Raw genomic sequence first — 72,089 nt, forward strand, 5'->3', positions numbered from 1 at the left:
GATGTAATTAGTTACGATGTAATTAGTTAAACTGACTAATTACGATCATAAAAAACCAACCATCTACGAAGAAAACTATATATTACAAAGTAATCTCCCCTTATATAATCAAAAATTCAGTAGTGTATGGAGGACCTACTGTGACATAAATTAAAAAAATTAATTCAATGTGGTGATGATAGTTAATAATGTGGTGATGATAGTTAATAATGTGGTGATGATAGTTAATAATGTGGTGATGATAGTTATTGATACTTAAAGATAATTTTCTGTTTATATTTTTTCGATAAAGCTGTTTTATATATATTTTCTGCGACTTTTTGTACTGATTGCGGGTGAATATCAAAATATTTCGCAGCAGAAGATATTGAACGAAACATAATTTCTTTGCCAGTTTCTATGTTTGAGGAAATTACCGCCCTCTTTCCGATTGTCTTACATCTTCCTGTATTACCGCGTGTATTATTCTCGCTGTGAGAGATAGCTTGTAAATTGGATAAATTATTGTTTTGAGTGTCCCCGTCAATATGATCAATAACAAGACCATCATTGATCACTCCGAAGAAACATTCATACGTAAATCTATGACACAGATAATGTTTCTTTCCCCCCCCCCCCCGCATGTGAACATTAGATAACCAGCATTAGTAATATAACCAACTTGTTTCTTCAACTTGCAGTGTCTGATGATACCATTAATATTTGATTCATAGTTTGTTATGACAGGATGTGGGACAAATATATTTTGCTCCATTATAATAATATTATATGTTTAAATCATTGTTTGTCTGAAATCTTGATATATAATCCTCCACGGATTTTATAGCGTTTTCACCGCTATTATTTTTTTTGTCATAATATCTTTTAAGTTCTCTGAACCGTTTCCCGCCGCACTTCCCACATAATTCTGTCTTTCCTCGCACTCCAATACCACACCGTAGACATGGTATTGGTCCTAGACTTCCTCGTCGTATGTTTTGTGAGTGCATCCAACAAAATTCCTTTCTACAGGATTTGTTGCATCGATTTACTGAGCCGATCATCAACCATCTGCATTGGGACATTGTATATATATATATAATTTTCTTTATTTAAATATTTGTTTTAATTATATGAACGAGTTTGAGAGATTATCCCAAACTAGGCCTGTTAAATATAAATTCAACCTTGACAGATTATCTTCTGACTTGCCAGTGCGAGATTTGGTTGATCCGAAAAATAAAAGTTTGATCTCGAAAATTCACGACGCCAAGAAAGAATTTTACACGGATGGTGCATCTCATACATGGTCAACGTTCAAGATTATACGCAACACTGTCACGGACGCTACAATGAACGACAAGCTGAATACGAGGGCAATCAAAAATATTTCTTCAGAGTAAAATTTATTGTATTAACAGAAACAGATAGTTGGATTATCCGTGACAAATATGATCCTGTCCTTGGTAATAATAAAACTATCATATTAAGTAAAAATTCCAGACCGGGTCTATTGACTGGTATTGATAAACCGTATTATGAGCGAGCGTATCCTGTAACAGCAGTTATTTATGGAATTTATGAGATAAATAAAAAACCCAACGTTGATAAACTAGCGCCGATGAAATTTTCAAGGTTAAATTGTGTAGCTGAACGAGTAATAGAACACTTTACAAACGCGATGCGTGGAAATGGATTAACTGATTTAAGGCGTGAAAAAATAAACTCGTGGGCTGATTCAGTTAAGGACACCGGTGCTACAATAAAAGATGTTGCTGAGTTAGGAAAAATATTACAATTTCCAATAACTGTGGCGACAATAACGGGAGAAGTACTGTACCAGTCGAAATATAAATCGAAAGGAGCTCCAATAAATATTATCGATCATAACGCGCACGCATGGACTAACGCAGTAACAATATTTCCACGTGATCGAACTGTTAGATTTTACCCCACAGATAGTATGTTTGATTTTATCAACGAAATAAGTAAAACCGATCCTGTATCGGTATGGTTATTTAAAAGTAATGAGGAGGGTGAATTTGATCAGTTTGTCAAACCGAACGGTGAAATATATCGCACAGAATCCCTCCATGACGAGATGAAAAATCTTGCGACGTTTTTACAGTGCAAGCACGCGGAAAATACTGACAAATTACTAACTAATTGTTTTACCGTTCCATCTGTTGCGGCTCATTTCGCCAGAGAACGAAATTCATGGAAACCAACACGATTTGATTTACTCGAGGACGTACGCGCAAGTTGCGTCGAATATGGACATGGCGGATTATGGAATACCAAATACAATTACAATGATGTTATTTCGGTTGATATGGTTGCATGTTATCCAGGAAGTTTTCTGGGATACGGAGATTGTTCTGTGTACTTTGAAAGATTTGGTCACCCTACAAACGAGATGACGCGAGTGGCAATTAATGGACCATTACCTGATTTTGATCTGACTGGATTCGCCTGTATTGAGTCGTTCGAGTTTAACGAAAATCTTCACAAAATTTGTTATGTTTGGTTTGGCAGACATTTTTGTGAAAAACGTTGGGCACCTATAGTTTTGTTGCGATATATGCTAGATTGTATGATACTGACATCGTTGGTGGTCAGTGAGGCAATTATATCATATCATGCACAGACCAAAGTTTGGTTGCCCATGTCAGATTCTGAAGTTATCAGCGAGTTTAAGGATATTTCCGAAGATGATATTCCTAAGAAACTCAAAACCGCAAAAGATCTCGGTAGAAAAATTATAGGTAAATTTACTCAAGGTGGTGCATATGATTATAAAAGACATCACGCACGATTAATTTTAGATGATGCCGAGTACGATTTTATAATTGCTGATACAACGGCGAAAAATACGTTTGTAAATCGAGAGAGTGTTTATTTATCCGACGGAACAAAATTAGGTACGATCGTTAGTTACATAAATGACGTATCCCCGCAATATACTCATCTAAGATCTTCCATGTTGGCTTATGTTTCTATAAATTTATTATCGATGATTAATAGATTTCCTGAGACCGCAGTCAGAGTCGCAACGGACTCGTTTTATATTTCAAGTAAATATTTAGAACCTGTTATGAAATTTACAAGTAATGATGAACGATGGGGTTCGTGGAGAATAAAAAAGGAACTATTACACAATTATACAGAATCAGCAGATGTTCCAATGAGAGATTTTTATCGTGAGGGTAATAAAATATCAGAAATGTCGAAGGCACCATCGTTGAGTGATCCAATAACCGGATATAAGACAGTATATCTCCATGGACCTGGTGGATGCGGCAAAACAACTCGAACGATTAATGTTTTTAGAAATTCAGATATAATCGTGCTGACACCCACACATAGACTTGCACGTGAGATGAAACAGCGGCAAGTACAATCGTGCACGTATTATAGTTTCTTCCGATGGCGCGGGGATACATGGACTCCTGAACGCATGGGAGAAAAATATATACCTAAAATAATTATTTGGGATGAGATATGCACGGTGTCATTGGATACATTAAAAATGTTTCTTGATTGGTTGTTGACGAAAAATACCGCCATAATAATGTGTGGCGATCATGGTCAACCTCCGCCTTTTGTTGGACCATCTCCACATGATTGGTTAAAAAATTTCGTTGATTATTACGAAGAAATAGATGATGATCATAGAGCTCTTGATGCAAATTTGAGGGAGTTTAAAAAATTAATCAGGTTACAATCAAACAAAATTCAGTGTGAAATAATACGTGGAGTGATCTCAGAGACATCAATGAGTGATTTTTTTGAATTTATGGAGACCCAACGATTTGATCGTAGCAAGTAGAAAAATAATCAGAGACGCTTTACAACAGCAGTTATTTCAACTACATAAAGAACAATATTCAGAATTACCCGTACCGTTGTGTTATAGACCATCAGATACACGAAAACAGAATATTAATGTTGATATTCCAGGACCCTTGACAGAGTCAAGGAAACAGAATCTCGTATTAAATGATATTGTCGCCGTTGATATCAGTGTGGTCGAAGATGCATTACGCGCTGACAAATCTCCATGGGTGTTGGGATACGCTATGACGATCCACTCGTCTCAGGGATTAACTATTTCTGATACACGAGTCTGGATTGTAGACGATCGCATCGAGTGGTCAAATTTAGTTTATTTAGCGGTATCGAGGGTCAGAAATATATCTCAATTACGTAGAATCATAATTCCTGAAATCGTTGATAAATTTAACATCATCGATGATGATATAATAAGAAAAAAATTAATCGGATACAAACAATCTGACAAAAAAAATAAACGTGACTTTGATCTTGATGTTGAATTTATTATTGAGTTAAAACAGCAGCAGAACAATCATTGCATCAGTTGTAATTGTATAATGTTATGGCGGTATTCGAGTAATGATTCAAGACAATTTACCGTAGATAGAAAAGATAATAGTCGCGGTCATACACGAGAAAATACCATGTTAACCTGTCTTGAGTGTAATCGACGTAGAGGCGCTAGTTAAGTGATCGAAATCACCGAAGTGATCGCGGCGGTAGTTGTGTATCCACGGGAATTATTTGTAGTTGTTCACGTGTAAATCCACGTTGAGGAGCGGCCGAATCTAATCTGTAGATTGCAGGTCTGGAAACGCCTACATTTCTTCCAGTGGATCTTGTCACGGTAGATATTTTGTGTGTGGTAACACTCCAAATAGGATCAGTCGCTCTCGCTTTACCACCTTCAAGTTCACCAGGCTCATATAAATATCTAACTGTGACATCACCTAATATTTTTTGTTTTCCAGCATATTTTCGTTGTGTTGGTATATTTATTTTTGTGACCGCGCTAATGGGTTTCATGTTGGTTGTTCGTGTGATCTCATTATTTAATGCAGCTATCACACCTGGTAATCTTGCCACCCATTCGCGAGATCTTTTATCCTGAATAAATTCCCTCGCGTATTGATATCCAAATAACCGTTCAGCAAGTGTTCGATTAAATCGCTCAACAATTGCTTGATCACGGTGAATTGCAGTATGACCTCGTCGTATTTTGGTATTATGTTGTTTCATCAGCGATGATACTGGACCAAGAAATTCCTTACCAGGATCAACCTGTAGTAGCTGTGGCCATCGCAGACCACCTCGTGGTCCACCACCTCGTTGATAAATTCGTTCAAACGCATCGGCTACTTCAGATGATGTTTTCGCCGATAGCGGCTCTGCTTCTTTATATCTACTTGCAACATCAACTACGGTTAGCGCGTACTTGTACGTTTTTCCACGCACAGTATCATGCGGTAAAAACAGAATATCAGCTTGATGAACTTCATTAGGAACACTGACATCGAAATACGAGTACTGAATTTGTTTAGGACGTGGTAGATAAATTTGCCATATTGCTTGTTTAGATAACCACGTTTTAGCAGTAGAATGTTTAACCGATGCTGCATCAGCGAGTTTACCAATTGCTGCTTTGCCTCTCCAGTATCCTCTCGGCGAATAATAAATTGATTCCATTATTAATTACCAGCCCCAATCGCTAATTTACCTTTCATCGAGGATCTTACTAACCAATTAGCTAATGATTCTCTAATATTTTTATTTTTTATAGAATTTAATGAATGAATTAATTTTACATCTGCAATATGCCTATCTTGTAGATTTTTACTTTTATAAGCTACATCATGAGCATGACAAGCTCGATCAATAGCATTTATTGGTTCCTCGCCTGGTTTTGGTTGATCTTGATTATCGAGCCTGATATCGAGTCGAGTACCAGGACCGCAATAATTATATCCTGGTAGATGTTTTTCTCCGCTGTATTTAGCCCATGGAGCACCTGGAAACTGTGACATCAAATTAGCAATATCACCACCGCGCTTATTAGGTAAAAACGAAAATTTCTTTCTACAGCACATAGAACATTTTCCACTGTACGCTATTTTTTTGTTTTTTGTTGTAACTGTAGCTAAATCAATAGTTGGAGTTTTAACTTTACAGCGTAAACAATATAAATTCATGTTATAATATATATGGATATAATTGATTTCTCAGCAACTCGGCAACGAGAGCCAGTTAAGCATCATCCTGTGCTACCGAACTCCATCAGAATGATTATCATAGGACCATCTGGATCGGGTAAGACGCAATTATTACTTAATCTGATAATGAGATGGTTGAAATGGGATAAGTTGTATTTAGTAGCACCATCCGTTGATGATCAACGATGTTATGATGTACTTAAAGATTTCAATGAAAACGCGCGATTACTGGATGAAGATAATGATGTTATAGAGTTTATAACCGATATTGATGAAGCACCATCCGTAGATTCCATAGACGGATTTATTAATAATTTAGTTGTATACGACGATGTGATGCTAGATAAACAATCAAATCCAGCCAGAATATTTTCCCGAGGGAGACATAAAAATACAGACGTGATCTATGTTACTCAACGATATACACAAATTCCGAAGGTGATCAGAGACAACTGCAACATTTTAGTTGTGTTTAATGGCGTAGACACACACACGTTGCGAAATATTCATCAAACTTGGTGTGGTGGTGACATGGATATAATTAAATTCAAAAATTTCTTCTCACGAGCGCAAGCTACCCCGCATGGATTTATAACAATAAATTTACATGATCCAAGAACAAGATATCGTGTGGGTATTGATAAAATATTTGGGTAACAGGGGTGATGATAAAATTAAATTGAATTAAACAGATATCATTAATATAATGAACAACTGTGCGTGGCTGCGTCAAGGAACAACAGATAAATGCAACAAAAGGTGCCGTGGAGAATATTGCAAGAAACATAATTATCTTATAAAGAAAAACCCTCATGCTGGTCCACGAAGATGTGTTGGTTGTAACAACGGTGTTAGAGGATTATATCAGATTTGCAAAAATTGCGGTGGAGATCGATATCGAAGTTTGATGAACTATTACAGAAAAAGAAAGAACATAAATCCAAAAATAGAAAAACCACCATCAGAACTTGAATATTACTTGAAACATAGAACAAATTCCGAAGATTCAGATGAAGATGAAACAGATGAAGATTCCCATGATTCAGATGATGATTCCCAATATTGATAGCAGCAGAGAGGGGCGTCTACAATTCTGTTTGGGACAAACAATAATCGTAGACGTGGTAATTGACCTCTATGAGTGGTCACTATTTTTTTTGGTAAAACACAAGGGTGACCATTCCCCTAAGTGGTCTGTTCACCCTCTCTGCTGCTGTATCTGATTGTTTTCTTTCACATTATTAATACTTCAGCCAGCATGCACATTTATGATACATCGGGACACACTAAATCTGAGTATAAAAGCTTGTATTTTCAGCGTCGTGACTGTTGCCATGTACAAGCACTTACAACAGTTATTACTATTTTCTACTGGCTAAATCTTAACTTGTCGGATTTACTTCTAATGCGGTTAATTGTAGGACGGAAAGGAATTATGTTTTGGTTACCATGTAGAATGTTCGTTATTATGCTTCTAACTACATTTGAATGAAATAAAATCAATGTTGATATTTTCCGGTGTATTTTTTTATCCAAATGTGCATTTCTCAAAGTTAAATAGGAGAAAAAATATACAAGCACAGATGAATTGCTGGAATCTCTTGTCGTTCGTAACAACCGAGCATAATATCTGCATGAAACCTTTTGTTCAGCTTTCTTGGTTCCCGATCTATTTTTTTCGAAATGTGTTATGAACGTTGGACCACCCATTAATAAACATGTATATCGATATTGCTCTCTGTGTTAAAATAGAAAATATATCATATATATTTGTCTATGTTTAAATAAATGATTTAAATCCAGTTAGCTCTTCTTGATGCCAACTTCGGTCAGTAATTCGGAAGCAAAGTGCGCAAGCCGAAATCACAACAGTGTGCATTTTTACCGCGTAAACGGGGACGCAGTTTTCCGACTGATACACACGAGGTCTTGAGTCGAGTGGAATGTGTGTATTGTTGTGTATAACATGATGTGAAAAATACAAAGAAAACGAGGACATGCTCAGATACGCTTATTTTAAGGTTTGTATCATTAAATAAGGCCTTGACATTCCATTGAAGCCGACATTACAAAACGAGGACGTCCCTGTTTCGAGCTGTGTCCCGGGTCCGTTGGTATGTATTCACACTGATGTCCCCGTTTCGCACCTTTTACAAACGCACACATACACACACTCATACACACACACTCACATATATATCTATATATATATATATATATATATATATATATATATATATATATATATATATATATAGATATATATATATATACATCGTATCGACACTGTCAAAACACTGTTTACTAATAGGAATATTATGAAAATGTTCATAACTATCGTTGAAGGTGACGGTTTTGATATTTTAAACATTTTCATTACAAGTATCAAGTAAATGTAGGAGATAAAAGTAATGCCAAATGACTAACAGTTTTAACGAAGGTATTATCTGTTTTCATCAATTTGCTGAAACTTTCAAAGCTTTTCTGGAATGGGCTTAGCTGCTCTTTTGGTATACATATTTTAAGTGACGATTCTTGGACCTCAGGCTGATTATCTGGTGAAGACGGTTTGCATCGTCTGGTTTTTTTTGTTGGAGATGGTATGAACGTATTATATATATGCATAAGGCAACAACTACATCACGTATCAACTCGCAATCTTGTTTTTTTTTAAATTTGTCTTGTTAGATATTCCCGTGATGAATTACATGGTGTCTTTCAAGTTTAAGTCGTTGTGGATCTTTGTTTTCCTTGTTTAATTCTGTCTTGATATTCTCACTGCATCTCCATTTGTTTTGAAACACAATTAACGTGGTAAATCAGGTATGGTCCTGGCTAATGTAAATTTGAAAATATATTTCGAATGATTTTCAGCGTTTATCTTAACTGTGTTATGTGTATTTGACGAACATGCTATATTGGTTCCTCTTTTTTTTCTCTATGGCTTTTCCTATTGATAAGTCTAAAATTGCAATCAATTTAGAAATAGGTAATCCTAACCGAAATTATAGGCACCAAGTAAAATATCTTACTTTATTTGTTTTGTTACGTGTTTAGGCTCTTTCAAACAGTAACAAGAAATGAGTGTAGACAACAAGCTCTGTAAAATTTAACAATTGATTTTTTCCCTAGAAAAGCAAGCTATTATGAGAAAAGGAATTTACGGTTTTCCTAATCAAATCAAAAATGATCCAAGAGTAATCTAAGAATTAAAAAATATAAATTTTAGTAATAACAATTCCAAATGAAGCTGATCCAAGTTGGAAGGCGATGACATATGATGTGGTCAGCGTCGTACTGATGTGTCAACAGTTTCTTGTTGAATCACAGAAAATAATATTCCAGTGTTTGAATTCTGTGTAAATTTCGATAACTGTCGTGGTCCAAGAATTAATTTGGAGCACAAGTATTTCGAGGGAAATTTATTCTCTCGGAATTCAAATAATTTGAATCAAAACAAAATAATCAGCCCAAAAGCTGGTCAACACATAAAACACTTTAACTTCTCAAGTGTTAAGGCAAGTAATGACTATTCTTTCTCAAAACATCTATAATAAATCTAGCTACAACGCAAAACAGATGACTGGATTGGATCAATCAACTGGAAAAGCCTAATTAATCCATGTTAGTTGTCAGATACTCCAAGTATTACCTCGATATCACTGAGAAAGAATTAAAACAGAAAATTGTTTACTTTAACTCTTACTGGTTCTGAATCAAGGTCAGGAACTAGTTCAGCATTAGATACAAATTTTATATTATTACTTGTTAACGTAAAACAGTCAGGTCAAAGAGAACTGAACTGAATTTCTAGACAATGTCAAATCCAGTAGATAAAGCTATATCGCAATAAAATAATATTTAAAAAAATCAAACTAACAAACAAGCAATTACATTAAATCAAATGTAAATTAAATTAAATATACATAACAGTTGTCATGCATGCCACCCCCAGTATTGTTTCATCTAACAATGACTCTGACAACTTAGTATGTTTTATTATTTTTGTTCTTGGTTTACGTTCATCCATTTATTTCACTGTGTGTAACCTTTGCTACACTAACCCTTTAATTCAGCACTATCGACAAGAGAAAAATGAAAGCATAGATGCAATGCACATTAAGTCAACTAGTCGCCAATGATGGGCTAAAAAGGATCATAGTATTGCCAATATGTAGGTAAATAATCTATACCAAAAAAAAGCAGCTAGCATATGGCCACACGAAAAAAAGAAAGTGACTTTTTCAAATATTTTGATCAGATAATAGGAGGAAATAAATATAACCGAATCATTACAGCCTCTTAGCTTACTTCTAACCAAAAGAACCTAATAAAAAACATTATAACAAATATAAAGACAAGCTATTTAGATGACCGAGCCACTTGAATAGCAAATAAAAGAATCACTAATACATGAATACCACACAAGAGTTTACAGTGTACCTCTTGGTTGATTACATAAGATAGAACAAGAATTATAACGAAGAAGTTATGCAGTTACAGCAAATGTAGAGGGAACATAAATAATATCAATAAAACTAGTCAATTAAACCAAAGGTTGATATGTATGAGAAACTGATAGAAGAGATACGAAGTGATAAAAGCGAATAATAGATGCCACCAAAGCAGATAGAGTCCTAGAACGGTTGTGTAATACAAAAAAAATATGAGCACACGGAATCTATATTATACAGATTTACAAGTTGTTTATTAGAGAAGGTTTAAAAAAGAAATCTCAGTGTTACAGAAAAGAATCGACTAATTACACTGATTGACATGACTTTCGAATCTGACATATATTGCCGAAATGTTATTAAGTTGTTTAAATCATATTAATTGTAATAATACTACTAATATTAAAAAATAAAAGAAAACATGACGTAGTAATTAGTGAAGTACTTAATCGTTGAACGCTTTAAGTTCTTTACCATATTATTAACACACACTTCTTTAAGCTCACAAATGCATTGCTATATTGAGTTAGCATGGACTGGAAAATAATATTATGTAAAACAGAAATATCATCTGCAGAAAACTAAGGTTAATTATCTTACGTTCAAATTAATGATTAGTAACCGAAGAATCAATTTGTTTATAGTTATATAGATATGACAAAAGATTTGCCATTCTCGGATAGTAATCACAAGCTTGAAATCAAGTGATATGGAACTTACTCTTTGATTATATTTCTTAAATAGAAAGGATTACTAAACAGCTGACACCAGATGAGGCTGAAATGTAATGACAATAGCAGATAATAATTATCTTCTCGAACGTTGATTACATTCCATGAACTAGAAACCATCTTTCAATCGAGCAAAGTACTGAAAATGATATGATAGAGAAGAGAATTACATGCGTAAACTGTGTTGAAATCGGTTTTGATGTCAGTCTTGTAACTGCATCGTCACTTTGTGTGACCGCAATACATTTCATGCACATTGGACAAAATACTGAAAAACTGGAAGATTTAAACAAGGAAACAGTTTTTAGTTTGATAAAAATGCACAAAAGCAGATATATAAATTTTGTATTTGTTGATAATATCCGGCTAATTTGGACAGATTAAAAATTACATGTCGCCGTCTAAGTGGAAAACATTTATTTGTATTGTTTTCTATCGACCATTTCACATGATTATATATCGATACTTTTCATCGAAAGGATGTAATTTATAGAAGAAAGAACAATAATCTATTTTGTGAATATTCAACAGGGATGGTGTATTTTAACTTAGATATATCTTTTCTTACATATTTTTTCCTATTACTTAAACTTTACAACTACATGTTATATCGTGTGCTGAAAAATGGCGTTAAACCCTACAACAAAAACAATGACTACTACTACTACTGCTACTACTACTACTACTACTTCTACTGCCTGTATTCGTTGCCACCTGTATCAACTGGTATAAGTATAGATTTGTATATCATTATCAGGGACTGACCTCATTCAACAATGTCTGGTGATTGTCATAGGGACGAATAATCCATAACTGCGTTTTGTTCAATGATATAAATTACCTTGAATTTCTCCAATTTTTGTTTATTTTTTAAATAAGTTAACGAATTAAAAATCCGAGGTGCGAAATATGGAAAAACACATACATACATACATACATACATACATACATACATACATACATACATACATACATACATGTATACATACATACATACATACATACATACATACATACATACATACATACATACATACATACATACATACATGCATGCATGCATGCATACATACATACATACATACATGCATGCATGCATGCATGCATTCATGCATGCATGCATGCATACATACATGCATATATGCACTGCTTCGTTTGCCTAAGTATTTAGAGCGTCCGCCTCGGTTACGGGAGGTCGCTGGTTCGAACTCCGGCTGCGTCCTACCAAAAATCTATAAAAACTGGTCAGGGCCGACAAGAGAGGGAAACCGGGGATATATCAGCGGGTCAAATGTCCTTAAGAGGGCCCGTGGTGAACAACACTTTTGAATTTTTATAAAAGCAAACTTTTGATTGAACATGAACAATGAGAGGCTCGGGTATTTCTTAACCCAGAGTCCGTGACCGCTCTCTACGGAGTTTCACGGAGTACCGCAAGGCATGCTATTTTTGATCCATTGCTTCTAGTAAAGAAACATACAACCATGAACATATTATCGAATAAGTACTTACTTGGGCTTTTTTAGTCTGTTACATTCAAAATGGTGGAGGGTGAATGAAAATACTAAATTGTCCCAAATTATCTTTAACGTCGAGCGTGTGAAAACAAAACAACGTTTTAACAATGAGGTCAAGTACTTCACACGACCGTCCTATCTCTCGGCTAGTGTCATTGCTGTTAGATAATCCTGACCACGTCCGTACGATTAAAATATTTCGATTCGAAGACGAAAATAATGAATATATTTGACTGATATTAACAATTGTGTCGAAAGGATAATACAGTGTCCGGGATGTTTGCCCTGTAATGTGATTTACCCGTAAAATGTTATGTGTGATAAAAATTATGCAAACAGTTGAGGAATAGCATGAATTCATGAACAATACTATATTTCATTTTATGCCAACCATTTGAGGAACACTTTATAAAGTGTGCGTATCAAAAATAGACATTTTGTATCGATTGAATACGAAAACATGCATACAGGTAGATACAAAATTTGTTTCTTCCAATTTTGCGAAAACCGTTAGCAATTAGCTAAATGGGAAATAATGTTTTAACACAATTATCACATATTACTTAAATATGTAATGCATTTGCAAGTTTTAGATGGTTCTGTGAAAGCGAAAAGTTATGTTCTTAATAATTTCGAGTATGCAACATATTTGTTGCCGACAGTATTACACAATAAAGAGAAAAACTCTTAATATAAAAAATTTATAGTGAGGTGCGTTTTACCTAAACTAGGAAAATAAAGGCGTGTTAACTCTTTCTAAAGGAATTAAAACAAAAGGGACACAACTCTGCCTAATAATACCAGGATGCACCTCTTACTGAAAATCTAAATGAATAGGGGATTTCTTACAAGCAATAAGACATGAAACTGGCAATAAAATAAATGGGAGACAAATGTAGCAACAAGTGTAAAAAAATACCGAATATGCAAATCAAGCAAACAAATGAAGGGAATAAAGCTGTCAGTAAAAATATCAAAATTAAGGGAGATAAATTAGGATAACGATGAGATACATCTTACAATAACGTCAAAAATGAACGGACACAACTCTTGCTAAAATTGTAGAATCAATGGATAAAATTATTACCAAAATTATTAAGAAACATAAATAGACCTCACTAACCTTAGGATGGATAACTCGCACGCAAAAAATTAAATATAATGGATTAAGTCTAATTAGAAATAATATAAATTACTACTAAATTAAAAAGATAAAGGGGAGATAACTCATACTAAAGAACTGAATTAATACATAACGAGGAAACAGTTATGACTGCAATATTTAAGATATATGAAATTGTTACAAGACGATCATGTAATAGCTTATAGCAAACGTATAAAAACAACATAGTATCTAACAACTAATTTATGTGAGAGAAAAAAATAATAACAATGTAATGAATTGGACAAAAAAGTAGTACATTGATAAAGGTTTATAAAATAAGAATACATTATATACAAACTTCAAACATAAATAAAAACTTGCATAAAGGTAGAACTTAAGAAAGATTATATTTAAAATATATTGCATTTTTAACGTATATGAACATTAAATTAATTATTAAAATTCAAACTTGGTTAAAACAAAATTTAAAAATCTCATTTAAAAAAAAAGAATGACACATTTTCCAACAAACAAATAAAGATATAGCTAATTTTAAAAGAACAAGCGAAATGTAAATAACCATTTTTTAAATGTGCAAATGGAAAGTATTATATTATGGAAGCAAAATTTAAAAAGGTGGACAACAAAAATAAGATAATAATAATAAAACAAAATATCCCAAGGAAAAAGAAAAACTTATAGAACAAAATTACTACTGCAAAACGTTAAAATTTCAAATCCAGAAAAATATTCAAAAATTGTGGTAATATTGCAATGTTAAATCCTGTGGAAAATTTCCAATAATATGAAATAAAGGAGCAAGAAAAATAAAAATTTATAAATTATAAAACAAGAAATGTTTTGAAACAGTTAAATAATATTTTAAATATTGTGGAAAGTTATGAAGACTAACATATATTCTCACAGACCCTAACCAGTTCTTATAGTCAAATACCCAAACGGCTGAAAGAACGGAGAGTAAAGCGATATTGACTAGTAATATAATGACAATTAAACCCTCACTTTTATTAACTAAAAAAACACCTTACAAGCAATCATGGCACGGAAAAGGAAAGTAATGTGATGAACATCAACTCTCAGGACTAAAATTAAATCATCACCCTTTTCAAGCAAAAGGGATAACGTCATATTTGGTAGATGTGATGGTAGCTAACTCACCAATTTACCATTTAATCACCTATACACAATATGGGGAGCTTTCTCATGGTCACTAATGCACACATTAACAATTTAAACAACCACTATTATAAAGGAAATAGAGGAGGAAGTCTGGATAGACGAGTGTTGCTCAAAGCTACCTTTTGACAAATAATCACACATTCTTATTAATTTAAAATACTTGAAGTTTTTAAAAGTACTTCCACCCGAAATACAATGTATTATGGCCCGTATCTATATTATTACGAATATTTGCATAACCTTTAATTTATTTTGAGAAATGGTTACATATATAGATGTAAAATGATTAGGGATACTTAAATTCATAAATAGTTCACCTGTAAAGGATGCGTCAGTGGTGGAAGTTGGGGTCTCTTAACACAAGGTAAATTCTTATATCACTTAATATGTCTTGTGAATCATCTCAAACCTTACCTGAGCATAGGGTACATTTCAGAATGATAATACAGTTCTAGGGCAGATTATTATGGTTTTTAACATAGCTTTACGTTTATGCAAGCTTCACGTACCCTATGTCAAGGACAAACATGGAGTAATAATATATTAATTTACCATTTAAATCCTCTTTTTCTGATTTTAATTACTTTGTGTGTGTGTGTGAGTGTGTGTGTGTGTATGTGTGTTGTATTCAAGCTTTTCATTTCTCTTCGGCTCAAATTAAAATGTATTTTCTATTTCTATTTTGTTTAAAAATAAATGAAGAAAGCCTTGGATGATCATAATATATAAATATATATATATATATCTCGATTATAAATCTCGATGTTATTTTCTTAGGAATCCGGAATGACTGTGTAAATATATGATAATTAATTACAAGATCGTCATGCTAGTATGTTTGCTACACACGAATGCGTATAACACCGATTAAGTATCATCATTTCTTGGTGATGTTTGCTTAGTCGTGAGAGAATATGGGCTTGTGTTTGCCGGCAAGGCGATGGGTGCCTTTTACTCGCGGACGTGGGTCAAATCTCCGTGGAGTACTAATTAAAATGATCTAACTTGTAGTATAGTAATATATATATATATATATATATATATATATATATATATATATATATATATATATATATATATATATATATATATATATATATATATATATATATGTATATATATATATGTATATATGTATATATATATATATATATATATATATATATATATATATATATATATATATATATATATATGTATATATGTATATATATATATATATGTATATATATATGTATATATGTATATGTATATATATATATATATATATATATATATATATATATATATATATATATATATATATATATATATATATATATATATATATATATATATATATTGCTCTGTGCATGGAGACTTGACAGGTTTCAGAATCCCGAGACAAGGGAGTAGTTTTTTAATGCCTCACCCTGTGACACATCGCAACAACAGACAAGGAATGGTCTAAGCAAGCGAAAAGGAGAAGGCTGATGTCACAATGGTGTGCTAGAAAACAATTGAGTTCACTACAATTTGTATATTAGTAGCATTAAGAAACTGTAGATATAGGCCTATAGGGTTGGGTATACACAGGGGCATATATTGGGATGTGTATACACAAGGGCGCATGCGCTGCCCAATCGAACCTTGAAATGTGGGGGAGGGGGCAATTCAAGAAGTGACCGAAAATCTCAGTTTTGGTTTTCATTCTTTGGGGTTGGGGTCGAAGTTACACCACTCGATATGCATGTATATAAGATTTAATAATGCTTTGAGGCTTATTGTTTCCCATTTATCAGGTAAAGAAGAGAACAAATCTTGCACAGACATGCTTTACTTATTTATGAATATCAAATAAAATTGATGTTCGTCTGTTGAGAGACAGAGAGAGAGAGAGATTCACTGTATATCTAATGCATGGGAATACTCAACAATATCGATTCATAAAGTAAAGCCCGTTTGTAAATATAAGTTGCCAGGTATTTTGACCCAAATATGTGTTGGGTGGAACAGTATTCACGTTTTCTATCCCAGACTAGGACATTTTATATACGTACATCTACTACCTCAAAGCTGTGCCATATCAGCCATCTTTAATTTGACCCAGAACAGCCATTAAATGGATTATTTGAACTGAGACAAATATAAATTTATGAGCCTCTATCGATATTATAGGTTACGGAAAGATCTTTTTCCTTACCAATATAAGAGTAAGTTTAAAGTAATGGTGGTTTGAAATATCTTAAATTATTCGAATGTTTAAATATATATATATATATATATATATATATATATATATATATATATATATATATATATATATAAACACACACACATAAATGTATATATATATATATATATATATATATATATATATATATATATATATATATATATATATCTTTGGATTCAGAAATATGGACCCAATCTTGGTAGAAACCGTCCGAAGATTAAGACATTTCTGCTCGTCACAATATAGCGTATTGGGTGAAAGTTCTTTTGTTCTTTGAAATCTTAACTATAACGTTCTAACGGTAATTTTTTATTATTTCGTCTTATTGAGAAAATGATCACCATTGATTTACGAATATAATGCTTTCATCAGTATTCTAGAATATTTTCGCTTCGTGTTAGTCATTAAGAAAAAAACTGTTGTACTCATCTTTATAATGATCTTTAAGAATGTATCATATTTGTGGTTTATGCATTACATTTTACTTTTTAAATGTGATTAACACTTTATGCATATCAAGTGACATAAAATCCTTTTTCATTTGATCTTTAAACCTTTATATAAGAATCGAGAGTATAAACACATTAAACAGCGGAGAACGTACAACGGATCTTGTCATCATTTTAATAGGCTGGTCTCTACAGTCTTTGCATTATGGTGCTTAATCAAAACTAATTTTGTCATATTTTCTATAGACTTGTTCTCTTCCCTACAGTTGTTGTATTATGATGCTTATGTACAACTAATCCTGTCCTTGTTTATATACACTGGTTCTTTTCCCAGCAATCGTCGAAGATTAAGATGCGTGTTTTATATAAATGCATGTCTGCTTAATATGACATAAAGAACATTGGCAACAATATAAATGATATATTATAATTAGACATCACGTATCCTGAACTTTTCCAGATCCTCTAATATCTTAATGACTTGAAGCTGATTGATCTCGATGTGCCTGAGGTCGAAAACTATCGAAATAAGAGAAAACTCTGGTGTAAAAGCCGTCTTTGCATAGCGTTTATCAAAATATCACAATTTGCTACATACTTGAATGGAAAATATATACCTGTCAAAGTAGGTTTTGATGAGCACTACTGTCGGGGTGGATATGGTGTACTTAAACTTTTTTGCGTCCCAGCAGACTATGTGAAATTTGAGATCTCGTAAAGACACGCTTGTGATCGTAAAAACATTCCGGACACAAATCGACCATGTCCAGCAACGTTTACTTGACTAATACAGTACGTGTTACCTGAAGGAGAAATATTAGCTGGTACAGATTTCTAACAGAAGATCGTCGAGACAAGGTACATTTATTTGGTATGGCAATGGCTTTAACTTGTAATCAAGCACGATAAGTGTTTCTGAAAAGCTGATGCAACTTTGAAAATGAAATTGAAATGTTAAACAGGTTATGTACTTTCAAACACTGTATAGGATTCTGGTCAAGTTCTGTTTAGACGATCATAGCGGAAACGCTCTAGCGAAAAAAAAGACTAAACCTTCGAGTTCTTCTCATGCCAAGAAATGGTTTCTGCAGCCAATATTTCTGGAACATTTATATTGTTTGTAATCTCTTTTTTGTTTGAAATTTTGCTCTATTTTATAACTATATGTGTTGGCATACCAATCAAGGGGTCGGATAACTATACAATCTTTCTCAGCATTTTAAATTTCTTTTCCGGAGAGGTGTTCTTTACCAAAACCATTATGAACTTGCTTCCATTGGCGTTAGAAATGTTGGAACAAGTTCTCAATCAGGTGGATAAAAGAGGGTTTAACACGTAGTTTAAGAAATACAATATTATGGAATCGCTACTAGGAGCTGGCTTCTTACTTATCCTCCTGATTGAAAATATTGGGGCCACGTGCTGTGTTCAAACATCCAATAAACACAAAGTGAAAGAGTCACAGTGTCAGCAAGAATCTGATGGAGTCAGAATGGCATTATAAATAGGTAAAGAGATCAAAGATTCAGCTGGAAAGGAAAGCAGCGAAGGGGAAATTAAATCTATCTCAGAATACAAAATGGAGACAGAATATGCCAACACACAAGAAATCCCGAAGGAATCATACCAATTTCACGGAATTTTAAACGAAACACTTGTGGGCCCCTCTCTTCGCGAAGCTGCTTCAACGCCATCTTGTAAAATTTCTAATCAAGGAGACCATGTCAAAAATTACGGAACAATACCAAAGGACTCCAACAGCGATATCATAAGTTTTCCAGACGATGAACAAATGTTGGAAATTGATGATAATATCATATGTAATTCCTTAGCTCCCACTCGTCTTACAAAACTTCGGACGATAATTCTTCTTATCGCTCTCTCCTTCCACATTGTGTTTGATGGCCTGGCCTTGGGACTTCAGAAAGAGGACTCTAAAGTCTGGCAGCTTCTAAGAGCTCGTCCCATTTACAGAAGCAGTGTGTATTTCAGCGTCTGATCAAAGTTAATGTAAACGATTCCATCCATGACGATCGTTTTGGGATTATTGACACTCTTTTCCGTTGTTTCTCCATTAGGATTAATTGTAGGAATGGCAATTACCACTGCAAACGAAAAAGACAACCTTTCTAGGGACCTTGCCTATGAGATATTACAAGGCATTGCCACAGGAACGTGTATGTATGTACCATTAGTTGAGGTTCTCTCTCAGGAATTTCCAGGTACTCGACATATACGAAACGCTTTGGCGTTAATTTTTGGTTTTGTGATTATTGCGTCAGTGAAATTCTAAGATAAGTATTCATAAATTAATTAAGTGCTAAAACATTGATATTATATTAAAGACATAAACCTTGGATTAGTTTTATATAGCCAAATTTTTGGACTCTTATTAACGTGTTAAGCAAATTGTCTATGGCCGCAAGGTCCATGACCATTTGTCAAACGCAAAATTGTAAATATTCACAAAGCTTACGACATAATATAAATTTGCAGCATTTGGTTTTATTTCTTTTGACAAATTTTCTTTGACGTTGTTTTTATTCAAGTTGATGTTGCTGCTTTTATTGTTTTGATTGGTTTATGTTTTGTTTTATTTGTTTTGTTTGATGTTGTTAACATGAAGTAATTTTAAGGAAAAAAAAAACAACAAAACTACACCAATTTTGTTTCCCAGTTGGAACATTTCATATTTTACCGATACCAAACTGCTTCGTGACATCAGTGGAACCATTAATACTTATTATTACTTTAAACGAATCAATAGTTGTGACTAGTAAACATGTATCATGTTAATTACGTGAAAATAAACCAACATAAATAAATGACATGTTTACATCACGTTTTTCCCGTTTCCTTAGTAGGAAAAGTAATTTCACCAGTCACAATACCTTCTTTGATAGTGGAACAGTTGTTGCTCGGTGGTTAGTGTTCCTGACTCGTGGCCAGAGGAATGCGGGTTCGAGTCCTCCATTAGGATCAGCCTGTATTGGCGATCGATGTGTTTACCCTGAACAAAACACTTGACCTTATTTGCCCAGGTTTTTAATTTATACTTTGTGTTGTTGTACCGTATACCACCAAACCGAACCAACCCGTTTATATTCCCCTCGGCGATAATAGGTTTTCTTACTTCATTTGGTTTTTGAGGGTGCCTTTACTCGTTTTAACAGCACCAGCATTGGAAATGTAACGAACAACCATTTATTCACAATTCACATTGATCTGCGTTACGAGTCCTAGAAGTTATATGACAATTATAGTTTATTGTTGGAAAGAACCCGAAACGTAGAAGCGTTTATTTATTAGATGTTTTTATTTCTAACCAAAATGAATAGATAGTTATCTATGATGTACATTTCAACTCTGATAATAAATTCACATTTAAGGATTATGTATTCCCAAGGTTTTGGTTTGGGTATAACTTCCGCTCTTGTCTTGTATGTTATTGGATGACACCAACTTTGACATGCAGGCTGATTCAATTATGAAGATTCTTATGTCAAGTTTTATTGAGTTACAGCTCTTTCGTTATAAAAATGTTGCATTTGCACACTGTAGCTTTCCCCTACTATGACAAATTCGAACCAAATTTGACATACACTTTTATTTTTTAACCCTATGGTAAGTCCAATTTTGTGCAATCATGATCATTATTTAACTAAGAAAATATATTTCGTACTTACAATTTACGTTTGATTAATTTTTAATCAATGTTTAAGATCTCGTTTATCAATCATATTATTTCATATGTTAATAAATATCTCCATCTATAGACTTTACACTCTCCGAAATTCGTTGGATCGGTAAACATTTCTTATAATATTATCGGCTATTTAAGCGACTATTCAGTTCTCTTCATCAGGACTGTTCAAAATACAGATTCCTTGTTGTGAAAGTCACATTGCAACAAGCTTACACAATTATAAATAGCTAATTTTTCATTAAAACCCTAATTGTTATAAGTTCAAGTTTTCAGCGGTATATTTGGATCTTGACTGTGACGTTATTCTGCGGTGTAATTAGATATCGAACGTCACGTGATACCGATATGAAATGTTTTACACTTCGGTAAATTTCGGGACTTTTTTCGGTTTCCAAGCTGTTTCCAATAAACTTTAGTTTGAAGCGTTGAATGTAGTCTTTCTGCTATAATAATCACAACAGCAAGTCACCCCCCCCCCACAACCCAATTTTCAAATCCTAGATGACCGCTCCAGTGGGCTAGTGATCAGAGCGTCCGCCTCGGATGCGGGATATCGTGTGTTCGATCCCCGGCCGTGTCATACCAAAGACTTACAAAATTGGTACATACAGCTGCCTCGCTTGTCGTTAAGCATTAAGATGTTATTATTAGGACTGGTCGGCCTGGTGTCAGGAAAGTGTGACTGGGTGGGACCCCAGTGCTAGACATCACTATAAACTACCACACTGCATACATCGTAGCGTTATGACTGAAACATTGATAAAGCTACATTAAAAATCCAAATGACACACACACACACACACACACACACAAATCCTAGATAAAATCGCCGATTAGAAGTTCAAACTTAGTAATCGCGCCGCCCTTCGTGCACTACAACAATTATTTCATAGGTCATGCTTTGGGAAGTTATTGCACTTTTAAAGGAAATATTTATTCTTAACGTAATGAGTAGGGTATCCTACAAAGAAAGGTCAGAAGGTTGCTTTTCAAACATCGAAGATGGAAGGTATAACAGGAAAGGTTTAAACACATTTTGCAGGACATACAAGTAAAGTTGAAACAAATCAAAAGCCTGGTTTAAAACAATTATATCGAGAGACAATCTTTTCACAGATCACTGATGTGACGCACTCTGCCTTATCAATAATACCAGCAACGACCTTAGCAAACACAGGGCCCGATTTGGATCACTTTAGCGGGGCTCCCTGGAGTTTCAATTGAGGCCCCAAGGGTTGTTGTTGTTGTTGTTGTAGGGTATAACGCCATTTTTCAGCACAAGATAAGCTATACATGGCGGCCAGTACAAATGGTGGAGGAAGAACCCGGGAAAACCCCGGAAAGAACCACCGACCCACGAGACGCTACATGCAAGCTTTCTCACATAACCACATTTGCCGAATCCGAGACTCTAACTAACGCAGACAATGGTGAGATGGCAGTGATCGGTAACGGTGAGCGCTTCAGACCACTCGGCCACTCGGCGTAAGGGCCCCAAGGGAGCATGCGTTTGGAAATGAACTTTTAAACTAACTTTATATGATATTAAACATAAAATTTCCTTCAACCGCTTTTAAAAGTACTCTCCCTCTCTTTATCTCAATCCGTCTGTCTGTCTGTCTGTCTCTCTCTCTCTATATATATATATTGAATTTACTAACGCGCCGGACCCATGTGAGCGCGCGGCCCGATTGGGCCAAATCGGTTCAATCGGCCTAAGACCAGCTCAGTATAATACCATCAGTATAATACCATATAAGATTCGACGAATCTTGGATAGCTACGTATTCTGATGCAAGGTGAGGAGGCAAATACAATAATGTAACAAAAAGTCACTAGCCATAATGTGTAAAATATTCACACTTTAAACATAACATTATCAAAGTTATTGTTTAAATCTCTTACCAAATTTATTACATTTAAGGGTTGTTTTTAATCAAATTGAAATGTTTACATTGTATCCATTTATATATTTTCGGTAAAACAAAACTGTCAAAGAATGACAATATCGTTCGGAAAAAGTCCCAATATGAAAACAAAATATGTACGCTTGTTTCCATTAAATTTATTTGTCAGCGCCAATATCCCTGTGAAAAAATTAATCTTCCATTGAACGTATTTGCTTCCATCATGATTGTGCATTAATTCTAATATTCTGTTTTCATGAATGTCTTTGTTACGATAGTTCCTCTGTCATCCCAAATCCCAAGTAATAGTAATGTTGATGTTTTAAAAGCAAACCATATTTGAAGATATTGTTCTTTTCGCTACCAGGAAACTGCTTGTCGATAGCTCTATATCCCATTATAAAAATACAGTTTCCTTTGGAACATTTCTCTGTAATGAATTAATGAATATCTATGTAACGAGAGTTGTTTGAATCTCTCTCTCTCTCTCTCTCTCTCTCTCTCTCTCTCTCTCTCTATATATATATATATATATATATATATATATATATATATATATCTCATGTTGGTTATTTCCGATTGGTGGTCATGTTGTTTAAAATTTTACATCTTTATTGATATTTAATATTCAAAAAAAAAAAACTCGCCAGTGTTCAACATTTATTGGATTAAAAATATTAAGCACAACTTAATCTAGCGAATGAAGTAAAACGAACATTGCAGAAACAATTATCAACGTAACTAACATACAACAAAACTGGTATAAATATTGAGACTTTGTCATAAGTCGAATTCTATGATCACTTTGAATCAATGCACATCTGTTACACGAACACCTGACTGAAATACAAGCATTCAAAATAATATTTGATTATTGTCTTACCTACTTTTTAATTGACATCTTTCCCGCCTCAAACGTCTTTTGTTCTCCTTGGTCTATTTTTCCGATAAAAGCCATGTGCGAACTATTACCAATGACACTCTGCATCTTCTCCTCTTATCTATCAAAATGTGCTCTAATTAGAAATAAATATTTAAAATTGTAAACATGAGTAAAACTGAATATAAAATTATAGATAATAAATATTTACGACACAACTAATTTCTGCTTTACTGCTTTTGTTGGTCTGGGTTTATTGGGTAAGCTCAGTGCAGTAAGGAGAACGTGATTTCAGTTGGAAATATAGCAAAATTATTGTACAATGTCGGTGTGTATTAGGTTTTCATGACATGGGTCAGGCGACTTGAGTTAGCAGAACTAAGAAAGTGCATTTTGAGGAAATTTAAGATGCATAAATGTAAACATATTTGTTACAATTCGTATTGCCAGCTAAAGAAGACGTATGTATGCCCTGTCACTTGCATGATCGATGTTGGAGGAGCCCCAGCCACGACCTGTATCATACAGTGTATATATTCGATTTTTAGTCTAACCTTGTTTCAATATAGTTAAAGGTGGAAAGGTGTAAAGCAGATGTTGTGTGACAGTCCGTTTAGTCAGCGAAAAAATAACTTTTTCGTCGTCTTGACTTATTGGTTCTGATACTCTCAGTATCCTTCTAAACCTTCAGCTGCATGTTGTTTCTGGAATTTAGTGTTTTGACTGACTTGTAAAATGGTGCATATCTGATAGTATGTGATAGCCGTACGACTCATTATGCTTTTATATGCTATAATTATTGACCCTAGAGAGCACTGCTTATGGTCTGAACCATTTTATTTGCCAAAAGTTACGAATATTTCTCCTAAATAAATGTTTCAGTGATCAGAATGGTATTTTCAATTACTGCGTCTCTCACGTTTGTTGTCAACATTGTTCATTTGTTTGCTTGTTTCAATGTTAGGTTTGTGAATTAGCTAAATTTATCGTCTTAATTCATTCACAAACAAAAATCTAATCTGCAAAACCGTTTACTACATGAGTGTACTCAACTTGTTTACAAATAGTTCCTATATACGATGCTTCAATTTTTAGGAACACATGTCGTGACGTATAAAGGTGTTGAATATCGAAAAAATACTGAGCATTAAATAATAGAATGTCATATCTATCATAATTATTTAGTGACACCGCTTCCTGAACATTTTGTAATAAATAACAGCAATCCTATTTGTAATAATAATAATAATAATAATAACAACAACATCGTGGTTTGAAAGTCTCTCAGACAATATCACTATGCGAAAAATACAAATGACAATAACAAAACAAACGAATAGGACAAATTTCATACATGTATGTATATATATATATATATATATATATATATATATATATATATATATATATATATATATATATACATTGGATATATATTGGAAACGGAAATGAAAATGTTAAAATTTTAATCTTTGTCACCATTTCTCAGTATCTCATTCTTCTTCTTTGCACACATGTTAAAGCAACTCATATACAATAAGTTTTACAAAAGCAAAATGGTTTATATTTTAATAAGAGCACGAAGAAATATAGACCAAAAAGAAGTATATAAATAATGATTTTGTACATCTATACAATTTCATTTCTACAATACAATTGTACAGGTAAGGAACCAATACATTAATGAAATTGATATCGGACTTCACTTTCATTTTACAAATATTTATCATCTCTTTATACTTTAAAAGTAAACTCTTTATTAATATTTAAATAAGATGCATTGGGAAATAAAAAGTATAAATATCATTACCATATCGTAGATTTTATAACTCTAATATAGGTAATTATTAAATACCTTGTAAACAATGCCTACTTTCAACAATATTTGATGCACTTAATTAAGTGAATTGTTATGTTAACATTTGCTTTAAAACAAAATAATAATTCAGATTCTTATGTTTTGGTCAATTTTGTCTTAACAAATTAGCAAGTATGCATTTATCACACACAATTTAAAATCACTGGATTTGAAAATGCTGGATCCATGTCGCATGTCCAGGCAACACACCTGTGCTGAACCATACACACAGATGTGTAGGAAATGCTTAACTATACTAAAATAAATAACCCAATAAAATAGTTTACTCTCTTTGCCTGTATTTACCCTACCCTTGTGTATCTTTGCAAGTCTGTATAGTTTACCAAGAAATTTAAACTTTCAACCACTAGATTACATACAAATATCTTCTATTTATTTCTATAAAATATGTACCAATATCATGAAATTTTCAGTTCAGTAATGGTTTGAACTGTCTCTGCCCGCTTCTCTCTTCCCAGGCCTTATCATATCTACACCAGCAAGATATGTTCCGAATGAATGTTCTGCATCATTATTAATTTATATGAAATATGTTACAAGTAATGATGAGACGATTCCATTTTTTTGGGACAAAAGATTGTTTTGAATATTTACCATAATGCATTATAACTCGAGTGCAAATATACATTTAAAATAAAAATAATCTATTTTTATAAATTGGAAACAACATTCATTGTTTCGGGTATTGCCAGTTTAAAGTGTGTATTACAGTCTTTGTTTGTCTGTGCTCGTCTTTATCGTTCATTGATCTGTCGTTGCGCGTCTTTGCGATACTTAGTAGAAGCTCACGAAAGCCCATCTATTTTTAGAAACAGGGATTTTCCTGATGTGGCCACTTTCGTTACAGAAATTCGTTGACATGATCGCAAATATTTGGTTTTATATTTGTTAACGCACACGTTTCGATTCTGGGTATTGGTAAGATATTATTAGCTTCGCTGCATTTTCGTTTTCCAACAACATTGAGACTTAATAATTCAAATTAGACCTTACAGTGCTTTTCGAATTCACAAAACATAAGATTTTCACGTACGTGTCTTAAATATTTTTTTATCTTCAGTCAAATTCTAATATCACAGTATCTAGACTTTCTACCTGGATTGCATTCACTATCGTTGCAAGCTTGCGACACTCGTGGTTTCAGTCCAGGTACTGACATGGGTGAGGATACAAACTGTGACTCGTTCTTGGTGGAATTCGGCGTTTTATTAACTCTTGCCATAACCAATATAACTTCCTGTTAGGTCTTTCTAACTTAATTGTGTCAAAGTCTTAATGATCAGGTACAACATGTTTATAATTGTTTTTTTATTTGACGTTTGAGATAATGTTGAATAACTTCTAAATAATATTTGTTCTGTTTAATAATTATAATTATATTTGTCTTCTTACAGATGAAACATTTATTGCATAATAACATAAATAATGGTTATTTAATTTGAGCAAATATTTGGACATGCATTGAAAACACTTGTATTAGCTAAAATGTTGAGTTAATTTCATTTGGAATGACTTGGTTCAGTGCCGATACCAATTTAATCAGCACTGGCTGCGGCACCTGCAATGATTCTCGAAGGTATCCCAAATTACAGTGCGAGGAGAAAATAATCACATTTTGCCACCCGCGTGGACTTTATCATTGATTGGACAGAGATGAGGAAATATGGTTTTCTCATTCTATAAATTTTGGATATGTCAGCTTTCAGAATTAAACAGTGACTTCATAGGACTAGAGTTTCAGATTAAAGTTAACCCTTGACCTGGACATTCAAGACATTTTTAGCACGAAATTCGGGCTCAGATTCATATTGTTTTAATTGTTGTCTGTACCTTATAATAAAGATAGTGTCACAGAGCTTCAGGATTTGGATAACTTTGTATCTATATCTGGATATATTTCCACACAGAATGTCCAAAATGTTTATTATGAGCTGAAGTTTCTTGGCTTACACATTTGTTTGAGAACATGGGGCCTTGGTAGTAAAGAACTATCTTCAGTGAGACACATTCCCATAGTTCAGTGTTCCATGACTTCCATGAGAATACTGCTCGATGGAAACTATTCCATGGGGAATGTGGACACCATTTACGTGTTCATTGAGAAACCTTCAGGGATGCACGGAATATGCACACTACATACAGAAAATGGAGATACTGAAGTTTTCTATAATTTTACCATGATCTGGAAATAATGTAGTAGTTGGGCATATTTTTAGTGTTGATGGAAAATGAATCAACCAGAAAGCTCTCCATGGCACTGGTATTACAGGTAGAATACATACATTAAACTGATAAACTTTATGTGGAAATGGAGGTCACATGGAGTTTCTGTAAATATTAAGCATAACACTGAAATCAGGGAAAGGACTTGAAACAAATATAATTTATACAAATACGTACAGAAAGACAGCGGTGATGTGGCACCCATCAAGGCACACGGGAGACTACATTCAGAAGCCAACATACTAAATTGACAATAACAATCTGTTTTCACAAAAGACAACAAGAATGGCTTATCCAGCCCACATGGAGATCCTTATCCATCTATGTCTGACATCCATGTTACCACAGAAGCTTACTGTAAACGTTTAACCCACAGAGCTAAGGCAGGCCACAGGGACTCATTACAAAGAAAATTTGGGGTATCCATCCTTGAATCAAGGGATGGGGGTTCTAACCTGTAACAATATAACCTGATTCCAGCAAGCATCAATAAAGATCCAGCAGAAGAGTATGCAAAATATTTGAGACATTTACCATAATTGCCTTTTAACGACCATGATGCTTATATGTGGAAAACAACAAATGTCACGGCTATTTTCAAAAATGTAGAAAGATTTAAGGCCTACAGCTATCGACGTTCTTACAAGTATCTGCTGCAAAATGCTCTAACACATCAACGTCAGCAATGTTATATGTCATATGGATCACCTCAACATCCTTACTGCCAACATGGTCTCCGTGCCAGTCGAAGCCATGAAATAACTCTAAACTCTTGTGGATGAGCTTACCAAATCCTTTGACAGAGGAAAGCAGTATACCTTGTGGTCCTTGACCTTAGTTAGGATTTTGATGGTGTCCCGATTGAACGATTCCCATTTAAGTTGGACCGCCCTAGGATCAAGGGTTATGCTCTGCAATGGAAAATATGTTTTGTGACAGGCAAATCCCAGAGGTTATCTTAAATGGAGCAAATTCATACCCATATCAGTTGCTAGCGCAGTGCCTCAATGTAATAGTTTGGGTACCATGATTTCAGCATTTACAATCAGCATTATAGCAGTGCATTCTGGGATGCTGATTTAGTGTGAATTGATGAAAAAAGTAAGTCCTTTCAGTATGACTGCAATTTGCAAATTCAGAACGACAGCAAATATTCATCCTGGAAAGCAGAATTGTTTTGATATTTTTCAGTCAGATTAGCATAGCTGAAGCATGCCCTGTCAGTATGATAACCGTCCATACTGGAAATGATCATGGGCGAGTATTTATGCTGGAAATACAGTATTTGTATGTAGTATTGGACCAGCATAAGTACAGCAAGTACTGTATTTTCAACAGAAGCTGCAATGCACTAAGCGATATAACATGGTGAAAGTGACTCGGATGACATAAGCATTGGTAGTCTATCTATGTCCAAAAGGTAGAGTCCCAAGCGAATATCACTGTTGGAGGAATGCAGTCATTTTTATTGTTGTAATAATGTAATCATTGAGTAATTACTGAGTAGTCTAATTTTCTTGTATTTCTTCAAATAATATGTGTTTGGAAGCAAATCATGTAATTTGTGAGAGACAATGAATTTTATTTCTTATTAATATTATATTGTCATTCATTTGAATGAATTAAGTTAATCTTTATAAAGTAACCTTGGAAAAATGAGTGATTTTTAAGTCAAAACTTGTAATTAGATTGCAAAACGTTTGTTTAAAAATACCAAGTACTTTCTTTTCATATTTCAAAGTAAAAGATGTAATTAATTTATGTTTGAAAATTATGTAATTTGATTAGATAGTAATGGCTAGAAGAAATTTATTTTGATGACTTAAGCAATATATGTTAAGTAAGTGATACCAAGTAAAAATTAGTAATTAGTAATTGAATGCCTATACTGATGTGGTTGAACTTTTAATTAAATTAAAAAGGAAACAAGCAGTTGCTTTTTGTGTAGGAAGCTTGATCAGTTATAGTTAATATTAACTGGATTCAATTCCATTACATCTATTTTTAATACGACAAGACACATAGCCTATTCAGACCTTAGATTTTATTGAAGATGAATTTGTTTTGCTGAAATGTTTCAGATACAAGAAAACCGTGTTTGTTCGTTTTACTACTCAAGTAACTGGGCTTGGAATACGAGTGTTGTTAAAACAATAACTTGTCTAACACAAAAGTAAAGCTGTATTTTCAAACCAGTAAACAGAGCCAACATAATTATTGCAAAACACCTGATGTTTGTCCTCTTTCAGAATTCAGTTTTAATGCAGATAGTTGTTTTATATAATATAAATGCTTTTTAACTGGCCTCTAAAACTACTTATTTAATTTTAGGTGAAGTAGTTGTATCAATTATTCTATACAACTGCACATTTATCCTACAAATGGATACTTTATTGCCGAATAACTGGATATTTATCCATTCTTGTTATTAGGGAGGGTTAGAAATGCTTCTGTTGATCTTTCTAAACTTTGGAACATGTGTATTCTTCCTGTTAATATTGCATGACTTTGATACATTTTCTGAGATTGTGTCTCACAATTAAGGATATCAAAGTATCTGCTAACCATATGTAATATGTTCCAGTGTATGTCAAGAATTCAACAGCTAAAATACATTTCCCATCTTGGAGGTGAGTTTCAGTTTTATGTTTGTAGTTCTTCATGTCAGCATAAGATTGAAATTTGGGATAGAAATGTGTCTGTTTGTTGAAGATGAAGGGTTTCAGGTAACTGTGAATAAAATGCTGATAATAAAGAAGGGAAAATTTTGGACTTCAAAAGATTTCAGACTTGAGGGGATTATGGTGTATGTATGTTTGTATTGTAAGGTATATGATGCGCAAAAAACTGCAGCTGAATACACTAACTGGTTGCTCAACCATAAGGTATAGTCAGTTGAAAGCTCTTCATTTGATAGTAAGAGGGATAGAGTCTCAGTCAAATTTGAAACAAAACTTAACAAGCAAGACAAGGCTCATTTTGGAGAAGGGCAAAACAGCCAACTTGTTTTTAAAAAGACATTATGATTTAATGACTTGTTACTGAACATTCACATTTGCAACAGGATTACTGTAATAAATACTACTCATGTCAGTTTTAGTTACCTTTAGCAGGATAGTATGCCTATCTTTAACTTGTTACCTTTCTTGGGGTGGACAGCTTTCTGGGTCAGTATGTTACTGGAGTGTTTATTGCAGCAAGGTTGCAGAAAATTTCAATTTGAAAGCAGGTTTAAGTGTTGGATACATTTGCTATTTTAGCGAGTTGATATATTTGCTTACTCTCACAAATTCTGGGTCATCAGTTTAGTTTTCTCTTCTTCCCCACCCTTTATCTGTCTCAATCTGTTGAGGCCTATCCATATAAGCTATCAAGCTATGTAGCCATGATGCATTCACTTGTCTTTATTTTATTTTTCTTTAGATGGGATTCCTCTCCAGTTCCAAAGCATACAAATCAATTTTGGCTTGATATTAAATGGAATAAATTGTACATATCCTGTGACAATCACTACCAATGGAGTTTTTTGTGCTGGAAATCGGCACGGCACTGATGCTGGCTGGGGTTATGCTGATCATGTTATGGAAAGGTAAACCAACAGGTGAGACATACAATTCTTGTTTATAGTTTTAATGTCTTAATGTCTGCATTAGAGTTGAGAATAATTACTAGTCTAGTGATTTTTTTTACTTGTTTGGGGGAGGAGATCAAACTCAGTTTATAAATTGTTATGTATATTTGATTGAATTATATCTGATTTAATTGTTTGCAAGTTTTACAATATTTTTATATAAAAAATTCCATTATATAGTTTGACCTTGACGGTTCTGTTTGATAAACACCAAATGTTGACGTAGATCCTGTATAAACAATGTATTCATATTTCCAAAACCGGAGTGATATTTCTGTTTTCTAAAAGGAACTGTAGACCTCAACACACTGCAGGTTAAATCATATGTCATCGTCTTCCATCTTGGATTCTTCGTCGGGACATGAACTTGAAATCATTAGAACATTTTATTATTAGGACTCCTAAAATTGTATTCGTGGATTATTCTTGGAATTTTTTTGGATTTGATTATTTAAACCGTAGGTTCATGTTTTTTCGTATTTACAGATGTTTTTCCAAGGAAATAAATTGTTATAGTTTTCAAAGCTTGTTGTTTTCACTCTTTCTTGTGTTACTCTTTATTCAAACCTAAACACGTAACATAAGAAAATAAAATTGTTTAACAAAATGACTTGTCAGACATTGTTAAAGTCTATAATTCTACGAAATCTTGCATTCGGCTATGCCTTGAGCACAATGTCTTCAAAATGGAATGGAATTGAAAGTATCCTTTCAACCAAGACCACAGTACGGGTGATTTATTCATCGACACTAAAGATAACTTGAGTGAATAATGCATCCAAATTATGAACTACCAGTGCAATGCAAGATTTTCAAATAGCCAGAGTAGGCACCGGCCTTTGGGCCCCATGACAAAGGATCAAAATAATATTCATAAAACGTATTTGGAGATACTTTGCATCGAGGACATCAAGGGCCTGAGGGCCTCCACAGGGTTTAATCTGACACAATCTTGTTGATTGTTGAGAAAGATAAAAATTGGTTCTCGTTTGTCTCCATGCATAGTCTAATGTTCATTGTTTAGCCACTCAGATATTTATCAATGGCAACTGTGAGCTTGATAGTCGCATAAGTTCAGAAAAAAGTTTTTTTAAAGACTTTTATTTTTTTCCCCAGTTCTCCTATACTTATGGTATTCCAAACTCTAATTCACATAGAAATGTTAAATTAGTTATTGAACTTCTTTAAAGAAAATTGAATATAATATGTTGTGTTGAAAATATGATATTTAATATTCATTGTCTTTTAAGTAAGTTAAAGGATTTTGACCAAGGTGGCAGCATATTGCACATTCTCAATCCACATGATTCCCACACTTAGAAAAGCTTTTGCTGCTAATGAGATCATCTAATCTTGATTTATCATAAGTATTTCTTTTCTTTTTCAGAAAAGACCAAGTCAACCAGTATTCACTCATTTGAAATAATTAAGTCAACCAGTATGAAGTCATATGGGTCACTTGAAGTTGATCCTTCAAAGTACCAAGATAAAGGGTAAAACTGGAATAGTTACATTTTTCCCTTTCATTGCAATCAAATAAAGGACAATACATATATTTTTCAGACAATTCTCTTTTCTTTGACAGTTTATCATTAACCTTTCTCAATTGAAACCAACCTAATACACTGTATATGATCATGGAAAAAAACATAAAAAACTGATACAAAATCAAACTAAACAGCAAAGAACTAACGTTTTCCACAGAATCAAACCAAACAAAGCAATCAAACCACCCCTGCAAACACCAAATATCAGAAGCAACTGTTAGCACATAATATAGTTAAAAATCATTAAACAATATGAAGAAAATTTAAAATAAACATGTGGAACAAAAATAAAAATGCAAAAACATAAATTGTGACAAAAATAAAACAATTGCTTGTATTAGTGGTCCATATGTGCCTTTTGATATTAGAAATTCTTTAGTTTCAATAAACTTTACATTTTTGTACATCTTTAGTAATCTAGATATGCCACACAATTAATACAGATGCATCAGACCAGTAATCTACATACCACACTAGTAATCTAGATGAGACACTCTAGTAATCTGGATGTGACACTAGTAATGTAAATGTGACACACTTGTAATCTAATATAGATGTGACACTAGTAATCTAGATTGAGACACTAGTAATGTAAATGTGACACACTAGTACTCTAAATGTGCAAACTAGATATCTACATGGATATGTGGTTTTTTATGATTCAAAAATTGTCACTTTCATCATCATTTTGGTGTGGTGAGCATACTGAAGTTTTGTATTTTTCTTCATAAATCTCAAATGTCTTTTCTTTTTTAAATCTAGCCTTCCTTCTTATTGCATACTTTGTTATAACAACTTTCCTGATATAGCACAATACTGCTTTGGACCCCTTATATAAAATGAAACTAGTGTATTTGAATTGGTTTATCAAATTAATGACAAAACAGGTTGAAAAGAAAAACAACATTATTGGTATGCTGGAATGTTATCTTTATGCCCACTGTAAAATATATTTATATGTTTATTTTTTTTCTGAAATAGTATTGTATCTTTAGTTCCTTTTCAATAGATTATTGCCTCATAAAATTTGATCATTCTTGTTCTATAGAATATTTGCATGTAATATTAATATCATAAAATATTAAACATTTAGATCTTTGAACTTTAGAGTTCATTTGTATGAAAGATTGCACACATTTAAAAGGAAGTTTTCCATAAAAATATTGTAGGAATACAGGTTTAATGATTAGTTTTATTAAAAAACATTTAAGAAAAAATAATGAATACAAAAGATGATGTAAAACATAGGTATCCATCCTGTCTCTGGCTTCAGGAGTTTTAAACTATATTTTCTTTCACAAACCGTGGCATGGTACATATGCCACTTTTAAGGACCACAAGTAGATTTTAGAAAATGATGAACATAGTGTCAGCCCCTTCAAGAGACTCTTGTTACCAATTGATTGTCCTAGGGGCAGATTTACTAGCATGTGTTCAATGGACAAGCATAAATATTTGATTCCTACCTCTATGCATGGTGGTACAGTAAATCATATAACACTATAAGACCGCATGACATTTTATCAATTTTAAATCGCAATCTGATTTTCATTGAAAGAATCATGTTACATTTTATGTTCACTTTCATTTGACAGAGGTGGTAGTCAAAATACAGACCCTGAGAGTCAGTTGAAAGTGTTTCAAGGTATTGTATTGATTATTTTTATTTTTATTTCTACCCATTTGTGTGAAAACAATCCTTATTTCTATTTCTGCAATAATAATAATAATAATAATAATAATAATAATAATTTCCATATTTCCACATTGCTTGTAATTTGTTTCTGCTTACATATACGGTAAGGAAGTATTCAACTCAGATGCTTGTATGTTGCAAGTGGAGTCGGCTGTCTCAGAAGTAATAGACCAAAGCCATCTACAGAAAGTGTCAACCCTGTGAATAAGATCGCCGTTTTTGAAAGATTTGTGATGCCTTTTCAATTGGACAAATGTTCACATGATTTTTTGGCATTGCACTCCTTAAAAAATATCTTATATTAAATAGTGAGTGTGGTTTTGGTCCATCTTCACATTATTAAGGTTAACACGTTTTTGTAAAAGTCAGTCAAAGTACCTCCAGAATTGTTCAACTTACCATATATACTCGTATTTATTTTGTATCCAAATACCAACTGCATAGACCCAGACCTGCAATTACATAATGTATATATTAGGCAACTCATCCATTATGTGATTGAATCATAGTGGTCATCTCACCAGTTTCAAGTTTATATTATAACATTGCCATCTTCCTTACACAGTCTCCCTCTCTACATTTGTAAACAAAACAATCCAATGATGAACCTTCTCTTTATTTGGTGATATAGATTACATCAGGACTTCCTTATATATATATATATATATATATATATATATATATATATATATATATATATATATATATATATATATATATATATATATATATATATATATATATATATATATATATATATATATAATTCAACATATTTTGATAATAAAGTATCACCAATATTAGTTCTAAAGATACAACAAGGAGATGAAAGAAATTTTCAATTATGATTGCTGTATAAATAATATCATTTGTCATGGCATATGTTTTATCAGCATATAGACTAATCAACAGATATCAGCACTGTATGAATTTATCAAATTTTTTAATCACTTTACGGATTTATCAAGCATGTTGATTTTATCAACAAATATAATTGATATATGGAATATTCAACAAATATGATGAATATATTATGGTGCTTTAGACTGATACACATATAATGATATTGAATTTAGTCTTAAAACCATAAAAAAACTATACATGTATATTCCTTGAATATATATGATAGTTTTGTCTTCTGCTATCCCGACAATGATTATCAATGCTCCCAATACACCATTCCATATGAATGGTCAAGGAATGCTCTCATGTAGTCCACTCCTTCTCCCATGCTGAAGGATCCCTCAGAAACATCCCTACCCTGTAGAATAACTGATCCAGAGCATTTTGCCCCTCTCACTGAGTTAACCTATAACATCATTAAACAAACATCCCCATTAATCACAGTACATGTATCTGGATTAAATCGTCCTGCAGAGTTTGAGAACTTTCTGTTATATCTAAAAATACAATAACTGAGGTGTTTAATAAATGAGACACATTTATTTGTAAATAAAATAATATACATTATGCATGAATACACATAAACTGCCTTCATTACACATTAAATTCTTTCTGAGAAATGTACAAGATTGTTATTATTATAATCATTTTTATACATGAAGCTATCTGCAAATAGAACATGGATTATAACAAGTCAAATGTTTCTCATCATTGTAATACATACATCATATAAATGACTGACTGTTCAGCTATAAAATGTCTAACCTGAAACTGATTATGTTCTGTCCATGTGCAGGGCGTGCGTTATGTAACAGAAGGTCTGACTTTCTAGAAATTTAGAATAATTCTGAAATGTTCAGTGTGTAAAAAATTCCTCACATCGAATGGATTGCAAGAAAGAACAATGTTTTTACATTTTCACAAGGCTTATCTGCCATGTGGCAATATAGAGAAGAATACCACTATAAGTGACATGGATGTGGTTAAATGCACAGTCAGAGAACTTGGGCTAAATGGTTCCCACCACTGCCATTGGTCTGTGCATGCTTCACTGAGAGAGCAGAAGTCAAAATTTCGAAATCATCAGGCTTAAAAATCGTACATCCCATGTAATGCTTTATGCAGCAATGGAACTAAATTTGCATTTTTATTCAGATATAGTACAAGCGTTTTCTCGTGTTAACACATCTGCATGATACAGGTGATATAACTGTTGCTATATACCTTTGTACATCTCTCATTTAAGATTTTCTGGAGCATAACTCCAAAACCGTTCAAGTTATTTCAACCAGACTTGGTACACAAGTCAAGTAAGTGAGTCAAGGAGCCTTAATTTTGATTGTATTCATGCAGTACTCATGTTACCATCAGAACAAATTGTAGCATATGTAAAGTAGATACAGTATACAAATTGAATTTTGCGTACATTTTACAAAATTAGAGACTCTTGGACCATAGGGTGCTTTTAGTATAAAACCTTACATAAACTAGAAACCAAGGTAATGTGTCATCCCTTGTTGACTTGTTTTGAAAGATAGTAGTCAATGGTCAAACATTTGATAAAAATTCTCTCCTCGAGAAATGTAATTAAATGTTGCACATAATTGAACATAAGACTTGCCTTATATCATAGTATATATGAATCAAAAGGTCAAAGGCCAATGTGAAAATAAATTTATATCTATGAGTTGTCATAAGTTTATAAGGGTTCACAATTCTGTGTGTGGATATCAAATAAAAAAGGGTAAATATCAAGGTCACAGGGTTAATATTTTCAACTTATAAAATTATTGACTTTGGAAAAAGCTGTATACTCTGTTTCCCTCAATATTTTGATACTTATCCACTTTTGCACATAAAGTTACAAATGTAGGTGAGGCATCCATTGGAATTTGTTGGCTGACAGGTCGAAGGCCAGGGTAACACATTTGGAATGGTATGGTACTATTTTGGACTAATGAGTCATTAAAAGTAATGAAATTAGTTTTATATAGTATCTATTCATTAAAACTGTTATTTATGTTTTTAATTATTTTCAACAGAGCAAATGTGGTTAGCGCTTGACCAGTTTGAAGCTAGCGATGATCTTCAGGTCTTATGGATTGCAGTAGAAGCCGAGTTAAGAGAATTAGATGAGAGTGGAACTGTTCCTGAAACTGAAATTGAAAGTGCAGGTGAGAGAGAGTGAGAAAGAGAAAGAGAGACGGGGAGAGAGAGAGAGAAGAGAAGAGAAGAGAGGAGAGAGATAGAGAGAGAAAGAAAAGGAGAGAGAGATAATGAGGCTGGTAAAAATAATCACGTCTTTGACTGTTTTTGGTACGTTTTAAATTTTCTTCTTGGATAGCACATATTTTGGTATCTACTCAGACATTCTTTTGAAAATTGGTTATAATACGTTTTTGATAACGCATTAAAATCTCAAAAAAATGTTGAGTAAAATATTTTGTTAATGCTTTCTTTATTATTACTAATCTTGAGTGAGAATGATTCATTTTACATACAAAAAAAACCACAAAAAACAAAAGAAGATTTATCGGTACAAGGGTAGGGCAAATCCAGACAGAGACTGTATTTGATGTTAATAATATGAGTGATTGGCTCTAGAGGGACAGGGAAAATCAAGATATAGACTGCATATGATGTAAATAATAAGAGTGACTAGCTCTAAAGGAACAGGGAAAATCAAGAAAAGACTATTTGATGAAAATAATAAGAGTGAATGGCACAAGATGGACGGGAAAAATCCAGATTCAAAACTGTATTTGATGTAAATAACAAGAGTGACTGGCTCTAGAGGGACAGGGAAAATCCAGATAGAGAATGTATTTTATGTAAATAATAAGAGTAACTGGCTATATAGGGACAGGGAAAATCCAGATAGAGACTGTATTTGATGTAAATAATAAGAGTGACAGGCACTAGATGGACAGGGAAAATCAATATAGAGACTAGAGTGTATTTGATGTAAATAATATGAGTGACTGGCTCTAGAGGGACAGGGAAAATCCAGATAGAGATTGTATTTGATGTAAATAATATGAGTGACTGGCACTAGAGTGACAGGGAAAATCAAGATAGAGACTTATTTGATGTAAATATTAGTAGTGACTGGCTATAGAGTGGCACGGACAATCCAGATAGAGACTGTATTTGATGTAAATAATATACGTGACTGCCTCTAGAGGGACAGGAAAAATCCAGATAGAGACTGTATTTGATGTAAATAATATGAGTGACTGGCTCCAGAGGGACAAGGAATATCCATATAGAGACAAGAGTGTATTTGATGTAAATAATATGAGTGACTGGCTCTAGAGAGAGAGACAGGGAAAATCAAGATAGAGAATTATTTGATGTAAATATTATTAGTGACTGGCTATAGAGTGGCACGGACAATCCAGATAGAGACTGTATTTGATGTAAATAATATACGTGACCGCCTCTAGAGGGACAGGAAAATTCCAGATAGAGACTGTATTTGATGTAAATAATATGAGTGACTGGCTCCAGAGGGACAAGGAATATCCATATAGAGACAAGAGTGTATTTGATGTAAATAATATGAGTGACTGGCTCTAGAGAGAGAGACAGGGAAAATCAAGATAGAGACATTATTTGAAGTAAATAACATGATCGACTGGCTCTAGAGCGGACAGAGAAACTCCAGACAGAGACTGTATTTCATGTAAATAATATGAGTGCCTGGCTCTAGAGGGACAGGGACAATCCAGATAGAGATAGTATATGATGTAAATTTTAAAATTGATTATAACAGGAGAAGCTGGCAGCACAGGTATAAGGTAAATCCAGCTTGATACACGTACAAATGCAAATAACAGCAGAGACTAGCAGTAAAGAAGTAGTGCAAATCTAGCTACAGTCTGCACATGATGTAAATAATAATAATAAGGACAAACAGTACAGGGGTATAATAGTGATAGCAACAGGGACTGACCGTAAATGGGTAGATTGGGTAGATTGGTGATAATTACATGGACTGACAGTACAGATGTAGATTGGTGATAACAACAGAGAATGAAAGTACAAGGGTGGATTGGTATTTTATAATATCGACTGACAGTACAGGGTTAGATTGTTGATAATAAGAGGGACATACAGTACAGGGTTAGATTGGTGATAACAACAGAGACTGATAGTACTGAGAGGTAGATTGGTGATAACATCAGGGACTGACAGTACAAGGGTAGATTGGTGATATTAACAGGGACTGACAGTACATATATAGATTGGTGATAATAACAGAGACTGGCAGTAAAGGGGTAGAATAGTGAGAATAACAAGGATTTACAACACAGGGGTAAATTGGTGATAATAACATTGATTGACGGTACATGGCTAGATTGGTGATAACAATAGAGACTGACAGTACATGGGTATATTGTTGATGACAACAGGGACTGACAGTACAGGGGTAGAATGGTAATAATAACAGGGATTGGCAGTACAGATATATATTGATGAGAATAACTAGGACTGACAGTACATGGGTAGATTGGTAATAATAACAGGGACTGACAGTACAGAGGTAGATTGATGGTAATAGCAGGGACTGCCATTACAGGGGTAGATTGGTGATAATAACAGGGAATGTCAGCACAGAGATAACTGAGTAATAGCAACAGGGCCTGACAGTACAGGGGTAGATTGGTGATAATAACAGGGGTTGACAGTACAGGGGTAGATTGGCGATAATAACAGGGACTGACAGTACAGAGTTGGATTGGTATTTAATAACAGGGACTGAAAGTGCAGGGTTAGATGGGTGATACTAAGAGGGACAGACAAAACAGGGGTAGATTGGTGATAACAACAGGGACTGACAGTACAGGGGTAGATTGGTGATACCAACAGAGACTGACAGTACTGAGGTAGATTGGTGATAATAACAGAGACTTACAGTAAAATGGTAGATTGGTGAGAATAACAGGGACTTACAATACTGGGGTAAATAGGTGATAATAACATGGACTGCCAGTACAGGAGGTAAGTTGGATATAATACTAGAGACTGACAGTACAGGAGGTAAGTTGGATATAATACTAGAGACTGCCAGTACAGGAGGTAAGTTGGATATAATACTAGAGACTGACAGTAAATTGGTATATTGGTGATAACAACAGGGCCTGACAGTACAGGGTTGGATTGGTGATTATAACTGGGAATGATATTATAGGGGTAGATTGGTGATTATAACAGGGACTGACATTATTGGGGTAGATTGGTGATAATAACATGGCCTGAATGTGCAGGGGTAGATTGGTGATACTAACAGAGACTGACAGTACAGGGGTAGATTGGTGATAATAACAGGGACTGACAGTACAGGGGTAGACTGGTGATAATAACAGGGACTGGCAGTCATGGGATACGGCAAATCCAGATAAAGATTTAAGTGGATAAATTGGTGGTCATAGCTGATAAAGAAGTATAGACAGACATCTGAGATATGCACACTATCTGACCACTAAAGAATAGCCAGGTCAAATGTCAAGGCTGACGGAGTCTCATATTGTATTTTTTTGTACATAAAAGGCTATTTACCATTAATTAGCACACAAAACTACATGATCAAACACAACACTGCTCCATACGGTTGACTCATTTGTGTTCCAGTGACATGACTCCATAAGGCTGACTCATATGTGTCCCAATGACCTGCATCTAAAATATGGTTGTATCATTTGTTTCATTGACATAACTCCATATGGTTGCCCCATTTGTTTTCCAGTGAAATGACTCCATATGGTTGACTCATTTGTTTTCCAGTGACCTGACTCCATGTTGTTGACTCACAAAACCACTCATAATTGCTCTGCATAAACTGTTTGCTCATGTAATACAACTTAGCATAGATCATTATCTCCCTTATCCTTTAAGTGTTTTATATAATTGTGGGAATAATAGTTGAATTGACACTTTGCCTGCTATGACAATCTTCCTCTTTATCCATCAAACGGTTCTAAATGTCTAAAGTCATTCAGAGTAAAACAATTGCTGTTAAATTATATGGAGTTTTAAAACAAATGCTGAATTTAGGTATATTTTATAACAGTTTATACCTATGTTAGATTGAAAAAATTGTTCTGCACTTTTTGTGCTTAAATAATTAGATGATGAAATTGAATTAACACCTTCCTTTGTACAATGTATTTTTACCCAGTTGACATCTGAACTTATGCCAGTTGTTGAGAATTGCTAATTTGTCTGTTGTTTTTCTGTGTTTTGAGTCAAAATGAATTGTTCTTTTAAATGTATTCCCTCTCAAGATATCCATAAGAGCTCTGCTGTCCTTGCATCATTGAGATTGACTGGTTATAACCTAGTGAAATAAATTCTGAGTCAGAGTTGTGATAAATTATACACTTTTCACTTTCAGCCTTAAACCTTTTCACTATTTTGTTGTTCGGTAATATAACTGTAGAAAGGTTTAGATATATAGATGGACACCTGAAGACATAAAGGCAGACACGAAGATTAAAAATTGGTGTTTTTGTGACAGAACAGAGATGTCAATTTTAGGACAGACCAGGTAACTTACAAAATTTGGTCAGGAGGTTTAACTTCAAAAGATGATGATTTTCATAAACCCAGTTTTTTAATCATGAAGATGGACAAAACTTTCAACTATATTTTTGAACAAAAATCCAGTTTTAAACAATATTAAAATATGCACATTGTCTCAGCACAAGTCCTTTCATTGGCATATATATTGAAGTGGTGGTTTCATCCCCAAAGATTAAAGAAAATCATGCTATTTTAAACATAACCTTGTAAGGGAGTTTTGGAGTATAACATAATGTTTGTAGTATGTCACATAGTGTTACAGCTGATACAAGAGATTATCATAGAGGCTAGTAAAAGGTAAGGTGGTCACGCACAAGCATCCATCTCAATTCACAGATTTCTTAATTAGCGCAGAATAGCTAGCATGAAGTTGTTTAAAAGTTTTGAAGACTGCTGCGGGAGTGGCCATTACACTTATTTGCATAGGTAAAGTGGAATAACCCAATTCATTTAAAGTTATATGTAAATTCAACAGATGCATGTGGAGGAACAAATGTTATTGTACATCATGACCTTGAAAAATAATGTTTGAACTTAAAGATTATTGGCAACTTCCTGATAATCAGCAGCATTACTTTGAGATACAATTACTGGATTTTACTTCATATATTAAATGCAAAATATAATCTAGGTGATAGTAGTAATGTTGTACATGTGTGAAGTGTTCAAATGCATGTGTGATTCAATAATAGATGAGCCATCTGCAAAGCCCAACAAAACTAACTTTTTGGCACTATAATGACATCACTGATCAGTCTTTATGGAGTGTACACCATCTTTTGACAAAACAACACCACCCAGGGTATTTGACACTCCCTCACAGCATGCTAATGTGGAAAGATTGTTTTCTGTACTGAGAAAAATTCTACAAGATCTTTGAAAAAGTTTGAAATACAGTAACATCGAGTCTTCAGAGAGTGTAAAATTGATCACAAATGGCATCTGCATTACCTTCACCCCACCCAGTGAACTGATGAGAACAGCTAAAATGCATCCTAATAAAGAAAATATTTTACTGTCCAATGGATGTTAACTTAAAAGAATATTTGTTATTTATTTAATACTTATCGGATTGATATTGTGTGCATATGCATTTGTTTGTATCTGGTGATGGTTGATATTATGTTGAGTGTTAGCACATGCATGTGTATGTATATATCTGGTGATGGTTGATATTATATGAGTGTTGGCACATGAATGTGTATTTATCTGGTGATGGTTGATATTATGTGAGTGTTGGCACATGAATGTGTATTTATCTGGTGATGGTTGATATTATGTGAGTGTTGGCACATGCATGTCTAGGCATCTGGCAATTTTTGAGGTTTAGCATACTGAAAGTTGTTAATATTCTCATACATATAACTAATAAAGGAAAAAATATGTTATGGACACAAATATTTGTTTCTATTTTTAAGGGCTTGACCAGAACAATTATGATCATTTATGCAAGGCATTTGTAGATATAGAGGATCAGTTTAAGGAACAGAGGTAAGACTGTGTATGGTGCATGAGTATTGTCACTACTTTGGTGTGCCTGCAGTATTATGTAATAGTGGGAGTTTGAAGTGTGTATATTACGAGTGTACCCGTTTACCATGGTAATGTATTATGATGGTATGTACCATGGTACATTCTCATTGTGCCGGTACTTCAGTAATTTTGGTCATTAAGAAATATATTGGAATTCCCAAGTATTAACTTGTTATAAAATTAATGATATTAACAGCTTGTTTTCATTTTTCATGGCAAAATAAGACAAATATAAATCTTTTGCAAAACAATTGTATTTGTAACAAAAATAATTTTAAATATTACAAATATAATTATATTTATAATCCTTTTGTAACAAGTTTGACAAACATGCCACATGTGGCATTGTGGCAGCCATATTGGACATAGTGATTTCGACTGATAATAAATGAAGTAATTTCTTAGTTATTTAGTAGCATTATATTAGTGTGTCATGCATTGCTTTATAGGACTGGTCTTTAGATTAAAATTTCAGAACAATCAGAGGAAACTGTATTGATACCAAAATTAGGTCAAGTATTTATCTTTTCTGCCAGAATAATTTTTATATTTTCAGTCATTTGCTTGTGACATGTTCTTCATCTTTAACACAATAACATTCAAACTTCATTTTGATCCCATGCTGATGGAACTGTAACCAGAAAATCGGATTAATACAGTTTTATTCACAAGTTAGTCAGTGCACATTTTGCAAAATAATATCAAAGAATTTACATTACCTATATGTTGCAGTTTCATTTTCATTTTGATAAATTACCAGAATCACAGTTTAAATGAAATTGTCTTATTCCATAAATATACAAGCCCTGACTTGAGTTTCAGAAAAAGTACAAAATGGTCACTTCTGGCAAATATGCTGTACTCCTTCATGTTTTAGACAAACATGGGTGTATTATCAGACAAATTATGGTGGCCATGACTTTGAGCATAAAGATAGGACCATCAATGTGGTAAAAGATAGGACCGTCAATGCGGTACAAGATATGACCATTATTGCAGTACAAAATAGGACGATCAGTGTGGTACAGGATAGTGTCATCAATGTGGTACAAGATAGGACTATCAATGTGGTACAAGATAGGACCATCAATGTGGTACAATATAGGACCATGAATGTGGTATAATATAGGACCATCAATTCAGTACAAGATAGAACCAATAATGCAGTACAAGACAGGACCATCAGTGTAGTACAGGACAGGGCCATCAAGTGGTACAAGATAGGTCCATCAATGCGGTACACATAACACCTTTGATGATGTGGAAGACTACTATATTTTATCCCATATTTTCAATCAGCTTAAAAATTATATAGCTGAAATGAAACTGTGATACAATATTTTAAACTTTTGAGCCATGACATTGACATTGAAGAGAGGACATGAAGTGGTGTGCTACACTGAATGTACCAAGTCACAGGTGGAAATATTGTCTTTGTTTTGCTTTTCAGATATTTCCTAAACAGACATATCATTTTGAAACTCAGAACAAGTTCAGTTAAAAGGTTGTCAATGAATCGGTTTGTGTAGTGACATATTTTTGTGTCAAAACTTGTTAAGCTGGAAATACTGAAGGTAGACAAATGGAAAAAAGGAATTTGGTAGGCATATTGGCATTTGTGTGTAGATGACCTGATTAGATTTTCAGCCATTATGTTAATTACAAAAATCATAACACATTTTTGAAACTTTCTGAACTTGAACCTTTTTTAATAAAGTATTTTTAGTATGAATAGGAAAAACCACTTAAGTTAATTTACTTATTTGTATTCATATGTAATGATCTGATTATATCTGCAGGCCATGCAGCAGATTTTAAAACATTGTAAAATTATGAATGATTTTTGTTACTTTGTTTATTTGGCCTGCAGGGATATAGATGTTTTAGAAACACAGGTTTACTTGTGTATCATTACAGTTTATGTCAGCTCAATAACAGTTATACTCTGTGCTTTTTCTGCTCCAGATATGAAATTGCGCTGTCTCGACTTAAAGCATGCCGGTCAGTTTTTATGTACAGTGATCTCCACGGAGTCCAGGATATTTTCATGGAAGATAACTTCACCATCCTAAAACTGCTCTTCTTTAAGAGTTATGTAGATTAGATGATTTGTGCAGGTATCACTTTGATAGAGTGCTTTATTTCAGTTTACTCTACATTTAGATGTAAGGAGTTTGTTTAATGTTGGTAAAGACAATAAAAGATGTTTGTGTTGGAGTACCCTTTCAGTGAGGTATGATTTTCTGTATCAAGAAAGGCAACTCCAATTTAGCTAATGACCAATGCGTTATAGTAGTACTGTCCCTTGGATATTGTTCCTATGACTATTACTTCATATAATGAAAATTTGCTTCAAAAGGAAATCACTTTAAGTCTTCCAATAACGTTTCAGATGGTAATGTAGTTTGTATGGTTAGATTTAAAAAACATATTTTGAATATTAATAACATTTTTTAGTTAGTATAGTCAACATGACCATTAGTAGTGTTATTATTTTCTTCTCCATTATCTCTTATGTGAATTCATCCGTCCGAATCATCAATGTTTTCAATACGATTGATAAACACATATAATGTATGGTGTATGTATGGTGTAATTTGCTTCTATAGAAGATATTTAATGTGTTCTCAAATATTATTGTCTTTATTGATTTTGCTTGTTTCTTGTTGGATCATAGCTTTTACTAAACAAGTCATGTAAATGTGTACATGATATGTATAATATGCTAATTGGTGATAAATAGCCTGACTGAGCATGATGTATTCATATTCATGATTCATGTTTCTATTTTGTATTTTTATTGATGAATCTTAAGCTTATTAATTGATGGCTATGAAATGAAAATTTTATATCACGACTGCTGACAAGTGCAGACCTGGTCCTTTTCAGCCGGTGTTCTATTACTATATGGAGCCAGGATCTAACAAATCGTAGTGCTACTAATATGTTTTGTAAATGACTTAAGTAGGTGACTGCATATAAGTTACTTTTCCTTGCAGCCCACTCAACTGCAATGTGATTTTGAAATATTTTACAACCTGACTGCTGCTATTGTCATTAGGGTAAATCATGTAACATTTGGTGTCTTGGTTTTTATCTATTATATTGTCCCTATATTGGCATGATACGTGATATATATATCCATCGCCATATGTCAATGTTTGGATAATTAATTCATATATTGTTTGCATTTAGGTTGACATCTTTAAAAACAACAGTCTTGTGGACAAAAAAGTTTTAAAATAAAAATACATTTTATTGTAATTTAACAGTCAAAGGTCACTGTCAGTCAGTATATCTTTTTCATGTTATCACGCTTGTCAAAATACATGCATGTTATAATATAAATGTGTAAAAATTGATGTCATTTGTTTTTTTAATAGTAATTGAGCCATTAACATGACTGTGTGCTTTAATCGGCAGTCATGTCTCTTGATGCCATTTCAGTATTTTATTATTTTATTGCTTAAATCTGTTTCACATACTTTAGGTTCTGGTGACTCAGTATATATATATATATATATATATATATATATATATATATATATATATATATATATATATATATATATATATATATATATATATATATTGCATGCTGATTGTAAAGCTATTGCACTGATTAAAGGTCACTGGCCACCTTTATTGCACAAACGTGTGATAGTATTATTGTCATAAAAATGCATTTGTTATATATGCACGCCATATAAATGTTTAATTAGACTTAAAAATCTGCTTTTTATATTGAAAACATTATTTGGCAGTCTCCGTAATTATGTTTGGAGTGCCAAAAATGGATATGATGTACATTTATCCCTTCTAAACAACCTTGTCATTCATGTATTTTTCCCTCCATGTAAATGTTTCTGTGATATCTTACGATTACTCTTTTGAACAACAAGTATGGTGCACTGTGTTGCATATGTATGTATCCAAAAAAGTGATGATGGGACAAAATAGTCCTTTCCTTTTCTGAAGGACTCTGTTTACCACAAACAAAAGAGGACTGAAGCTGTGGGATCCAATAGTGTGAGGGATGGGACAGTCCTAAATTCTCCTAAATCCAGTAGAAAGATCTATGGTGCATATGAGAAGAGTAATATCAAGAGCGTAAGTTAAATATATTTAAAAAAGGATTACAGAACAGTAATGTTAATGCAGATGTCAAATATTAATGTTTAATATAATCATGATACTTTTTGAATGTGCAGAGTGTAGACTTTGATGAAACTTTTTATTTAGCATTATTATAATCAATATGAACTCAAAAGGATTTGTAAAAGGAAATATGAGGTATTACTCTGGGGCATTTATCATTTATAGGTGTACAAGTCTGTACAATCAATCATATATATATATATATATATATATATATATATATATATATATATATATATATATATATATATATATATATATATATATATATATATATATATATATATCATTTACCATATATATCTGGACACGATGCAATGATTATTTATTTTCCTGTCCCAGAACTTATGGTGAAACTTTTTCATCAAGGTATATGTCCCAAGTCAAGAAACGAAATGACTTTGTATTGGATTTGTGGCCGTCTCCTGCATGGTACGATAAAATAGCTAAACAAATTACTTTTTTGAAAAAAGAATGAAAGAAGCTTACTTTTCATTGTTATAATTTATTCCTTCTTTTTTCATCATGCAATATTTATAAAAGAAAAAATAATATAGCTGTGAACTCAGTATATGTAGCAGATGCAGGTTGGCATATGCTTCCTAACTGTAGTGTGTATCAATCATGTCAGGTAACATACTCACCAATGAGAGAGGAATATCACCCGAATGCTTGATGGTACTGCCATTCACACACGTTACGTTATAAGATCCAAAATGACCGAGATTGTGTTAACTCTACGACAGTATCTCGGAAATAAAAATCATTATTTTAAAATACATTCATTGTGAGTGCAGATGATAATCCTTTCACTGGCATGGGTTACTACAGTATTATTAAAGCATGTTATAGCTGTGTATACTATTTACCCTACTATCACCAATGAACGTTTGTATCAATTAAGATTACATTATAGCAAACAAATAGAAGTCTGGCTGATGAATAATAACAACCGGCAGCGATGAATAAACTCATTGTTTAAACTTTCAGACAGGATATCATATATGAAGGTTATTTTATTATAAAGCAAGCCAACCAAGGAAACTGACTTTGGATTATTTAAAGTCTACCAATATTTTTATGGAGTTAGACGGCATAAGGAAGCCAACTTTGGTTCTTTTAAGTGTGCCAATTTCTTTTGTTTTCACAAAGTCATCAAACATAAGGAAGCCAGCATTGATTTATTTTTACCTGTATTAATTGGAATTTTGGAAACAACTTGAACTTATGGAACAGTTTTACAAGCAACACAATCTGGTGCATTCTGCACGGTTATCGATTTAAGGCTGAACAGTAAATTAGTTTTCAATAGTTTCACCTAAATATTCCGTATTCATAGTTGATAGTGTTTTATTTTTTGACAACAAGAAGCATGTACTTCGTCTTGTAGGGATAAATGTACGTCATTTCCAGTTGGTGTTCTATAAAGGTGGGAAATCATAGCTAAGGGGAATTAACAGCATTGTATACTTCTATTTCGAGTAGTTAAATTATTTTTTCGTCTTTACGCTTGATAATTATTTTATTATTTTTGTGCGAGTATTACTACATTTAGTCATGTAATGTAAATCTGATGTAAAAAAGAAACTTTTTTTAATATGGCCGTTGACCCTTAAGTGAGATTAGACAACTTTGTGGCACAGGTTTAGATTGTGTGATGTTAGATTGTTTCTTTTTCACTATATGCATTCATGTGTTCTGACTACTAATACTAATACCAAGCTTAAGGAACGGCATAGTGTGGCAGGATGTTGTCTGTCGGTCCCACTGTCTTTCACAAATGTGGTCACGATATAGTAACTTATTTTGTCCACTTCAGCTATTTGACTTTGTTGATAGCCTTCATTTGAGGAAAGAGGTAAGGAAGAACCAATTCAGTTTTAGAATCAAGGAGTCAGATGTCAAGGTCTCTGTGACTGAAGAAAGAAACATGGTCAAGTAAAATGTCTACTGAAATTATTTGGTGTCTAAGGTCAAGGCTACTATGGCTGAAAGAGTATAAATGTTTTTTACACAAAACCTTTAGTTGTTAACCATGTACCATCACCAAAGTTTGTTAATGGCTTGCACTTAGAGTAAATGAGAACCCTATTTATGGTTAAATGTTCCTAGCTCAAAGCCACTGTGACTGAAAATAAAAACATTTTCTATATAATAGCTGAAGTTCCATGTACCTCTACTGGCTTTGTGGATGGCTTCCATTTGAGGTAAGGAAAGATCGTATCAGTTCAGAGTGAAAGGTGACTATGGCTGAAAGACGAAAATTGGTTTCCACACTAAGATGTTTTTATAGCATGTTATTTCATTTCACCAGAGCCTAAAGGTCGAATGACAAACAGCAAGAAGAATAATGGTTTCTCCATAAAATATTTTGTTCTTGAGTAGGGTCCTTGATCAAAGTTTCTGGATGGCTTGCACTTCATGCAGTAAAACAAATATACATTCTGGATTGTATATGGTCATATTAAGTCTAATAAGAGAGTAATGGTTTCTGCACGTTAAATTTAGTCCTTGACTGTATGCCTTGAACAAAGCTTACGGGCACTGAGATTTAACGGGCCATAGTCTTTAGAGTAAAAGTTTATCTACTAGCACCTACATGCAGGACTACTCAGGATTGAGTGGGCCATTCATGGTGCTCTCTTTATACTGAAGATTTTTATTTATGATTTCTGAGTTGTATTATTTTTCTTTGTGTAAAATGTTTTTATTCATGATTTAAGATTCATATTTTACTTGAGAAATTTAAAATGTGTAATTAGTAATTGTTCAGTACACAAATACGTGCTCGCATAACATTTGTGAAGACTATCCAAGATGAGTTTCCTGTAGAAATGAATTAAAAATAATATAGACTTAGAACTGTTCTTAATATTACTGGTTATTCTGTATGAATGCCAAATTTATATGCAACTTGCAACCTGGTGTTATAGTTTTAAATTTACTTTCTGATAATTAATTTAAGTGTCATGCTTTGTGCACAAAATGGAAATAATGTTTTGTAGTATTTTAAGACATGTACTGCATAAGAATAAGGAATTTTAAAACAGATTTGACCGTATGTTTCAGTGATGCAAATTTAATTCTTCTTCCTATGTTTTGTTTTATATAGATGGTTTTCCATCTAGTAGAAGCATATGTTTTTCTTATCCTTTTCCTTTTACAGAACTTGAAATAGTCATATTGAAATAAACAATATTTTATAAAATTAATGTCACAAAATAAAGTATGTTATCAATATATACATCATGGCTGATTAACAGACCTTTGTGTTATGACTGATAAATCTAACTTATATCATTTAAATTACATTCCTAAAGAAAACTTTTAAATAACAATATGATCTGCCAAACTCCTCAGTTTCGACAAACATTTCTCTTGTAGTAGCCCACTGTAAAACTACAACCCGGTGGAATGAGATCGCCCTGTTTTTATGACAGTGATACATTAAAATGATTTTGATGCCAAGCCTACTAATGCATACATTTTCACATTTTGACATATACATGTGTTATGAAAAATTATATGAAGATTCTGAGTATTTATTTTCAGTCAATCAACAATCTTCTTTCTTTCAAATTAATATACCAGCACACATAAGCTGGTACAACAGTTCATACAATTATCAGTTACCTGGTATGTAAAATCAAAATTTACTTTCATATTAATTATTTCTAGTCGATTACATGTTTCCATGAAATGTTTTAAAAAAACATAGCTTCATTGCAATTACTGTTTTCAAAATTGGGAGGTGTTGATTTCAATGTGAGATCCTGCTGAAATGATAAAATGATTACTTTTCCCTACAAAGAATAAAGATTTTCTCACTGAAGCTTCCAGATATATCCAAAAAGAAGTGTTATGATTCATCTGTTGATATATAGTGTATTTCTTAAGCTTAATGACTGTATCAAACATTACAACCTGACACTGACAAAGGAAGGTTATCATCAATTATTGCATATTCTCCTAGTTGATGCAAAATATTCAAACATTTTCAGTTGTCTAACATTACTCAATGTCTTTGAATAATTACTTTTATAAAATTTTGTATCACTGGGTTTCTTCCGTTAGAGTGCGATGTCTGACAACTGTTTTATTTGAATAGTGTGTTTGTATAATAATTACAGTAGTCATGGGAGATAAATAATGGAACCTACTTCTACTTCATATACTTAAATTTTACCCAGCTTAAGAAAATACTTTTAGTGTTAATGGACTCCAAAGTCAGATATTTTATTTATTATCAGAGGGAAGTATTTCCTAAGCCATTTGTGTTATTGTACATGAGGCTGAGAGAGATCTACCTGTAATAAAATAGGTCAAACAACTGAGAAAATGGATGAAAAGTATAGTGAAATACATAGCAATTATTGTAAATAAATTGTCGCATTGATGGTGCATGATATTATACCTAACAAATAGTGATCATGCATCATCATTTAGTGGTCTATTTTTGACTGGGTGATGTGTCCAGTTTGGCAAAATAAGGAAAAATGTAACATCTTTACACAAAACATTAATAAATTTTGATTCTGAGAACTGAGTGTTTGCAACTATGCAGTTCCATTTTTGAAAGCAGAGACTTTTTAATCAAATATTGTATGTAGAAAATGCATTACACAGCATTCTATTAGGTAATCCAGTATAACTAAAACTTGCTGCTTATAGCGAACATACCTAAAACATACACAACATACATGTTCCTAAAATTACAAACAATATCAGCCAAACTGGTTTATAATTTGGTTGAGAGAGGATTCGTGTATATTTTTTTCTTTGTCTTTTTCCTCTGGGTTTATGTTGCTATAAGGTGAACTAATTCATTTCCCATGGACCAAAATATAAATATTTGACTATTACGATAGTTTTGTTTGAAGATTGGTAAGTCATGCTTACATTTTCTGAATGACTTAAATTTTGACAAATATTCTCTTATAGATACCCACTGAAAATATCCAGTGTGGTGAGCTTTCTCTGATTACCTCCAGTCGTACCTGTGCGGTTAGAGATATAAATTAATATTAGTTTTAGGTGCAGGTCTTCTCCTGCATACAATTTACATATTAACATATTTCTTCTGAAAATCTATGTTAATGTTTTGCAGCAATTATTGCAGTAAGTAACCTTCATTGCTGTCAGTATGGTATTGAACAAATCACCATGCATATGCTAGTTATGTTGGTCATAAAATGATGTGTTACCTTTAACTATATGCAATGCTTGAAACATATACATTCATTATATATATATATATATATATATATATATATATATATATATATATATATATATATATATATATGTGTGTGTGTGTGTGTGTGTGTGTGTGTGTGTGTGTCTATTAATCAAATTAATAACAATAGGAAAATATCAATATATTATTCTTACATGCTGGATTATTTTTTCTATAGCAAAACAATCTTACACAAACAGTTCATCATTGTAGTGGGAAACGGTGGGTCATGGGTGAGGATTGGGATTCAAAGACTGATATGAGTATAATCATGGTTGCAATGTTTTGTCAACAATCTTTTGTTTAAGGTTTTTTTAGAAATGCAAAAATAAGTATATTTAGCAGTAAGGAAGGTAAAATGCTTTCTGAATAATCCAAAGTAGTGCCAATGATTGTGATTGGATCTTTGCCTGGTTGAAACAGTGGTAAATCTAAGCATTTAGATGAAAAATAGATAAGTTTTCTGTTTACATAAATGTCATGCAGGAGTGTTAGTACATAGATCATGGAATTATTTGGGTATTTAGATATAACTGCTAATACGTCACAGATCCTGGTTTAGACTATTTAGATTCTGGTAATACAATGTATGTTTCCCTGTGGCCCTAATCATTCGATTAATTTTTCATTTATATGTAAATTGGGTTTAATTTTTAGGAGTAGTAAATAGCTTAACTTCGACTTTGTCTTCCACCTTTGACCTTACAAATCATTATGATGGTAGGAAAGCCCAATCTTTAATGAACATCAAGCATCGATTGTATAGAATTGATCAAAGGAACTATTAATTCTAGGTTGGTAGTAGAAATTTCAAAGTAGTTGTAAAATGCAGCCCTGAAATATACTGACATATTCAGTAACTTTTTATACCTGAAAATAGTTTCACTATGGAATGTTCCATTCGATATCTTGCTCCCATGTGATATAACCGTAGTCCTTACCCATTTTGCAGCTAATATTTCCTTTTATAGTTCCTCCTTTTGTTTGGAATATCTTATGAAAATAATGAAAGTATTTATTTATTGCTAAATTATGCATTCCTTCATGTTGATTTGTTAAGAAATTGAGTCCAGTGCATCATTCATATGACCTTGAAAATATGTGATAAAAGCAGCTGTCAGCATCTTTATAACAAATATCTTCCGACAAAGCAAAACCCATAATTTGCAGATACCAAATGTTCTGTTATTATTGAAATAATTACCAACAGAACAATTTTAGAAACTTTGGTGATTTTGGAAAACACCACTATCCATATAAAGAAAGAATTATAAATGTTGGCAGCCATGATTTGCCTTTAGTTTCTTAAAGTATCATAACAAAGTCCATTATATTGGAGTTTCTTAGTGTTTTCCCTTTCTCTAAGTATTTTGCATTTTTGTCATATGAAAGAACATAATTCAGTTCTTCATCAATGTTTTTTAAAGTATATGCCTGAAATGATGGTGGTGATTTTTGTGTGTTATTTATTTAGCATTGTTTCTCCTTGTGTATATTACCATATTTTCTGTATTTATTGGGACCTTGTTTGCTTTCAGGCACCATAACATATTTTCCTCAGTAATACGTGATCCATTTGTTAATGGTAGCTTGTATATCACACAGGAGGCTTTATTTTGATCTGATTTTTCTCAGACTGTAGCATATTGGATTTTATCATCAAAATCTCAAAACAGTTTGATAAGTGAGATCCAAACATAAGTTGATAAGTTTTATCTTATCTATCTGTAAGGCCAGCTGAGACTATCGTGGGGACCTGTGCCCATTATTCATTGACAGTATTTCATGTTACCACTCTTATGTCCATAGTTGGCCAATATGGGTATGTGAGAAAGCTTGACACTTGCATCATTTGAGTTAAGAGTTCTTATCAGGGCTTACTGGAGTTCTTCCTCTACCATTTATTGTGGCTACCATGTATCCTTAGGATATATTGTTTATCAGACTCTAGTAAAATATGTAAAATTAGCATGATATAAAGTGATTGAGACAGTTGATGAACGGAAGTTATTGTTTATTTATATACTGCATAAAACATGTTATTGAACAGGCCAAGAAAATTGCCAGGATGTCTTCTTTTCATCATCTCTTTAAAGACAAACTAGAGTTGTTCAATATTATTGTATTATATGTTAATTAAACAAGTACAGAATCTGTGACAATGTTTTACAGACTGATATCAATTTGTATAGGTCAGGTCATGTAAGGTTTGAACATTCAATTGTAATTTATTGATGTTCATGTTTAATTGGTTTAGTTACTTGCACCATATAGCAGTTTAATTTTCTTTGCACAATTGTTAATTAAAGGTTTCCTTTTCAATAAAACCTCTAGATTGTGAATACCAATGGGGCCAGAACGTATGTTCAGAAGAGGCAGTGGATTAGATTAGAAAAGGTCACCTTTAAGGGTAGGGGCCTGCTTGATGCTGTAGATGGAGAATATTACATTAAGCTCCACTATTCTGTCAATCCATCTATATTTGATTTCTGCATAATAAATTTGGTAATTATCAATATACTTGAACAATTTGATGAGCAACTTTTTATGTTGATGTGACCTTGCCTAAATTTGAATGTCAGTGTCCTTGATAATTGTTTAGCAGAGTCGTAAACTCTGATTGTCAGAACCAACCAATGTTATTTTAACACAATAACTATATTAGTTTGCATTTTAAGAATGTTTAGGGCATATGTTCAGTCCTCGAAATGTTAAGACATATTACTAAAAAAACGTCCAAATTGTTTTGCTCTAAGGGGATGGAGGATGGTGTTGGGTGTCAGCTGCAGTAATATTGCCTCCAGGCTAGATTTACCACTAGTAATGCAGTTTGAAATATATAAAAACCATTTCACAGATCCCGTAAATGGTTTACAATAGCTAAAAGTTTAATATATTGTGCACTGCGGTGAGGTGAGCTAATTAGGTTAATTGGCATGGCATATATCAAGAATACTGAATGGAAAACTTATTTCCAATTGATGTTAGGTAATTTAATATGCATGATAAGGAAAACAATTTATTACACATTATTGCCTTGAATGAGAATGTTTAAGGCATCATTAGTACAGATTATTATCTGGTTCATGATCGATGATAATCTCTGTTTGAAATCAGAATTTACTCCATATATAAAACACAGAGAGAGATTATTTCTTTAGTTGGAATATTGTACAAGTGTGATTTATTTTATTGTGGAAAATGTTGAAATGAAGGAGTGGTTCAGGGAGGATGAGCTCTCTAGAAACCAAGCAATATTTCATTTCAGAACCTATGTTTGTCTATGTTTGACATCGTGAAGTACACCAGCAACTGTAAGCATTTTATTCTATGCACATACTGCAGATACCATCAAGACAATACTGGAATGTAGAGTTGAATCCAAAATACAACTAAAATGTTTAAACAGTTTTCAACAGATGATGTCACAAGATTTCAAGTAGGTTTCTACAGTTTCTCTGCAGAGCTTAGTCAGCTATTTGCAGTTGAGGATCATTTTGCAGACCTGCATGCTTGACACTCCCTGACAGCAGTAAAGGTGCAGAGGGGTTTTTTATATGTCGAGAACATTTAAAAAGATATCCGGGAAAGTTTAAACAAAAGTATGTTCCAGTGCATAGATGAACACTATTACAACACTATGGTCTTAAACCAAGTAACAAAAATCCAATATCAACATGTGTAGCAAAATTCAAGAATTTTTTCTTTCCCTTTGAGTGAAGAAACGACAATTTAAAAGGAATTTTCAGTGTTGTGCATTAAATCCCAAATTGTCATGAAGGTTTTACCACAGATTCAAAAGTATGGAATGTCCTAAATGAATGCCAGATTTTAAATGTATAGTAGTGCTAAAAACAGTCAATGTGCTGATGTGCCAACAGTCTTGTCATATTTCAATTTTATCATCCAGAGAGTATATTTAGATTAATTTAATTAATTACCCATAATCCAAAATAGTGTTTTGGTCCAATGCGCTCTTTGTAATTCCAACGAATACTTGTATAGATAAAAACCTTTAAGACTGATTTAAGATAGGAACAAAGATTTATTTACGTCCGTATTGTATACATCCCCACCTGACAATAACCTTTTTCTGGGAAAACCTAATAGAAAATTATCCCAAGCTGTACACAACTTTGGTCCGCCTCGTATGCGGGATGTCGTGTGTTTGATCTTCGGCAGAGTAATACCAAAGACTGATAAAATGGTACTAACAGCTGCCTCGCTTGGCGTTCAGCATCAAGAGGTTAGTGTTAGGACTGGTCGGCCTGGTGTCAGGATAATGTCACTGGGTGGGAAATCATGCTACATGTCTGTGACATGATGCCCCAGTGCTAGGCATCACTATAAACTGCCACACCGCATACATATTACTAACAAATTGTTAAAGTAACGTCAAAAATCCAAATAACACACACACACACACGCGCACACACACAATGATGTATCCAGTAATATCTTTACTTATAAAACTCGTGTTACTGCTCACCTGCTACACAGGCAGTTGATATGCGAGTCAGACCGAAAGGCAATTTTATCTGAAAAGCAGATAACATTTCAGTGACATCTACAAAAGAACGATATCGCATTTTCAAACAAGCTGTGTTCAACATAACATTTTCAGCAGCAGTATTGATGATATACAAAGATGATATTTGTGGAAATTCCAATAACAAACCATTCAGATAGATATCGACATATATCATTAAATAGAAGTCCAGACATTATATTTTAATTGTTCATCATTCTTGTCCAATGAAATCATGTATGTCTTGGCCATTTACTCATTTGCTTTAGTTTGTTTTAACTCTCTAGGAAGAGTCAAGCTCTTCCTTTAAACAAACTCCCTATAGGCTTACCTTGATTTCACTCTGTTGCCCTAATGACAGCATCGTATAAATAAGTCACTAACATAATGCAAATTCTGTTTTATTCACAAAATTATGAGAATTGACTAGCCACCTCTTCTTTACCACAAAAGACTGAAAACAAATATATTTTGGTTTTGTTCTATGTTTAATGACCGTCCAATCCTGGTGCATGAAAAGATATTATCATTCGACCAGTGTGCACTGGCCATATGGCCAAATTAACTTATGATATAGCCCTTCTTCTGGCATGCACCATCCATTATCCATCAAAAACTGTTATTTTTAACTTCTTAATTACTGCAGACCAGTTTAACCCAAACGTGGCACACTCATCCTGGCTTAACGACCTTTCATGTTTATTCATTTGATGGTCAGGTTTATGATTAAATAGAAATATGGCTACTTGTATGATAAGAAAGATAAACCTTAGAAGATAATTTAATCACATTTGATACAATAAACTAATGAAATAGAGACAAACAGTCTCACATACAATTCTATTTTTTAAGTGATATAAGACATATACTTTTTTATTAACATTTTATGCAATTTTATACAGTGTCTTTCATATACATATATATACAATTCTTATAATGATGCATATAATTTATGACATTACATCAGTGACGTAATTGTTATTATACAATTTAAACACGTAATCCATAACATCTTGTGCCTGCTTAAGCATACAGTAAATGAGAAACTAGTCGCAGAGAATTATCGGCGTTCCTGTCGTTTTCTTATATATTCCAATTCAGAGTATATCAGATAGAAAGCATACAGGACGAAAGTCCTTTGAAATTTATAAAAGCCAATTCATTATCAAATCTATCAATCATGAAAAGAGAAAATCCTTAACTTGACTATGTTCACTGGGTCTGCATTGAAAGGGCTATGTATGATAGTGAGCAGGAGAATAGTCTGATCACATTGTTGCTAGCTGTACCTACTCAAATGTTTGCCTCTACTCCATTTGGTAGAGCATTAGGTAAACCTTAAGAGAATAAACTTGTGTAATTGAAGTTGATGTTTTATTGTCACATATCAGTATTAGAGCAAGATCAAATCTTTCAAAGTATGTATAATTGTCCACTTCGTCTGCCATGCGCATGCTGATCTTTTTGTTTACATACATTTTGCAAAGCCATGAAGAAAGTATCCTGGTATGAATTCCATTCAGTTTTGCACACACGATGATGATCCACCAGCAGTTGCGGCTGCCATTACTAAATATATAAGACATCTTTAAACGACTTAATCCGAAACTGCTGAATAGATCATGACCAAAATTGAAAGAAAACATTCTGACATGAAGACTGTGTTTAGTTGTAAACAAAACTGCTGATTTGGCATCTAATATGCCTAGCTTTAAAATGCAAAATACTTCAAACAGTGTCTCAGACATTATTCACCTAAGTGGAACGAAATTGGATGGAAACCATTCTTGCATTAAGGGCTTATTATCTACAACTGTTAATATAATTTGAAAACACACAAAACAACAAGGCAAGATGTTTCAGTGTGATATGCATGGGTTTGATTCAGTTTCAAATATGGCCACTATTACTAAATATGTAAAAAAAAACTTTAAATGACTACTCCAAAACCACCAAGCAGAATTTCACCAATCTTGAATGAAAACATTTTAACATTAGCTTTATAACAACAATATGTTGATTGCCATCAGTCATGGCCAACATTACTAAAAATTGAAAATCCTTTAATATCATTGTCTGAAAGACCACGAATTTGTATTTGACCCAATTATATAGAAGTATTCTGGCAGTAAGGTCTTTTAATTTTGTTTTATAAATTATGTTACTATGCCATCAAATATGGTTCTTGTTACAAAAATGGAAAACGCTGTGATAACTTCTCAATAACCAATGAACAGAACTTTAAATGTTGTTATAGATTGTATTCTAACTTTCACACCTTTTAGAGAATATATAGCTGATGCCATTCTGCCATCAAATATGATTGCCGGTAATATACATAAACACAAATTTGCACAGCCACAAAAAGAGCTAAACCAAATTTGAAGATACAAGCAATAGGAAAACCATAAAATAATTGTTTGTTAGCACTTTATACATTTCAGTTGATGCCATTTTACTTGCCCCTATTTATATACCAACTTATCAGGACTTTTACTATTCATCGGATGTTAGCTTTGTGAGTGAGTTAGCTTTGTTAGCGTTGCTTGTCCTCTCTGGCTTTCAGACCAGTGATCATAGCATGTTCCAGCCTGATCTGTCTAGAGCGAGCTCTTCCCAGGTGTTGACATCAATAGCAAGGGCTTTCATGTCATGCTTACAGACATCCTTGAAGCGGAGATGTGGCCGTCCGATAGACCTTTTGCCAGAGGAGAGTTCCGAATAAAGAATGTCTTTGGGGATCCGTCCGTCAACCATCCGACGTACATGGCACAGCCATCTGATGTGGCGTTGACGGAGGAGTGTGATCATGCTGAGAATATTGGCACGCTCGAGCACCTCGTTGTTGGTTACTTGATCGCTCCAGGTGATCCCGAGTACGCTTCGGAGACATCGCATGTGAAAGGCGCTCAGTCTTTTCTCTTGTAAGGCGTACAGAGTCCAGGTTTCACTGGCATACATAAGAGTGCTTAGCACGCATGCACGGTACACAGTGATCTTAGTGCTCATGGTCAGCATGCTGTTGTTCCACACTGTCTGCGACAACCTGGAGAGAGTTGTTGATGCCTTTCCGATCCGCTTATTGAGCTCAGCATTGAGCGAGAGGTTGTTGGTGATGGTAGTTCGTAGTTGTTGATGATGATGCTTGGGGGTCCGCGTCCTGAACCATCACGTTTGTTTTCTTTAGGCTTATGGTTAACCCAAACTCATCACATGCTTTAGCAAAGCGGGCCATCAGGCGCTGAAGCTCAGCTTCTGTGTGGGTGGCTAGAGCAGCATCGTCTGCGAAGAGCATGTCCCTGATGGTTACTTCACGCACTTTGCTCTTTGCCTTCAGTCGTGCCAGGTTGAACAGTCTGCCGTCTGATCGTGTGTGAAGGTAAATATCTTATGTGGATGTCCCAAAGGCGTGCTTGAGCAGGACTGCAAAGAAGATGCCGAAGAGCGTGGGGGCAAGGACACATCCCTGTTTAAGCCCACTGCGGATGTCAAAGGGGTCGGATGTTGAGCCATCGTACTGCACTGTGCCTTTCGTGTCATCGTGGAAGGACTGGATCATGCTTAGCAGCTTTTTAGGGCAACCAATTTTCGTCATGATTGTGAAGAGTCCGTCTCTGCTGACCAGATCGAATGCCTTGGTGAGGTCTATAAAGGCCAGGAAGAGGGGTCTGTGTTGTTCTCTGTATTTTTCCTGCAGTTGCCTGACAGAGAAGATCATGTCGATTGTGGACCTCTCTGCGCGGAACCCGCACTGCGACTCTTGGTAAACTCTGTCAGCAAGCGTCTGCAGTCTGTTCAGGATGACGCATGCGAAAACTTTACCCACGATGCTGAGAAGTGATATGCCCCTGTAGTTGTTGCAGTCGCTTCTGTCGCCCTTGTTCTTGTACAGGGTTATGATGTTAGCATCTCTCATGTCCTGAGGCACTGCCACCTCGTCCCAGCACTGGCAGAGGAGGTCGTGCAGGTGTGGGAGAAGTACGCTACATCCACACTTGATGAGTTCTGCTGTGATGCCATCCTTCCCTGGGGCCTTACCTAGGGACAGTTTCTGTAAGGCCTTCTTTAGTTCGTCTACAGTAGGTTTCTCGTCATGATAGTGACTGGTAAATTGTACAATTGAATGATCGAGAAGGGACTGTCCCGATATCTGGAGACGCCTTTTATGTTTGCTATGATGGTAAATATGGTGTAGAGTTACATGCGAAAGGAGGCTTAAAATCATGATTTGACTGACTTAAGGTAGCGTAGGCAAAATAGTTCCCGGTATTTTGGTGTTTTAGTTGTGATTTGTATTTTATGGTAGTTAAGTACCGGCGCTACGCTTCAGAAATGTATAAAGGAGAAAATATGCATTTGTGAGGTAGGTAGACAATTGTGAAGTTGTGATATTGGTGGCCATGCCTTAATTAAGGGAAAATTAGGATAGTTTGTTTCATTCATTCACTATAGAGACTTCTTGTATGTAACATTATTAATGTTCTGCCTTTCGCTTAGTGAAGTCAGTTGTAAATGTAATGTTGCGTATTTGTGGTCATTGATTGGTTAGAGAAACATTGACGACTGTTATCATCGGGTCCTTAGAAAAAGGAGAAACCAAGGGACGTACGGCCAGAAAGAAATGAAGCTAGCAAGAAGGAAGAACGACAGACAGAAGTAACGAAGCAGAGAGAGAGAGAGAGAGAGAGAGAGAGAGAGAATATATATAAAGATACTGACTAAACTAGAAATGAATGTGAAATATGTGAAATATTTGATAATTTACCTCTGAGTCAAAGAAAGGTTATCAGATTGGTTTCTTTCACATTATTTATACTTCATCCAGCATGCACATTTATGATGCATCAAGAAACACTAACTCTGAGTATAAAAGCTTGTATTTTCAGCAGCTTGACTGGTGACTTTGGCGAAATGTGTTATGAACGTTGGACTACCCATTAATAAACATGTATATCGATATTGCTCTCTGTGTTAAAATAGAAAATATATCATATATATTTGTCTATGTTTATATAAGTGATTTAAATCCTTTTAGCTCTTCTTGATGCCAACTTCGGTCAGTAATTCGGAAGCAAAGTGCGCAAGCCGACAGCACAACAGTGTGCATTTTAACCACATAAACGGGGACGCAGTTTTCCGACTGATACACACGAGGTTTTGAGTACAGTGGAACGTATGTATTGTTGTGTATAACATGATGTAAAAAATATAAACAAAACGGGGACTTGCTCAGATACGCTTATTTTAAGGTTTGTATCATTAAATAAGGCCTTGGCATTCCACTGAAGCCGACATTACAAAACGGGGACGTCCCCGTTTTGAGGTGTGTTCCCGGTCTGTTGGCGTGTATTGACACTGTTGTCCCCGTTTCGCGCCTTTTACAAATTAACACACGCACACACACACACACACACACACACCCAAACACACACACACACACAGAGCATTGGATACAAGTTTTCCATTATTACTTGTTTACGTAAAACAGTGCTATTCGAAATGTTAAATCCAGTAAATAAAGTTACATTACAATAGAATGACAATTTTAAAAAATCAAACTAACAAACAAACAGTTAAATTAAATCAAATATAAATTAAATAAAATATACATAACAGTTGTCATGCATGCCACTCCCACTATTGTTGCATCTAACAATGACTCCGACAACTTAGTATGTTTTATTATTTTTGTTCTTGGTTTAAGTTCATCCATTTATTTCACTGTGAGTTACCTTTGCTACACTAACCCTTTAATTCAGCACTATCGACAAGAGAAAAATGAAAGGATAGATGAAATACACATTAAGTCAACTAGTCGTCAATCATGGGCTAAAAAAGGATCATAGTATTGCCAATATGTAGGCAAATAATATATATCAAAATAAGATGTTAGCACATTGCCACGAGAAAAAAAAGGAAGTGACTTTTTATCAGATAATAGCATTACAGCTTCTTAACTTACTTCTAACCAAAATAATCTAATAAAAATAATAGAACAAATATAAATGCAAGCTCTTTAGATGATCGAGCCACTTGAATAGCAAATAAAAGAATCACTAATAAACGAATACCGCAAAAGAGTTTACCGTGTACCTCGTGGTTGATTACATAAGCTAGAACAAGAATTATAATGAAGAGGTTATGCAGTTACAGCAAAGTTAGCGGAAACATAAAACATATCAGCAAAACTAGTCAATAAAACCAAAGGTTGATATGTATGAGAAACTAATAGAAGAGATACGAAGTGATAACTACGAATACAAGATGACACCAAAACAGATAGAGTCTAAGAACGGTTGTGTAAGACAAGAACATATGTGCACACGGAATCTATATTATACAGTTTAAAAAAAATAAAACCTTAGTGTTACAGAAAAGAAACGATTAATTACACTGCTTGGTATGACGTACGAATCTGACATATATTGTCGAAATGTTATTAAGTTGTTTAAATCATATTAATTACAATAATATTACTTGGGCTAATAATATTAAAAAATAAAAGTAAAATATGATTTAGTAATTAGTGAAGTGCTTAATCGTTAAAACTTTTAAGTGCTTTACAATATTACCAACACACATTTCTTTAAGTTCAAAAATGCGTCGCTACATTGAGTTAGCATGGAATGGATAATAAAACAGAAATATAATGTGAAGAAAACGAGGGTTAATTATCTTAAGTTCAAAATAATGATTAGTAACCAATTAATCAATTTGTTTGTAGTTTTATATATATATGATAAAATATTTTACATTCTCGCATAGTAATCACAAGCTTGAAATCAATTGATATGGAACTTAATCTTTGATTAGATTTCTTAAATAGAAAGGATTACTAAACAGCTGACACCAGATGAAGCTGAAATTCAATGACCATGATTTCTACTTTAATCGACGATACCCTGAACGAGATCGAAGAATGAGCTACATTTCTACCAACACTATCCGCAGTAGTTATAGTCATGTAAGCATAAGAGATGAACCGCATAGCAATGTGATCGATCTGAGTGAATATTTAGAACCTACTGGTAGATCATACACTCTCACTCTCTCTATATATATCTATATATCTATCAATCTGTCTTGCTATATATGTATGTATGTGTATGTGCATCTTGAAAACGTTCATCTAGAGATTTACGAACTGCCCAAGTCACGATCTGTTTTCCTTTAAATATATTGTGGAAAGCATAGACGGTAGCGAGACAATGGCGTACATGTACCGGACTCCCAGACACATAGTTCTCTAATCTGAGTATGTTTCGAGGAAAATAGCTTCGAAAGACTAGAGTAATCTGATTGATCTCAAGGTCGCGAATGTAATTATCTACTTATATAATTGATTAAGCTGAAGTGCAAACATTGCTGATGTGCCAGATTATGCAATACAATTCCAACTTTTAATAAAATGTGTCCATGCCTCTAGTTATATTCCAAACTAAATAATTAAAAATCCTAGAACAAAATTCATTATAAAGGGTTTGTCAACATCCTGACATCGTCATTTCACGGGATTTTTGCAAAATTGGAATGCTTAGTAGCGGCATTGACACACTTTAGGTCAAGATATTGTAGACAATCAAAACGATGTAGGCCTACTGACTGTATTGCTCCTCTATAACCTAGCACGCATAAACGATGAGACGTCATACATTTCCGAAGTTTACAGCATATGTCCATTGTTGAAAAATGGTGACCTCTGTTAACAGTTCTATTGATCTGGAGGTCGATCTGCTGTTTAATCTATAACGAAGTCAAATTTTGAATGCTACCTGTTATATAACTGTGCATTATTAACATTCACATAGAGTCTGGGACTATTGTTGAATCGGAATAAAGTTGTTTTGCTGAATTGGACAATGCATACTCTATGCCAGTGAGTGCTTTAAGACATTTTCATAAAGCAGCAGATCACTTATTATTATTATTATTATTATTAATTCGGAATTACCGAATTAACTAAAATGAATGGTTTGCATTTTTATTGATATGATATTCCAGCTACTTATAACATATCTGTAATTTTGTCTCCCGGAACATTCACCGTTAATGAAGCTGATCCGTTGTTGAACAGGATATAATATCCTTTAGATTACTCATATTTTATGCTTTGTTTGACAACAAAAATATGTACATGTGTTCATAAATATTTTACAGCATAAATGTGAGAAATATTGACTTGACGAGGGTTCCATTGAGTTTGGTGCAATTTCTGTTAGACTTGTTCAATGCGAATCATTTTCGGATTTCACAGTAAGGACTCTAGAGCTTACAATGGTATGACATGTAATAGTTAAGTTAAACTGTCCAAGTATGAAGCGTCAAGAAAATCAAGCTATTTGTTTTCGTTTCGTAAATGAGTTTATGTTATGGAACACGAACTAGATTTAATTTTTTTTATTTCAAAATCAACCACGCAGATATAGCGGTTTTTGTAATCTCCAAAAGTAAAGAGATACGCGATAATTGTTTAAACACAATACATATACGTTCTATATTCATTATGTTTTATTGGTGTTATTTCGATCCATATTGATGTTTGTAACTTATTTATCGCCTTCCTTTATTGGCAATGCTTATCTCTAAGAACGTTTAAGTTATTATGCCATACTTTAAAAAAAAAGAAGCACTTTTTCATAAACTCCTTTCCTAACAAACAAAAACCCCAACAAATTCCTATCTTATCGATCGTACGTATCAAGTATGGCACGTCAAAAATAATTAAAATATTACATGAATAGTTCTGCAACTGTTAAAAAATAAAACCAATATAATCTACAAACGTATTCAGTAAAACAGTTATGTACTGTATTCCCAAACCCCTTTTTGGAAATTGTACCGCCCCTGGGCAATTATTAGAATAACTATAGTATGTTATGTAGCTATTAGTCAAAATAGAAACGCATTTTTTCGTTCCTAAGGAAAGCTAGTTATGTTTTTAGATTGGTTCGGAAAGAGTGGTGTAATTGGAATCATTTTGGATACTTTGATACCTCTATTACTTTTTGTATTATTGCCATAAATTAAAACTTATACTTTTTCAATAAATAAATGTAATACGTTCGAATGGAATATTACATTTTATTATTATACCGTCGATAATAATAATCATTCCTTATATCCGTATCGCACAAACAAGCAGCAAGTATGCAAGTATTTTCGTTGATATTTATAGTCGCATTATATTAGATTTCATTGACATATACATTTCGATTTATATCCATTCTATAAACAAATATATGCGTACACTGTGACACTATCATCATACATTTTCTGTGTGATTGTTTATTTGAGAAAAGGTAACCTTATAATGAAAAGGTACGTGTGCACTTTGCTCCAATCATATCAGGGAAACTGTACACAAATTAATACCATTCGCGTTTGTCTCTGTGACAGTCCTCTGGCCCATAATACGGTACGAAAAGGTATTTCAGTGTATAACATATCAACATTGTAGCGAGTCATTGTTAAATATGCAAATAAACACTAATATATAGTTTGCTAATTAAGACAAATACATTACATATTATACATTAATTACAAAATATAAATTAAGGGTAACACTAAAGACTGTTTGGAGCAAACATAACATGAATGATATTGATCTGGCGTCAGTATCACGAGATAATGACATAATCGCTTTAGTAATCTTTAATGCTTGTATGGTAAACATTGCTAAGTTTGTCATCATTGTTCTCCATTATAATGTGTATAAAAGCCCTAACATTCCTAAAACAATGGGTAAATAATTTTTGGTTATTTTTCCTTATTGCTAACAAGTAAATTCTGTCATTCAATTGATTGAATCTTATCCATGAAGCTGATGCTAAAATTGTCATCAATTCTCTCACTAAACATTATAAGAAAAGAATGTTTATACATTATGCAATGGCTACACCAATCATTGCTGAATCCCTTCATCTGCATTACTTTGTTAACCTTTTTAGTCCAGATGTCAGATGTCACACATTGCCTCCTATCATGGTTGTTAATTTTAGCATCGCTTATGATGTCTTTATTTTGGCAATTTTAGAATTCTAAACCACAAGTGCGATAGAAGTTAATATTATATATATATATATATATATATATATATATATATATATATATATATATATATATTCCTAATTTATTATATTTTAATGCATGCATAATAGTATACAAAAATATATTTGCACAAGACGTTTTAACCTTCATTAATAGAATTGACATCATAAACCTCCAAACCTCAGAATGGTGCTATAACAAATCGGTCAGACGAAGCGAACGAATTAAGTTTCAGATATGCCTCAGCTTAAACGATAGTTTTCTGCGATATATACCATGAAATGTTCGAATAAAATATCCGTCATATATAATTGAAATTTGCTTCAATCAGAGAACCACCTTTTCAAATGTAACCCATTTTTTGCGCTTTCATGTTTCAATTTCCACTTACGTAATTATTATGAAGTCTTTTGGACATATTGTTAATTAGTTAGTTAGTTCAACGTTTTCTTGCGAAACTTCATGCTTGCGCCATCAAAGAATGGTTTAGTGTCAATAACGACGATTAGAGGTGCATGCACTTAACCTGAACAGATCAATTAAAGCCGTAATATAATTGTTGTAATTAACATAATTGTTCATCATCTTACATTGCCCTAATAATTTCGTAACATTTTCCCGCTAGTCATTTCTCTAACTACGTTTATCTTTTATTAACTCTAACAAGAGATTTTTCATAATATATGAATACATGGTAGAATCTACCCTGTGATTTCTTAAATATTTACAGATCAATGTATATAATCCAAGCATATCATGAACATTAGAATAACACGCTCTAGAATCTCCAATATCTTCGACAGGTAATTCAGTTTCGTCCACCCATTTATTTATCCATATTATATGAAATCGATGCAAACATTTGCTTAATACAAGATCTACGTTAATGTCTCTGTATTCGAATGATTCATTTTCATCATCTTTCTTCAGAATTGAAGTAATCATAGCTGTTGACCATAGTTCAGGACAATATCCATTATCAAACAGTTTATTAAATAATACTGTTAATATGTGTGCAATTATCTTACCCGTACAATTAAAGATTATTCGATCCAGATTATCATGAACAATGTGGACGTTTTCTGTAACAGGTCAACAATTTTGAAAACTCTTCTTGCAGAATTGCAGATGTGATACTGCTTTACACGGCGCCAGAAAAGTGCATAATTAGATTATAATGATTTTAAAAAGCTATTTGTTTTAATTCATATTGCTTGTACATGTTTCTTGTAAGATATGTGTAGATGTTTCTGTAGAACTTATAATCTTCAAATTATTTACTTGAGTTTGAATTATGAACTGTCTTAAATATATTGAGATTTTATATTTAACGGCAATAAAATCTATGTCGAATCAAGACTGACATTTACAAGGTTTTATTGGAGAAGTCAAAGCTATGCATGTGCGTTTTATAGACAGCTTCCTTTACAACTACTGCATAATGGGAAATACCAGTAATCGTTTCGCAGCATTATATTTGACATCACTTAAAATGACATCCACATCATGAGATAATATATTTTTGAAATTCTTGATAAAAGACTGTCATTCGTCTTTGTTCCACGTGTATTGATCTACTATTCTACTCCCAACAGTCACATAAAGTGTTCTGTTCTAACTGGCCCATGTATTTGAAGAAAAATACAAATGGCATATGCATAGACTCCAGTCTATGATATATGTTAGGTACGAATTATTATGCAAATACATATATCAGAATAATCCTTTGCTGAGACCGAGTTGCTAATAACACATGTCAATTTCCCTATGCCTTTACCTGATCCATATCTACCATCAGCTATATTTAACCCAGTCCCAGCACACAGAGTTATAACCTTTGCTTCTTAGTGATTTAGAACCACTACGCCATAGTCTGATGACACGTATATTCGACATCAAAGTAACTAATTCTAGTTATCTACCAGTATAGGCATTTTAATCATCAGAAATTATTATTTTATATTCAGCATACTCCTATGTTAGAGAGGGTGACATCATTTTCTATAAAGGTATAAACATTTTCCTCACAGTGAACAGAGCATTATTCATATGACGTATGGGCATAAACCAGAAAATAGATTCTACTTCAGCTTGCTTGCTTTGGATTATATAATATATTTAACTTATATAATTTTATGATACTTATTTCTCTGGATATGTATGAATTCTTAAAGAGGGATTCGCCAATAAAAACGGAGATCCCACCTGTACTCCATTTTGCTTTTCATGATTTAGTTATTTGTTATTATCAACAGTTTCATACCCATATATATGAATATGATTTATAGTTTCTTCCCATGTTTCAACAAGTGATAGCAGATCATTTTTTTTCAACATAATTAATAAAATCCTACTTCTGCTCTAGAATGTGTTCCATTTAATCCGGATATATCCTACATTAACAACTTTATACACAATTAGAACAGTCCGCATAATACACACTGTGAAGGATTCAGCCGGAGTCCTATCATTCTTTTACAATATCATTATTTCCCGTCTTATCAACTACACAGAGGTGCAATAGTCTATTATCATCTTGTTATATTTGTACAAAGCTTTTTTCATCGTTTTAAAGGCTTTTCCAAATTCTTTTAGAGGCTGGCACGAGCTTTTCTAACCTTGAATATGAAACCCTCAGCTGTAGACACATTAACTGGACTTCAAGCTACACCAGCTGGTCATTAAGCATCCGTGGTACTGTCGGCTGCTTTACGGGCTTCTCTATAGCGTCTCAACACTTTCTATTTGTTGTTATATTTGGAAAATTGGACTATCACGGTTCATAGGTTTCGTTATGATCTTTACTAATGGGGTGCTTTTAACTTTCATCGCCTCCACATCTAATCTAACAACATCTCAAATAAAAAAAATAAGATTTGTATGCTTACCTCACATTTATTTTCCCGGTCTTTAGGCACACAATACTAAATTAAATTTTCATTCGCATGCAATTGCTTCTCCATCTTATTAACAAACTCATGTTCTCAATACCCATGCACATGACCATATTATAATTTAAAAGCAATTCAGTTTTAACTTTCATGCCATCACGGGAACCTCAGTATGAGTAAATCTTTAATTAGGTTTCCTTGTTTAATTTTTCTTTTTAATTTCTAGATTAAATCTCTCATGTTTGAATGTATTGTTTCTACTGTTTCTGTATGGGTCTCCGTCATAGTTTTCCTCTCTTTCATACCATACGAAAGGAAGATCTGCTGCTGCGTTAGTGTATAAACTCGACTCCAAATCGGACTTAATAGAATGGCCTGAAATATACCCACCCACGTAAAAAATTGTTCGCCAGTTTACACATGTCGTTTATGAGGAATGGCGTTAAAGAGAGGGCTATATGGCATATGCGACCCTTGTGGATGTGTTCTGCCCGTACAATTCCGCGATATTTACAGCAACCTTTCGATGGGATATGTGGTATAATCTTCGCAGTCGAAAAGAAATGAAGACGGGATGGCTAACGTCTGTATTACATATTGTAAAGAAAGATTATGCTGAAATAATACGATCAGATATGTGCGAATCGATGTTACGATTAATTCAAATTACTGCAGAAATTTGAAATGGAAAGTGTTTACGTCTGCTTAAGTTGATCACACTAAATTATATACTAGAAGAATACAAATACAAGTTAATTTATCGCACCACAATTTCTGTTAAATAATACGACATAATTCAAAAAGTTGATAAGGCCTATCTACAGAACATTTAAATGTTAAAATTGTTAAGTACGATGTACATATTTATTTCATCATACTGTATATTGTGCCCCGTGACATTACCACAAAATAACTAATTGTTTTCCTTGCACACTATCATGACCATTTTACAACAGTAATGAGAGATAATGTTGATACAATATCTTGTTTCAACTAGATTATAAGCCTGACGAAGATATAATAACTTTACAGGGATGTAGATTGT

At 33.4% G+C, this 72,089-nt stretch overlaps 2 protein-coding genes and 1 long non-coding RNA gene across 5 annotated transcripts; 2 read left to right on the plus strand and 1 right to left on the minus strand.

Moving 5' to 3' along the window:
* The first annotated feature begins 17,450 nt into the window (after positions 1 to 17,450).
* On the plus strand, positions 17,451 to 20,243 carry LOC149807862 (uncharacterized). Its single transcript, XM_089961625.1, has 3 exons — positions 17,451 to 19,029; positions 19,204 to 19,687; positions 19,739 to 20,243. The coding sequence occupies exons 1-3, from the start codon at positions 18,773 to 18,775 to the stop codon at positions 19,985 to 19,987; spliced, it is 990 nt and encodes a 329-aa protein (XP_089817751.1). The 5' UTR covers positions 17,451 to 18,772; the 3' UTR covers positions 19,988 to 20,243.
* A 3,020-nt stretch (positions 20,244 to 23,263) lies between these two features.
* On the minus strand, positions 23,264 to 29,260 carry LOC149807863 (uncharacterized). Of its 3 annotated transcripts, none has more exons than XR_016423630.1 (3): positions 29,108 to 29,260; positions 24,195 to 24,323; positions 23,264 to 23,737 (listed from the first exon to the last, which is right to left on the minus strand). It is a non-coding gene; the product is annotated as an uncharacterized LOC149807863 (long non-coding RNA). The 3 variants fall into 3 exon arrangements; XR_016423627.1 differs by lacking the exon at positions 29,108 to 29,260 and adding an exon at positions 27,162 to 27,734; XR_016423626.1 differs by lacking the exon at positions 29,108 to 29,260 and adding an exon at positions 26,460 to 26,536.
* LOC149807864 (uncharacterized) lies at positions 26,868 to 52,198 on the plus strand. Its single transcript, XM_089971391.1, has 7 exons — positions 26,868 to 26,984; positions 31,713 to 31,890; positions 33,308 to 33,413; positions 35,063 to 35,112; positions 38,109 to 38,240; positions 44,070 to 44,142; positions 46,150 to 52,198. Exons 2-7 carry the CDS (start codon positions 31,806 to 31,808, stop codon positions 46,286 to 46,288), a joined length of 585 nt encoding a protein of 194 aa, XP_089827517.1. The 5' UTR covers positions 26,868 to 26,984; positions 31,713 to 31,805; the 3' UTR covers positions 46,289 to 52,198.
* Positions 52,199 to 72,089: the final 19,891 nt, after the last annotated feature.

The sequence above is a fragment of the Sinohyriopsis cumingii genome, chromosome 1 (genome assembly GCF_028554795.1).
Source record: "Sinohyriopsis cumingii isolate HCF-2022 chromosome 1, ASM2855479v2, whole genome shotgun sequence".
NCBI lineage: Eukaryota > Metazoa > Mollusca > Bivalvia > Unionida > Unionidae > Sinohyriopsis > Sinohyriopsis cumingii.

Bases quoted from the DNA above. Each gene is read 5' to 3' on its own strand.
- LOC149807862 (XM_089961625.1), top strand. From the start codon at position 18,773: ATGGTTTCTGCAGCCAATATTTCTGGAACATTTATATTGTTTGTAATC. The intron at 19,030-19,203 runs GTAGTTTAAGAA...ATTATAAATAGG, and splicing joins GATAAAAGAGGGTTTAACAC to TAAAGAGATCAAAGATTCAG. The intron at 19,688-19,738 runs GTCTGATCAAAG...ATCGTTTTGGGA, and splicing joins GAAGCAGTGTGTATTTCAGC to TTATTGACACTCTTTTCCGT.
- LOC149807864 (XM_089971391.1), top strand. From the start codon at position 31,806: ATGGAGTTTTTTGTGCTGGAAATCGGCACGGCACTGATGCTGGCTGGG. The intron at 38,241-44,069 runs GTGAGAGAGAGT...TCTATTTTTAAG, and splicing joins AACTGAAATTGAAAGTGCAG to GGCTTGACCAGAACAATTAT. The intron at 44,143-46,149 runs GTAAGACTGTGT...TTTCTGCTCCAG, and splicing joins GATCAGTTTAAGGAACAGAG to ATATGAAATTGCGCTGTCTC.